The sequence below is a fragment of the Malania oleifera genome, chromosome 3 (assembly GCF_029873635.1).
Source record: "Malania oleifera isolate guangnan ecotype guangnan chromosome 3, ASM2987363v1, whole genome shotgun sequence".
In the NCBI taxonomy this organism is placed as follows: Eukaryota; Viridiplantae; Streptophyta; class Magnoliopsida; order Santalales; family Ximeniaceae; genus Malania; species Malania oleifera.
The window spans coordinates 8583956-8656044 of NC_080419.1; the positions used below are offsets into that span (position 1 = coordinate 8583956).

A 72089-nucleotide genomic window follows, 5' to 3' on the forward strand; every position below is an offset into this window, starting at 1 on the left:
AAACTTGAATATCAAATAATCGAAGTTCGTCGCATTACTCAACCTAACATGCAACTAATCCTTAAATAAATAAATCAGCATGCTGCATTCTAGAAGAGATGTAAGGGCTACAAATATATTCAAATTTATATTTCTTTTGCACCAAGCGATATGCACTGCAACCTTATATGTGACAATATAGCTTGAAAGGAAATGGAGTGAAGCCAATTAGTTCTGTAAAAAGATACTTCAACCACTTCAATCCACAAGTGATGAGCCATACCTTCGTACTCAGATTCTGCACTCGATCCATCAAGGTAGGTTTTTACTTCTCCAGAATAAAAAAGACTACCCCAAGGGAAGTGCTATATCCAGTGACATATCTCTTATCAGATGAGATGCTGAACTTGCTCAATTAGAATCTGTGAAACCAATACGTTGCAAATGACGATGGGACTTTTATAACACCAAGATCTATGGCTCTCTTCAGTGCGGCACATCCTATGTTGATCCATAAATTAGCTCACAATATTAATAAACAATTACATAACAGGGAACACATTGTCGAGCAAGTTGGTGCTTACTGACTAATCTTCCACAATGCTTAGGATCAAACAGTTCCATTTGGAAGATCCAGTAGATATTGTCGGAAAATAAAAGTGCTCCAGCAAGTTAAAGTAGTAATTTAGAAGAACTGATCAGAGCTGAGGTGTGGAAGGGTCAGTTAATTTGGCATTCATTAAGACATTATCTCATTGTAAATGGTTGTTATGTGCACAATCTCTAGGAATAATCAGTGTTAGCCTTGATGGCTACACCATCATGGTTTATTGTGTTTTGATGATATTAACCTATATGTGGTTCCTAGTGTTTTCCTATCTTTACAGATCATGTTTAGTACAGGTACTCGTACATGAAGTACTGGATCGAAAGCAAAGATCGGACCGAGTTGACGTGCGAATAGGAAGATCAAAAGAACACATACTCGGAAGAACCCAAGCACAACCAAAAGCTTAATTATAGAATTATTTGTAATAAGGGTTGTGTGTATGGTAGGAACTTTTTGTAACTCTTGCGTTTTGTTTCTTGAATGATTTTTGAGCAAGAGTTGAGCAATGCACATGCATACTAGGACACATGAGTTTATAGGATTGCACTAAAATCACAAACTCAACATTCATGATTTTCAAAGTTAAATTAGAGAGTTGGTCAAAACAATCCTAAACTCAAGCATGTTTTCAAAGGGACAAGTTTTCAAACATCATAGTTTTATAAACATCTTCATACTTGGTCCCATTTGTGTCTAAATGAGTTTTATGTCCTAAAGTGTTAAGAAAGTCAAAAAATATTAAGCATATAAGATATCTAAACGATCTTTCAAATATGTTTTTATAATTCAAGATATCTTATAATGAAGAGGAAACTCACTTGGATAAGTTTTAATCTTTAGTAAACTTAATATCTTTTATATACTTTTGTCTAAGAATGTTTTGAGTCATTAAAACGCTTTTTGGCAAGGAAAAACGAGTAATCGTTGTCTAACGTAGTGCAACCTTGAGTCCTAAACACCATTCGGTATTTGGGATATAACTTTTGCTAGAAAGTCCAAAAATGATGATCTTGGTGTCTATGGAAAGTTAAGAAAAAATCCCACAACTTTTGTGTTGATGAATTTTTCCGATTTTGGGTAATCGTCAACGTATGAAGGAAACCCTTGACAGTTTCAGAGAGCCTAGAAAAACCATCGACGGTTTGGGACGGTAACAGAACACCAACGGCTAGAAAACGACTAGTTTCACTTAGGATTTACTCCCAACGGTCCAATAACGGCTAGCTTCGATTTTTGGCTATAAATACAAGTCCATAGACTTGTTTAGTATGATTTTGATTATTTATTACAAGCATTTAGTGAAAAATATCTTTGAATTCAAAACCAAGCACTTTGCACTTGCATTCTACTCATTCATTCACAAAGTGCTCAATCTCTCTTGCTTATTCATTTTGTTTGAATCATTCCTTAAGAGAGTAGTGTGAGGTTTGAATTATATTTCATATTTGCTCATTTGAGGAGCATTGATTTGTAATCTTCCATCTCTTTGTAAGGTTCTTTGTGAACCAGTTTGATGAAGGTTCTTTGTGAACCAAAGTGAAGGCTCTTTGTGAGCGCGTAGGGATTTGTTCCCAAGTGTAGGGTTTTGTACCCGAGTTGTAAGGCTTGCTCCACCGGGGAAGGAGCGTCTATAGTAGATTGTGGAATCCTTAACTTGGTATTAAGGGGTGAACGTAGGCTTGGTGCCGAACCACGTTAAAACCCAATGTCAAACTTTTCTCTCCTTACTCTTTATTATATTGTCTTGTGTTTGATTTGCATTTGCTATATATTGTGATATATTTGCTTGCTTCTTACCAAGTATTTTATTTTGTAGATAAAATTTTAAATACGCGAAAAGAGTCATTCGCCCCCCTCTAATTCTATATTGAATATCTACTGCGGGGCACACGTATATACTCCTGGATTACGATGTCCAACAATCAGCATTGTATACGTGTACTCATAAGAATAGAAGTATATGTGCTATTTTATCAACTACCCAACAGAAGAAAAAAAGTTCACAGGAAATTGTGGGACAGGGACAGAAGATATACCTGTGGTTTTTTTCTCAAACGCTGCAAGGAACCATTTATTTAGGCTGGAAAATTTAAAACAGGAAGAATAAAATAAATAAAAGAATTAAGCAAAATATCAGTTATCATCAGGTATCATTATTATAAATTAAAATAAAATATATAACATTTTAGAGCTAATTATCTTATAATGACTAGTAACAATATTCACTCATTTTGTAGCTTTATTTTCTTGAGGATGTGATGGGGCAAGTACACTTCTGTGATATGGGTTGGCACGAAGTCCACACTCTAGCCCATCACCAAATTATAGAGTAGAAACCAATATACATTAATAATTTTTTTTCTCTTGGAACAAAAACATTCAATCTGAATTACACCTAGCCATGTAAAATTAACAACCCCTACATGTTTCAAATTGGAAAAAAAAAAAAATGACAAATATTCTCAGGAATATATCAAGACAAATCAAAATCGGTGACAATACCATGTCATGACCTAAAGAAAAAACTTCCATCTTGAACCAAGTTACCAAGTACTTTCACATAAATCAATGAGATCACACACAAATTGCCTCTAAATTGTAAAGCTTCTGCGAATTTGTACAAATTTTCATAAGCACTCTCGGTAGTCTTAGCCCATTGGTTTCCATAGAAAGTGACCACGTTTTACACTCATATATATATATATGAATCCATCAAGCATATAACTCAAGTTAAAACATTCCACCTAAGAAACTCTATAGATTCTTTAAGAGATAGAATCAACCTCACTATTGTTGCGCTATTCACACCAAAGGGGTGAGCAAAAATAATAGCGCTAATCAAATCACCCACTCAATCTACATGCTACGTATGCAATATTTAGACAAATATTATTCACCAAATACATTAAAAAATCCACATTCTTTGCATAATCTGTTAATAGTTCACCATGATTTTTCTTTAAATGCAAATTGGCATCAATAGTCAAAATGATCAATTTTTTAAAAGTTTTCTCCCTATATAATGAGATTGAGACAAAACTAGATCATTTCCTAGAGATGAACTCTTATGCCAAATATCAAGTTAGCTTGTCCTAGGGATAGAGAGAGAGAGAAAGAGTGGGGGGGGGGGGGGGGGTAAAAAAGAAAATAAAAAAAAAAACTTTAAATCGCACAAGATGATAGCATAATAACCACATATAAACATAAAATTACAACATATTCACCATCAAATTCACTACATATTTATTGGGCTCATTGTTCTTATAACCTTTGCTAACAAGGACACAATCAAAATTTTCATTCCAATAAAATGGAGCTTCTTTAAACCCATTAAATGATGTCATTAACCAACAAATTCTTTGTCCAACACCATGTAACAAGGTGATAGAATGTGACACCATGGATTATCCACTAATAACCACAGTGATGATGCCAATAATGATGTTGAGGTTGATGGTGATGCATTTGATATTGATGATAATGGTTGGCAAGGTAGTGATAAGAGGGGACACTTGTAACAACCCGGGAAATTTTAAAGAATTTAAAATAATAAGGAAGATGGAAGGGGAAGAAGGAATAACTTCGAAAAAGGTGGCAGCAAACATTCGTCAACGAATAGATTGGTCTCGTCAACGAATCGACGTGTCTCATCGACAAGAAATTACCGAGAGGGGTTCTTTGCCTGATTGAAATTTGTCAACGAGTTGGCTGTCTCATCGACGAACTGTGTACTAGGACTCGTCGACGAATCGACGTGTCTCGTCAACGAATCCTTGCATATAAATAGTGGATTTCTTTCATTTATGCGGGAAATCTCTGCATGTTCTCTCTCTCTCACTAAAATTTGGCACTACCACCTTCTCTCTTCGATTTCGGGCCGGATTTCCGCCGGTTCGACAATCTGAGGCCACGACGACGCTCCTAGAAGAGTTCTCTTCAAATCTGCTGGAGTGGATCGTCGGTGGGACTAGTTTGGAATTCATTTTAGATTTAAGGTAAGACTTTTTATGTAAAATTTGGCTTTACCCTAGTTGTAGGAAATATTATATGTGAAGAAATACTGAAATTTAGTTCTAGGAGATGTGGTTTTCAAGGCATTGACCAGGGAACCCTGCGGGTGCAGGACTGATTATTTTAGGAGGTTTTTCAAGAATTAGGTAAGGGGAAATATTTTATTATAGCTTTTTAGTAATTATTAAAATGACTAATTTTGGGTAAAAATCCTACATATATAGTTATAATTTTTCTGAACCAAAGTGATATTGAAAATGCTGTTTTGATTATATAAGTATTAAATTGGGGAAAAAAATTGTGTGGTTGAAACCCTTTTGATCATTAAATGATTGTTGAGCTTAGTGGAATGAGGAAATTGTTGAGATTGTGAATGTCATTGGACTGAAATTCTTGTCTGGTTGAATACACTGATTGGATTGTGAACATTGTTTGGTTGAAAATACTGGATGGTTGAGTATACTGTGGTATTTGCGTGGACATGGTTGATTGGTCAGGTTTATAATTGATCTGTGGTGTGATTCATGTAAATGACGATATAATGTTGGCAGTGGTATGAGGAGGTCGTTATATCGTACTTGGTATAACCGTCATATAACGTTGACAATGGTATGAGGAGGTCGTTATATGGACGTTTATATTGGGAGGTAAACATTTGGAGTGGTATGAGGAGGTTGTTTACCTCTTTACCATGAACGGGGTGTTTGTTTTGTAATCTGTGTGGTTTGATTAGTACTGTGTGGACCGTGTAATTTCTGTGATTGGTTAGTCCTTTGTGGACCAGTCCTGTGTGGACATTTATACTGTGCTTGAGCAGTCCTTTGTGGACATTGATGCAGTGTGTTTGAGTAGTCCTGTGTGGACATTGATGCAGTGTGTTTGATTAGTCCTGTGTGGACCAGTCCTATGTGGACAATGATGCTGTGTGATTTGATCTTGTATGGTTTGATTATGATATGGGCGTATTGTGTCGGCTGTGTACGAATATTAATTAATTAAGTATTTAGGATAAAGTAGATTACTCCACCTGAGTGCTTGCTGAGAAAGGCGAGTACGCTGGTAATTGATTGTGGGTACCAGAGTAGAGGGGAGCCCCTTGTATAGGCTGGTGATCTTCCCTATTCTTGGTGACTTTACCTGAATACATAACCCGAGGGATTACTGAAAAAGGTGAGTGCTCTGGTGTTAGCACTAGAGCAGAGAGAACCTACTTGTATGGATGGGTAGATTTCCCTATTCTCGGAAATTAACAATAAAATACTGATGGTTGTGAATATGCGTATGGACGATAATGATGTTGATCTTGTATGATTATGGGTATGACATCTGGGTTACTTGTGGACTGTGTGTACACTTTAGATATTTTAATTGTATTATAAACACTTCAGCCACACACTATTATAAACTATTTATTCCTTAATGAGAGGTGTCTCACCCCGACATATGTTAAATCTTTTCAGGTTATCCAGGTGATCGAGCTTAGGTAGCTCCAGGGCGGGGTAGTTTTGTGAGTTAAATATAGCAGATTGGATATGTATTTATTTTATGTTTAATATGTATTAATTTTGGATTTATAATATGAAGGATTAGGTTGTAATTATTATGGATCAATGTATGTAAATATAGCACTATGGTATTTTCGATTGAAGATATTTATTATTTCCGCTGTGTGAATGGTATCAGAGACGCGTGTCGGTCTTAACGCACCGGGCCCCTTGTGGCGGGTCCGAGGCATTACAACACTAGAGGAAATGAGGGCTAGAAATGGAATAGTTACATTCTCCTTAAGGTGAAGATGTAGGTTTATAGAGGGGAATAAATGCAATTTGTTGTGCAAATTAATGCACAGCGGGAAACTGATCTGATCGTGTAATGCAGCAACTAACAATGAACAATATGAAAAACACAATCACACAGATAATAAGGAAAGCAAATAAACAATGACACAAGAATTAACGTGGTTTAGTGATGGGCCTACGTCCATGGGAGCAAGTGGCGGCTGATTTTCAGTATCTATCAAAACCAGGGTTACAACATTGTCTATATGCTAAACCTACACGTACAAAGGGATTAGGAAGTTCCCCAAATACCCTTGTATCAAACCCCGGAGGATTTGCTTCCGAATCCCAACCTATTAATCTTCCCAATTCAAAATCAAAACCAGCGCCGAACAAAACCATCGACGATTTCAGAAAACCGTCAACGGTTTTCTACTGAGACTGAAACTGTCGACGAACAAAACGTCGTTGGCTACTTCCTGAGCCTAAACCGTCGATGTAACCGTCAATCAAACTGTTGATAATTTCTTCCTGCAGCCCAACTTCCTTGTTTTTTCTTAGCATGTTTTCCCCGTGCATATGTTCCATATACTCCAACAATCTCCACCTTGGCGAATATTCACCCCTTAGGAGAAATACGAAAACATAATCCACAGCTTCACCTGGGACAATAGGTTGAAACGCCTCCCATCTAGCAACTGGAGACATTGATCAAGTCCAAGCAATGCTTGAACTTGTCCGTGGGAATAGACTTTGTCAACATATCTGTTACATTCTCAGAAGTGTGAACTTTCTCAAGTAGTAGTTCGTAACACGCAACCAATTCCCTGATCCTGTGAAACCTCGCATCTATGTGTTTGGTTTTCGCATGATACACCTGATTCTTTGCCAAATAAATGACACTCTGACTATCACGATGCAGCTAAACTCCGTCTTACTGAATACCCAGCTCCTTGACCAATCCTGTAAGCCATAATGCTTCCTTGGCAGCCTCAGCCATTGTCATATACTCCAATTCAACAGTATATAGTGCAACAAGTGACTGAACCATGGACTTCTAACAAATAGGCCCTCCAAAAAGGGTGAATACATACCCTGTGGTAGACCTCCTGTCATCCAAGTCTCTTGCATAGTCAGCATCCACATAACCTACCACTGAAGGATCACCCTATTGTTTGCTGAACATGATGCCATAGTCTGTAGTACCCCTCAATTATATGAAAATCCATTTGACTGCATACTAATGCCATCGACCTAGATTCGAAAGAAACTTGCTTGCCACACTGGCAACTTGTGCCAGATTCGATTTTGTACAAACCATAGTATACATCAAGCACCCTATTGCACTGGCATATGGGACATTTGACATGTCATGAACGTCATCGTCTGTCTTTGGGCATTGGGCGGTAGACAACCTAAAATGATTCGCCAACGGTGTACTCACTGGTTTTGCATAATCCATGCTAAACCTCTCCAACACCCTCTCAACATAGTTACGCTGAGACAACCACAATCTCCTGGAAGCTCTGTCCCTGCGAATCTCCATCCCAAGAATCTTCTTGGCTGCACCCAAATCCTTCATGTCAAACTCTTTGCTCAACAAGGTTTTCAAATTGTTGACCTAAGTCATACTCCTCGTAGCAATTAACATGTCATCTATGTAAAGCAACAAAAAAAATGAATAAATCATCATCAACGCTCTTCACATAAATGCAGCAATCATAGTCACATCTCCTATAGCCAATCTGGATCATGTAGGGGTCAAACCACTTGTACCACTACCTCAGAGACTGCTTTAGCCCATAAAGTGATTTCCTAAGTTTACAAACCAAATGTTTCTGGCTATACCATGTAAATCACTCTTTCCAAATCACCATGGAGAAAAGCCGTCTTTACATCCATCTGCACTAAATGCATATTGAAATGTGCCACCAATCCCAACACTACCCTGATGAAAGTGTGTCTGACCACAGGGGAGAAGATCTCATCATAATCAACCCCTTTCCTCTGTGAGTAACCCTTTGCTACTAATCGAGCCTTGAACTTTTCTCCTTTTTTTTTTTGATACAGATTCCTTCTTCCTATACACCCATTTGCATCCTATCGCTCTCTTCCCCTCGAGAAGCTCTACTAACTCGCACGTCTGGTTCTTATGCAAAGACTCCATCTCTTTCACCATAGCACCCATATATCTACTTTTCTCTTGGCTGTGGACTGCCTCTTGAAAAATAATAGGATCCCCATTACTAGTAATGAATGCATAAGAAACCAAATTATCAAATCCATACTTGGGGGGTGGCCTGATAGTGCATCTAGGCTTGTTTATAGCTATACTGTGATGTTGCTGGTCTCCTGAGCTAGAACTCTTGCGTTTTGAACATTGTCACCTCCACCTTGAGTCTCTAGCACCCTACATGTTCGTTGTTGCTGCAATTTTTTAGTACCTATTTCTCTTCTTCTTCCTGAGTACGCCGCAACATGACTTTCTCATCAAAAACCACATCTCTACTGATCACCACCTTGTTTGCCTTTGGATCCCACAACTTGAACCCTTTCACCCCTTTCTGATATCCTAGAAAGATGCACTGTCTAGACTTTGCATCAAGCTTCGATCTCTCCTTACAAGAATTGTGCACATACGCTGGACATCCAAACACTCTCAAACCAGAGTAGTCTTGTAACGACCCAGCCCCTTACACGGACTCAGGTGTCACTCACATACATCAAATACCTATACCTGTTCAAGATATGGAAACAATCCGTCCTAAACAGGGACATATGGGTGTAAATTATACATAATCCTGATGTAAATGTCGCGGAAAAACATAAACATCCATTGGGATTACTACTAGCCTTATACCAGAGTTCACTAATACATCCATAATTTACATACATTCGGACTTAGAGTACTCGTCATATTACAACCCTCCAAAAAGGACTTTCATCAAGTTTAGTACAAAATTTAGATGCTTACGTAAGCTAACCAAAATAACCTCCCTAATCCCTTTATCTACTAGGACCGACGCACGAACGGACCTGAAAACAAAGGTTGTAAGATAGGGTGAGACACCTCTCAGTAAGGAAGAAGGAGTTATAACAGTGTGTGACTGCATACATGCATATTTTCATTCAACATCTGGAATATAAATCAAATATTTTCAATACAATAATGCATAAGGTATATCATTATTCATATTACAAATTTCCCACATCTGTCTTTCGACCATTTAATGATTTATCAGATGACCAACAGCAAAATATCCCTATAACCAGTTTTATCCCGTGGCTTGGGTTGTGCACTGGTACTCGTCCAATGCCCTATTCGTGCAAACACTGCCGAGTACCTACATACGATCCGACTGCCCCCATTGGCCCAATATCAGCCAATGGTTTCACCCTGCTAGCCGACCATCTTGGTACCCACATCGTTTAATACGTGTGGTTGCACGTGTACATCTAGCTACGATATTGTGCCGTATCATAAAACAGTGGTTTCATTTCACCCTGCAAAGAAAGTATTTTTCAACCCTCCCGGGACTCTCAAGCTGTGGTTCCGTGTATCATAAATTCAATTTATACAAATATCACCCTGCAAAGAAAGTATTTTTCAACCCTATATCAATAGTATAGAAATAATCCCAGCGGGTTCAAACCGTCGTCTTTCCACTCAGTTTACCCCTCTTTGTTTACTGATGCGGCTCGGTGTATCACCAGCCTCTGTTTATCACATTGTCAGTATAACAAATTGGAATTTCATTCCCATATTCTATATCAATAGTATAGAAAATACATTCATTTCCATTTCAACATATATCACACAAGTTTGATACAAAAACCCACTAAATGATAGAAATTTGATATACATAGTTTAACTAAATAAATAAAGGATTTGAGCCTCTCTTATTATAGTATAAACACAAATAAACGATGTTTGTAAAATTTGGAGATTACACGTTTAAAACCTCGTTTTTACCGAAAACCATAAAATCATCAAACCGGCATCTCTGCTCGGTAGAATTTCACAAATAAGCAGTTAAATCATAGATAATAACATAAACTAGCTTTTTAGCGGTTTAGTTTTCCAAAATAGCTGTTGTAATCAAATTCCCCTTACCTTATACTCGAAATGAAAGTTCGTATGAAAACGGTCCAAATCGACAACCCGAGATCCTGAAAAGCTAAAACCACATAACATAACCTTACTATGTTTTCTACTGCTATCCAAATATCCAATCAAAATTAGGATCAGATTCCTACCTCGATTCTTGGGAAAACCCGAAACTCCCGAAACGATGATCTGATCCACTGAATGTGTAGAGTTTCCTCTTCTGATCCATGCAGTACCCTCCGTTTTTGGAAACAGACGACGAACAGCGAAGGATCTTAGAGAGAGAGAGAGAGAATGAGAGAGAGAGAGAGAGAATAAGAGAATTTGTAGAATAAATCCTAACTTAGCCCTTAAGTAATTTAAATAAATATCTCCTCCAAGATATTTATATATAAATGTCTCAAAATATCTTCTCCAAAATATCTCTTTATTTATTTATTATTATTTTTTTCTCGGGGTCAGGTTACTACAAGTCTACTGCGCTGCCTGTCCACACCTCCTGTGCAACTTTCCCATCTAAACTGCCCCTGGTGATATGTTAATCAAGAAACACGTCATATTTACTGTCTTTGCCCAGAAGTTCTTTGCAAGCCCTATATTTAACCTGAGACACCAAGCTCTCTTAGTTATAGTTTGGTTCATCCTTTCTGCCACACCATTCTGTTGTGGTCTCTTGCGTACTGTGAAATGTTTCCTAATGCCATACTGCTCACACAACTCTATGAACCTCGAATCAGTGTACTCAGTACCATTATCGGACCTGAGGCATTTGATCTTCCTCTCGGTCTGGTTTTCCACTTTAGCTTTCCACAATTTGAACTTGGCAAACGTCTCTGACTTGTGTCACATGAAGTACACCTAGACCTTCTGTGAGTAATCATCAATAAAACTCACGAAGTACATATGTCCTCCCCATGATGCTACCCTTACTGGCCCCCAAACATATAAATGAATGTAGTCAAGAATTCCCTCCGTCTCGTGTGTGGCTGTCATGAACTGTACCCTATTTTGTCTTCCAAGCACATAGTACTTGTAGAAGTTTAGCTTGCATGTTTTGACACCCTTCAAAATATTTCTCTTATGAAGCTCCATCATCCCACGCTCACCCATATGCCCTAACCACATATGTCACAAGACAGTACTATCCGACTCAGACTCTGCAGCTACAGCTCCACCTACAATTGTGGTACCTAGCAGTGTATAGACATTTCTTGGTAATTTCTGCCCCTTCATCATGGTTAAACACCTTTACTCACCTTCATTACCCCACTTGTAGACTTGTAACTAAACCCATTACAGTCTAAAGTGCCCAATGAAATCATATTCTTTCTTAACTCCGGTATATGCCTAACATCACATAATGTTCTCACAACACCATCAAACATTTTGATTATAGTATTCCCTATTCCGAAAATTTTGCATGAAACATTAGTTTCCATCAGAATAGAACCAGAATTTACCAACCCGTAGGTAGTGAACCACTATTTGTTTGGTGTCATGTGATAGGAGCACATTGAATCTAAAATCTAAGAATTTTTGAAACAATCTAAACCGGATGAAACCGAAAGCATATCATCATCGTCGCTCTCTGAGTCTCCTTCTTCCACTACATTCGCAGAGTTTGATGAACGCTCTTTATTTTCTGCATTCCCTTTCTTTCTCTATGGACAATCTGGTTTTATGTGCCCCTTTTTCATGCACTTAAAACACCGTACGTCCTTCCTCTTCCTAGAATTGGACCGAGACTTATTGTTACTCAGTCCACTCTGGAACTTACTTCTCCCACGATCCTGGTTACCATTCACCACAAGCCCTTCACCTTGTGAATTATCATCGCTAGCCTTTTTCTTATGATGAAAACCCAAAAGAGCACTTGTGATATCCTCCAATTCTAAAGTTTCTTGTCCCTATGTCAGAGACGTAACCAGGGTTTCATATGTAGGAGACGTAGATAGGGAATTCAGCAGATTCAATGTCTTTTCTTTGTCTTCAAACTTCACATCAACTCGCTTCAAATCATTGATGATATGATTGAACATGTTGATGTGATGATTTACTTCCGAACCCTTTAACACCTTAAGCCCATATAGTTTCTGCTTAAGATACAACATGTTCGTCAACGACTTGGACATATATCGACTTTCCAGTTTCAGCCAAAATGCCGCCGGCGATTCCTCATCCATGACGTGATACATCATGTGATCAGCTAGACAAAGCCTCATAGTTGCCACAGTCTTTGCTTCCAATTCCTTTCAACTCATGTCGTCCATGCCTTCCGGCTGCCTTCCATATAATGCCTTCACCATACCCTACAGCACTAACAAGTCCTTAACCCTCTTCTACCATAGCCCGAAATTTCCCGATCCGTCGAACTTGACAATGTCGAACTTCGCAGAAGAAATCCTAACCATTGTACCCAAAAGCTTTGATACCAATTTGTTGTGCAAATTAATGCACAGCGCAAAATCAATCGGATCGTGTAATGCAGCAACTAACGATGAACAATACAAAAAACACAATCACACAAATAATAAGGAAAGTAAATAAACAATGACACAAGAATTAACGTGGTTCAGTAATGTGCCTACGTCCACAGGAGCAAGCGGCGACTGAAATTCATTATCAAAACCAGGGTTACAACATTGTATATATGCTAACCCTACATGTGCAAAGGGATTAGGAAGTTCCCCAAATACTTCTGTATCAAACCCTGGAGGATTTGCCTCCGAATCCCCAACCTATTGATCTTCCCAATTCGAAATTCAAAACTAGCGCCAAACAAAACCGTCAACGATTTTAGCAAACTGTCGACAGTTTTCTACTGAGATTGAAACCGTCGACAGTCTTAGACAAAACGTCGACGATTTCATCAAATCATCGATGGTTTCTTCCTGAGCCTAAACCGTCGATGTAACCATCGATCAAACCGTCAACTGTTTCTTCCTGCAGCCCAACTTCCTTGTTTTTCCTTAGAATGCTTTCTCTGTGCATGTGTTCCACTCAACATGTGCCACATACTCCAACGCAATTGAAAAGCAATTTGGTTGAAGAAAGGGAAAAAGGAGGATGCCTGGAGAAAAGGAGGCATTTTCCCTTAGTTTGGAACCCATGGCTATAGGAGATAAGCATAACTTCCATTGCAACAATGTTCAATAATCTACCCAAGATCACAATCAACATATGTTGTATCTTGTTGAAATATTCGATGAATTGAAAGACGTAATCATAGTGATAGATCTCTCCCTTAATTTATGATAATGTCAAGCACATGCCAATGACCATAATATCTAACTCATGCTCACCAAGATAACACTAGCACATACTACTAATGCTAAATGAGCAAAATAACCATTAAAACTCCCCAACAAGTTGGAGCATATATATTGCACACTTCTAGGGATGAATTTAAGATGAGTACCCCAAGACTTTGGTGAACAAATCAACAAGCTGCAAATTGGACTTTAGATGAGGGGTTGCAATGAGTTTCTACAAAAGTTTCTCCTGAACAAAGTGACAATCAATTTTATTGTGTTTTGTCCGCTCATGGAAAACCAGGTTGGAGACAATATGAATAGTAGCTTGATTATCACACATCAACTCCATAGATTGAGAATGTAAAAAACCCAGTTCTTTCAATATGTTCTTCAAACAAACAAATTCATATGTAGTGTGAGTCATGACCCTAAACTTTGACAAAGCCCCTATTTGGAAGCACTTAAAAAATGCTTATAGAACTTATCACTTCAAATAAGCACTTTTACGAAAAAGTGGTATTTGACTTGCATTACGACAAACACTTATTGCAATAAGTGCTAATCTAGAACTACTTCTTTTGAGAACTATTTAAGTGAATTTTTAGAAGCAATCCAGCATAACATTTGGCCACTTATAAGTTATATTGTTCACAGGCAAGGTCAATTTTGTAAATATAAGAAAATTTGGTGACTGCTATATATTTGAAAAAGTGAATTAGAGGATAGTCATATATTAATTTACCATGCATTATAATATATTAATTATTAATGAAACATAATTAAATTTTGGAGCAAAGAAGAAAAATCATCTATTAATTTAAATTAATATTAAAAATTTAAAAATACTAATTTAATTAATAATATTATTTCAACATAAATTAATATGATAATCATATATTATAAATATATATAAAGAACAAGATTATTATTAATCAAAAAATAATATTTTATTTTTTATTAATAAAAATATCTAAATATTAATTAAAAATAATAGTTAAAATGATTAATTAAATTGTTAGTTAAAAATTAATTGTATATTATTTTATTATGCATTATAACCGATTAATTATTAATAAAATATAATTAAATTTTGGAACGAATAAACGAACCATCTATAAATTAAAATTAAAATTAAATAAATTAAAAATTTTAATTTAGTTATTAATACTATTTTTAACATAAATTAATGTGATAATCATATGTTATAAATATACATGAATAACAAGATTATTGTTAATTAATAAATAATATTATATTATTTTAGTTAATAGAAAATATTTAAATTTTAATTACAAAAATAACATAATTATCATTTAAATTTTTAATAATAAAAATATTAATATTTTTATTTACAATATATTTAAAGATACATATTAGTTATTATAATTCAATTTTGAATTGAACAAGAATTATTTATTAATTTAAATTAACATTAAATTAAAATTTTAAATTTAATTAATAATATTATTTTTAATAATAATTTAATATGATAGTAATATGTTAAAAATATAAATTAATTATAAGATTATTATCAACTAAAATTAATAACCTTATATTGTTTTTTAATAGAAAATATTTAAATATTAATTATATATAATTAAAATAATTATTAATGAAAATTTTAATTAAAAATATTAATATTTGTAATTTAAAATATGTTTAAAAATAATCTCATAGTACAATGTCCAAATACCACTTATTTTAAACACAACTAAATACCACTTATAACTTTCAACACTTTTCTAGTTTAGCCCTTATTAAATTTAATACTTCTTTTTTGAAAAGTACTCTGCATAAGTAGTTCCAAATGATCCCTTAACACTTGATCTAGCCATAATAGTTTATTTCTTACTCTTCCAAGAAACCAAAACAAAGATATAACACCTAGTTGTCAATCTTCTGTCAAAAGGTGATTCAGTCCAATATGCATCTGTATATCCTTGAAGATGAGTGTGACCCCGATCTTGATATAAGAGACCTCTCCTAGTGTACCTCTGAGCTTAATATGCAAATCACATATCTCAGTGACTTGTTCTTTAAGAATCAAGAAATTGACTCACAACACTTGTTGCAAAAGATATAACTGGTCAAGTGATTGTGAGATGATTCAACTTTCCAACTAGTCTTTGGTACCATCCTAGGATAGGCAACAAATTATCTATATCTAGCACTAACTTCTTGTTGGGATCCATAGGTGTATCAATAGGTTTGGAACCCAACAACCTAGTCTCATCTAAAGGATCAAGAACATACTCCTCTATGACAACTTTGACAAAACGATCCCCACACAAGATCTCGATACTTCTATACCCAAGAAGTACTTAAATAATCCCACGTCCTTGGTTTGAACTTAGTTTTTCGGAAAAAATTTAGACCTTGAATGCCTTGATCATCATCACCAATAATCACAATATCATCCATATACACAATTAGAAAAATCATGCTAGATTCGAGTGTGATGATAAAATACAGAATGATCTACTACAAACCGTTGAAGGCCGAACTCAAATACTACAATATTGAATCAACCAAACCATGGTCTGAGGGGTAGTTTTAGACCATATAATTAATTTTTAAGTTGACACCCTATGCTTGGCTCCCTTTGAGCATCAAACCTAGGTGATTGCTCCATATAGACATACTTTTGAAGATCACCATGTAGGAAAGCAATTTCACATCTAACTGAAGTAGAGGCTAGTGACAAGTAGGGGCTAAGGAGATAAACAAACATATTGAGACAGGTTTGGTAGCGGGGGAGAGTGTGTCTAAATAATCCAAACCATACACATGAGTATATCCCTTAGCAACAAGGTGGACATTCATTTGAGCCATGGAACTATTTGGATTGATCTTTACGATATACACCCAGCGACCAAGTATCAATATCCTGTAGCGCATACATTTCTTCAATTATTGCATTCCTCCATTTAGAATGGGACATAACTTCAGAAATAGATTTTGGAATAGCAACAGAAGACAAAGTACCAGCAAAATATTAATATGGGGGTGACAAGACATCATAACAAACAAAAATAGCGATTGGATGTTGGGTGCAACTGCATTTATCTTTTCAAACAACAATAAGAGGACTAACATTTTGGAAAATAGGATCATTTGACGAGGGAACTAAATGCGTAGAAGTGGAAGGTTAAGAAGTCTCTTCTCCCTTGAGTTGCCATGCGTAACATGCAAATTGTGATGATCTAAGCGATGAAAAGGACCTAGACTAGATGAAGAAATAGGAGGAATAAACATAAATAATAGGTTAGGATCTAGAAGGCTAGGCAAAGGAAGGGGCTTATAAGGTCAACAAAATTCAAGGAATCAGAATACTATCGAGTAGACTCGAAAAAGGTGATATCAAAAAAGACAAAGAATCGATGTCCTTTTTGAGTACAGTAATAGCCTAGAAATATACATGTGAGAGAACGAAGATCCAACTTATTCATTCCTAAACTTAACTAATGGACAAAGGACACAACTAAATATATGAGGATGAAGTCAGAAAAAAGGAGTCTAAGGGGAGATATGAATATAAGATTTTACTACCAAGTATATAGGATGACATTTTATCAATGATAGAGCAAGCAGTAAGCATGACATCACTCCAAAAAACTTTAAGGGCATTCATTTGATACAAAAGAGCTCTAGTGACTTCGAGAATATGTCTATTTTTTTGCTTTGCAACTCCATTATCTTGTGGATTGTGGGCAAAAAAGATAGTATAACTTAGAAAGATCTTTCATTGAATACAAAGAAGTCATTTTATAGTAGTCATTGACAAATGTAACAAAGTACTTAAATCCCAACTTTTACATGACTAGGACCCCAAACATCGGAATGGACTAATATAAAAGGTCTACCGCTCATTTAGTGACTTTTGAAGAAAAGAGAACACGATGTTGCTTTCCTAATTGACAAGGCTCACACTCAAGATTAGATATAGAACTCGAATAAGGAATTGCTTGTTTTAAATTGTCCAATGACAAATGACCAAGGTGACAATGGCCTTGATGTGGAGTAGTAGTGACACGACTGACAATAAAAGAGAGCGACTACAAGTAGTAATGTCCACTACCCTCACATCTTGTGCCAATAATATTCCTTGAATTTAGATACTGGATAATGACAAAATCAGGAAAAAAGTTACAGAATAGTTTAGCGACTTTGTAATTTTACTAAGATAACAACACAAGTTTGAAAGAAGGAACATTTGTTAAGGTTAATATACATCTTAGCAGACCTAAAAGTGATGAAAATAGCATGGAGATGGTCCATTTGTTCCTCTATAGATTGATTCTAGATCAAGATGTCCTCAAAATAGAAAACAAGGAACTTACCTAGACAAGGATGAATTGATGAAGCAGTTCTATCATGACTCTCATAAATATGTTGAGTGTATTAGACAACCCAAAAGGCATGACAAGACACTCATAAAGACCATCTTGGGTCTTGAAGTGATCTTCCACTCATCCCCAGGTTGTACCCTAATTTGGTGATAATTACTAAGTACATCCAATTTCGAATAGACTCTACAACCAGCTATATATTCTAACATATGGGCACAATCTAGTAATGGATAACGGATAACCTTGTTGACTTTTTGAGCCTAATCCTGTTTTGATAATGAAAAACTCAAAGCATCTCCTTTGTGCTTTAAGTATGTTCACAGGAATGACCTTGAGAAAGCACAATGACCGATGCAAAATGGAAGCCATGAAGCATTCAAGGCTGAAGTATTTGAAGAGCAAGGGTTGAAGACAAAGAATTTTCATTTGTATTGCATTTAGGTTTGATTGTAATTACATATCTTAATGAATTTGAAGTGAAGCTCATACATGACCTTAAATGGACCTTAGGGAATTAAACTTTTCATGGAAAATCATTTTATTAAAATGCCAAACTATTTCAAAAGACATAAAATGAGTTTAAACATGAAAAGGCCCAAAATATCAAGATTGCAGGCGATTTCCCTTTTAGTGATTTTCGGTCGCCCTAACTGATGATCCAGTCACTCGGATCATACTGCCTGAGGTTCGGTCACCCGAATAGACCATCTGGTCGCCCGAATGCCTTGCAATATTAATATTTTGGGTCTTTTCATGTTTAAACTCATTTATGTCTTTTGAAATAGTTTTGCATTTTAATAAAATGATTTTCCATGAAAAGTTTAATTCCCTAAGGTCCATGTAAGGTCATGTATGAGCTTTACTTCAAATTCATTAAGATATGTAATTACAATCAAACCTAAATGCAATACAAATGAAAATTCTTTATGTCTTCAACCCTTGCTCTTCAAATACTTCATCCTTGAATGTTTCATGGCTTCCATTTTGCATCGGTCATTGTGCTTTCTCAAGGTCATTCCTGTGAACATACTTAAAGCACAAATGAAATGCTTTGGGTTTGTCATTATCAAAATGAGATTAGACTCAAAAAGCCAACTATCTCCCTTTTTTTTATGATGACAAACACAGGAGCAATATGAGGTAGCTTTACAAGGCTCTCCCTCACAATATGCATAAATTTAAAAAATAGACGATGTATTTTATTTCAAACATATTCAAATGAAGACTTTAGAATTTTTTAAGTTAAAAACTTTGAGTTTAGTTCAGATTGCATTTAGCGTTGAAAATGACTTTGAAAAGATTTTCAGTTAATATAAGTCATATGATCCCCCTTTTGAATTCAAAGCCAAACTTAAAAATCAAAAGATAGGTGAGCAGTGCAAGTTAACAAGTTATAAATTTTGCATTTTGCTCAAATATTCTCCCCCTTTTGACATCATCAATAGGTGTGAGGGACAAGAAAACAATATTTGCGTTAAACGAAACTCCCCTTCGACAAACTCCCCTTTTTAACATAAAAGTGTGCTTAGATGAAGAGAATTACTTATATGTATGAATTTATTCAATTTAGTACACAAACCAGTATAAGCAATCATTTTAGTCCTAAATGTAATCTTAGATATAAGGCTAGACCAAATGGTGTCCATGAACCATATTTTCCTAAACCCATAGAATTTGGATGTGATTTGCAGCACTGTCAGGAAGTGTTCAAGAATTAGGACACAATAAGTGTTATTACTTTGAAGATGAGTGTTATACATAAGAGTCTTAAGATAATCTAGTTTAGGATGGATCTTATTTTTGCTTATATATTTTCCCAGTTTTCAGTTTATATCAAGGATGAATTTTCATTTACATCCAGCGTTCAGAGTCCAGCTCAACAATACTCAACCAGCATGCAACATAATATTAAACTAAACAGCATGCAATTCGCAATTGTCTGCATCCAGCATGCAGAAGCTAGCATAACAACACTCAACCAGCATGCAATATCCTATTCAACTATCAGCATGCAATTCGCAATTGTCTGCATCCAGCATGCAGAAGCTAACAACAATATTAGTGTCCACAACAATGTCTGCATCCAACATGCAGAAGCTTACACAAGTATTCAACAATTAAAATAACAATGGTCTGCATCAAGCACGCAGAAGCTTTTAGAGATATTCAATAGAGGTAATAGCTAAAACCATAGTCTGCATCAAGCATGCAGATGCTTTCATTCAAACCAATTTATCAGCATGCATTCACAATATATCATTAGTTAAGTATCCAACATGCAAAAGTATTGCATTAGTGAATTATCCAGCAAGCATAGTTAATATTTCCAATGTGTTCTCAAAGAACCTTTCTGTAAAGTAAATATTTGTTTTGTATACATATACAAATTTATTTAATATTATATTATTAAATTAAAAAAAATTTCAAAAGTCAGATTATCCATTATTTTCAACAATCCATTAAATTAATTTTGACTAGAGATTTTATAGTGACTCTTTTGTTCTATCTAGATAGATATAGAAAATATATATTATTATTGTGACGACGTGACAAATGGTTTCTATTTGTAGGTCATTTGTGGCACGCGGGAAGGGCTTGTGCAGCTGCCGATCGTGATTTGGAACTTGTTCTTTACATGACCCCTCTTAACTGAGCCAGGAGAGCCAATACTTGAAGTAGGAATCTAATTGATTCAATCATCCATATTGGAAGGTAAGGGGGAGAGTGAGGAAGAAACAGATGTAGAAATAGAAACAATTTCTGAAACGAAGGAGACTAAAGAGGAACAAGAGGGATCCGTCGAAGAAGATCCTTCTCCTTCCTTTTTTTCGGAAGAAAAGGAAGATCCGGACAAAATTGCTGAAACGGAAGCGGGGGATAAGCTTCATTGTTGAGAGGGAAACAGCCCGGATCACCAGCTAAGGCCCCTAAATGACCGCTCAGTGATAAAGGATGTAGGGGTGCAGAGACAGCCAGGAGGTTTGCCTAGAAGCAGCCACCCTTGAAAGAGTGCGTAATAGCTCACTGATTGAGCGCTCTTGCGCCGAATATGAACGGGGCTAAGCGATCTGCCGAAACTGTGGGATGTAAAAATGCATCAGTAGGGGAGCGTTCGGCCTAATATAAAAAAAACCGAGTTCAAATAAAAATAATTACAATAAGATCAAATGTTTTCAGGTATATAAAAGCACATAACAATTGCTCCCCCACACATGTTGCAGTCCTAGTCATCGTCCTCAAATGAGCTTACTTCCATCGATGCCTTCCTTTTTGAGGTGGAGGTGCCTTCAAAGCTATTAAATCGATCGTTGAGAATCTGAAAGTTTGCCTGCACGGTTTCTCTCAACGTATCGATATCCTCTCGAATCATGTATATTTTGGAGTCGACATCCACTCGGAATTCATTGAAGGCCTCGGTAAGCTTTTCTATGGAAGCAAGGATCTCAAAAGATTGTGCGGTCTATTCAGGTTTTTGAGGCTTGTCTTGTGGATCATTATGTTGAGCGTATGCCAGTTCCTCCATCCTTCTATGATAAGACATCTTAGCTACCCAGACACCGTCAATCAGTTGATACCCCATTAATTTCATGTTGGTGGAGGTGAAAAAAAACATTGGGACGACGTTTAATAAACAAGGTGGATCCACGGTTTAGTCCAAGATTCTCAAATACACGGTTTAGAATTCCTCCATAAGGAAGAATGACCCTTTTTCCATTCTCCTTGGCAAACATCCATCTAATGATTAGGCTTTGCAAATCTAGATGCTTACTAGTAAACAGACACCACATTATGAAGCAATCTAGATACGAGATGTAATCTCGGGATCCACCTTTTGGAAGTATATTGTAGGAAATAAACAGGTAGAGGATTTTGGCTTCGAGGGCAAGAGGCTTATAGGTTGGAGGATGTCTAAGGTTTGGTACAGGTTCTTCCATCATCCGAGATTAGAATTCCTGTGGGGTGAACTCCTGTTCAATTATCCAAGAGGTTCCTACTTCTGGACATTTAAAAGTGTCTCGTTCCAACCCAAAAGCATCGGCTATAATTTGGGCATTAAATCTATAAAGCTTGTCTAGAACTTGGGAGGTAAACCCATTTTCATCATGGTCAAGAGTGGCATAAAACAACCTTAATAATTGAGGGAAAACACTTCGAGGTTGGTAGGATAGAATTTGGTACCAACCCAAAACCCTAAACATTTCAACAACGTTTGAAAAAATATAAACTCACAGAGGTTAGATCAAGGATTTTACCTAGAATGGGTTCAAGAACCCTAAGTTTGTCATGATACCTCTTCTTTGCCTTAGCGGAGGTGAACCAACGTCTTGAGCTCTCCCCTTCTTCGTGGGTTGAGGCTTTCCTCTTGTCTCCTCTTGTTTTATCCCTCAACATTTTGAGAGATGTGGAATTTTGGAAGGGATTTGATGGATTAGGTTGAGGAAATGGAAGAAGCGTGGATTTTAGGGTTTCGGAGGAAAGGAGAGAGTTTGGGAGAGGAATGGATGAAATTAGGGCTTTTTACGCGTGAAAAAGATATATAGCCCCAACGGTTCAATCGCCCAGAGAGAGGGTCCGGTTGCCTGAACAACACACAGAAAGGTCTAGTCGACTGAGCCTTTGGTTCGGCTGCTCGGGCCTCAACATAGTGAATTTAGGTCAATCGGGCTCTACCTCCGGTCGCCCGATTAGGGCATTTTTCCTTAATTTTGATCCTTTTTTATTTTTATTTTTTGTCTTGATTGCCTAACCAATTGTTTTTAGGCAACATCCCTTGCATGTAAAAGGCCTAATTCACGTCTTATCTGAATAAATCTATCTTCTTCAAGTGGTTTTGTGAATATGTCAACCCATTGTTCGTCGGTGCATATGAATTCAAGTGCAACATCTCCTTTTTGTACATGATCACGAATAAAATGATGTCTAATCTCAATATGTTTTGTTCGTGAATGTGAGATAGGATTCTTGGAGATATTGATGGCACTAGTATTATCACTTTTGATTGGGACTGTATCATAGCGCAGGTTATAGTCCGTAAGTTGTTTCATACATAAAACTTGGGCACAACAACTCCCTGCAGCTATGTATTTAGCCTCGGCTGTGGATAGAGCTACTGAATTTTGTTTCTTAGAAAACCAAGAGACAAAAGCTTGTCCTAAGAATTGACATGTTCCACTAATGCTCTTTTGATCAACTTTGCTTTCGGCAAAGTCTGCATCGGAGTAGATGACTATCACAAATGAGGTGAACTTAGGATACCATAAACTTAAATCAATGGTGCCAATTAGGTATCTAAGTATTCATTTAACAATGAGTAAATGTGATCCTTTCGGTGTGGCTTGAAACCTAGCACACATGCACACACTGAACATTATGTCCAGTTTGCTAGCTGTTAAATAAAGCAGACTACCAATCATACCTCTATAGAGCTTAACTTCTACTGGTATACCTTGCTCATCTTCATCAAGCTTAGTGGAAGGGCTCATAAGGGCTCTCAAAACTTTGCCATCTTCCATGTTATATTTCTTGAGCAAGTCTTTCACATACTTTGATTGGTTAATGAATGTGTCATGTTTAGCTTATTTAATTTGAAGCCCAAGAAAGAAGGTAAGTTCTCCCATCATGCTTATTTCGAATTCTTCTTGCATGCATTTAACGAACTCATTACACATTTCCTCATCGGTTGCTCCAAATATGATATCATCTACATATATTTGGACAAGAAGCATGTTTTCCTTTTTGGTTTTGATGAATAAAGTGGTGTCAATTTTTTCTTTTGAAAATCCATGATTCCGGAGAAAACCACTTAGTCTTTCATACCAAGCTTTGGGAGCTTGCTTTAAATCATACAAGACTTTAGATAATTTAAACACATAGTTTGGATATTTGTAGTTCTCAAAACCAGGAGGTTGGTCAACATATACTTCCTCGTTGATGTAACCATTTAAGAAAGTGCTTTTGACATCCATTTGATATAATTTGAAATCCTTAAAGGATGCATAAGCTAACAACATGCGAATGGCTTCTATTCTAGCCACTGGAGCATATGTTTCCTCAAAATCTATTCCTTTCTCTTGGTTATAGCCTTGTGCTACTAATCTAGCTTTATTACAAACTACCACTCCATTTTCATCCTTTTTATTCCTATAAACCCATTTGGTTCCTATGATTGTATGATCATTTGGTCTGGGAACCAAGTTCTAGACTTTTTTTCTCTCAAATTGATTTAGCTCTTCCTGCATTGATAATACCCAATGTTAGCCTTTGTGGCTACACTATCATGGTTTATGTGTTTTGATGATATTAACCTATATGTGGTTTCTAGTGTTTTCAATCTTTGCAAATCATGTTTAGTACAGGTTCAACGGCAATTACATGAAGTAATAAGATCAGAGGCAAAGATCGGACCGAGTTGACGTCGAGTAGGAAGATCAAATGGACACGTACTCGGAAAGGACCCAGGCACAACCAAAGGAAGATTATTGTTGAATTATTTGTAATAAGGGTCCTGTGTGTGGTAAGAACTTGTTGTAACTCTTGCGTTTTGTTTCTTGCATGATTTCTGAGCAAGAGTGAGCAATGCACATGCATACTAAGACACATGAGTTTATAGGATTGCACTAAAATCACAAACTCAACTTTCTTGGTTTTCAAAATTAAACTAAAGAGTTTGTCAAATGAATTATAAACTCAAATATGTTTTCAAAGGGACAAATTTTAACATCCTAGTTTTAAGAACATTTTTATACTTAGTCCCGATTGTGTTAAAGCAAGTTTTATGTCCAAAAGGTTCAAAGAAAGTCAAGTATATTTATAAAAGGACATACTAAGCATATAAGATATCAAACAAGCTTCAAATATGTTTTCATTAATCAAGATTTCTTCTATTTAAGTAAGAAACTTATTTGGACAAGTATTAAACTCTATTAGACTTAATATATTTCATATAATTTTGTATAAAAATGTTTTAAGTCATTAAAAGATTTTTTTACAAGGAAAAACAAAGCAATCATCACTAAAGTAGTGCAACCTTGAGTCCTGAACACCCTTCAGTATTTGGGTCATAACTTTTGCTACAAAAATCCAAAAAGGACAATATTGGTGTCCCTGGAAAGCTAAGACAAAATGCCACAACTTTCATGTTGATAACTTTTTCTAATTCAGGGCACTCATCGATGAACACAAGGGATTCATCGACGAGTGCAGGGGACTAGTCGACGAATCCAACGGGCAAAATGACGCTAACGGGCGGAAAACGGCTAGTTTACCAAATAAAATATTTTTTCTTCCCCCCAACGGCTAGTTAACGGCTCCTTTGGTTCTTGGGCTATAAATACAAGCTATTAGACTTGTATTAACATGGTTTTGAAGGTCTTTAATCATTCTTAGTAAAAATATCATTTTATACGAAACCTAGCACGCTGCATATTAGTTCTTCATTACATGTGCTCATTTTCTCTAACTTACTTATTGTATTTGATTCAATTCTTGAGAGAATAGTGTGAGGTTTGAATTGTAAATCATATTTGCTCATTGTAAGGAGCATTCTTTGTCATCTTCCATCTTCTTGTGAAAGGTTCTTTGTGAACCGAATCGGTAAAGGCTCTTTGTAAGCGATAGGGATTTGTTCCCGAGTTTGTAAGGCTTGCTCCGCCGAGGAAGGAGCGATTATAGTGGATTGTGGAATCCTTGGCTTGGTGCTAAGGTATGAACATAGGCTGGGTGCCGAACCACATTAAAAACTCGGTGTTAAGCTTCTCTCTCCCTAATCTTTATTGTTTATCTTGTGCGTGATTTAAGTTTCCTATATTGTGATATAATTGCTTGAATCTTGCCAAGTATTTTATTTTGTAGAGAGAATTTTTTAATATGCAAAAAGAGCCATTCACCCCCCCCTCTAACTTTATTGTATATCCGCTGTGGGGCATATCGTATATACTCCCGGGCTACGACGACTAACACCCAAGATTCTTCTTCAATTGCATCATGAACAATTTTAGGCTCTTCTAGAGATAAAAATATCATGTGACTACACATATTTCTTAGAGATGAACGAGTGGCTATTCCATGTGAAGGTTCACCAATGATTTGATCCTTTGGATGATTTCTCACAAATTTCCACCCCTTAGGAAAATCATGAACTTCACTATCTATTTGTCTATCATCATCGTATGCCTCCTTGATCTCAATGCTCTCTTTCATTTTATCATTAATTGTTAAGTTTTCTAAGCTCTTTCCCATTTCTAGATCATCATCAATGTTCCTTTTGGAGAAGGGATTAGATTCATCAAACACAACATTAATTGATTCTATGACAGTTAAGGTTCTTTTGTTATAGACCCTATAAGTTCTATTGTCTTGAGCATATCCCAAAAATATTCCTTCATCCAATTTTGCATCAAATTTTCCTAAGCTATCTTTATCTTTCAAGACGAAACATTTACACCTAAAAACATGAAAGTATGATATGTTGGGTCGTTTGCCATTCCATAGTTCATATGGGGTTTTGTTGAGAGTTGGCCTAATTGAAACTCTGTTCATGACATAGCATGCGGTATTTACTGCTTCCACCCAGAAATATTTTGGTAGGTTATGTTCATTTAATGTTATCCTAGCCATTTCTTGCAAAGACCTATTCTTTCTCTCAACTACACCATTTTGTTGAGGAGTTCTAGGTGCTAAAAAGTTATGTGATATGCCATGTACATCACAAAAATTTTCCATATCCCCATTCTTAAATTCTCCCTCCCTATCACTACGAATATGTGTGATTGTATATAGCGTTTTTCATTTTGGAGTTTTCTACATAACTTGGCAAACCTTTCACACACTTCATCCTTTGATGCTAGAAATAGAACCCATGTGAATCTAGAGTAGTCATCTACGATGACAAATGCATAATATTTTCCCCCTAGACTCTGGACTTGAGTTGGACCGAATAAATCTAAGTGAAGCAATTGCGGTGGCCTACTTGTGGAGATAAATTGTTTCTTTTTAAACTTTGACTTGGTTTGTTTACCAAGTTGACAAGCATCACAAATCTTGTTTTTTACAAATTCAGTTTTTAGTAGGCCTTAAACTGATTCACTTTTGACTAGTTTTGATAGTAAATCCATGCTAGCGTGACCTAGTCTCCTATGCCATAACCAACTAGCTTCATTAATTGCTGAAAAACACTTTACATCTTGTGAAGCTAAGTTTTCAAAACTAATAGTGTATACATTTTCAAAACGGTTTGCAACAAAAAGTACTTTATGCTCATTTTATTTTTCAACAATGCAGCTATCTTGTTTGAAGGTAAGTAGTTCTTTTTGCAATTCTTTATATGATGACATACAATCATTAACAGAATCATCACTAGAATCATTATATGAGGAAAAAGAAGAAGACGATTGTACCTTGTGCTCATCAAGTGCCATTAAGCAAAGGTTTGCAACTTCATGATCACTTGATTCACTGTCTGAACTGCTGGAGTTTGATTTGTCCCACGTAACGACCTTCATTGCCTTCTTTTTCTTCTTGGAGTCCTTCTTAAGCAATGGACACTCCGGCTTGATATGGCTAACCTTTTTGCAATTGTAGCAAGTAGGAGGATCTGACTTTTGCTCTCTCTTGCTTGGTTCTCCTTTCTCCATCCTAGATCCTTAGAATTTCCTAGCAAATTTCCTGTTCTTTTTAAAGAACTTACTGAACCTTTTAGTTAGTAGGGCCATGTCCTCGTTGGTATCCTCATCATCTTCGTCACTGGAGCTCTTTGCAAAAGCCTTGAGAGCAGTGGCCTTCTTTGTCTTAATTTGCTCGTTTATCCTTTTCGTTGATAGCCATTTCGTAGGTGATGAGAGATCCAATGAGCTCATCCAGTGTCATAGCCTTTAAGTCTCTTCCTTCTGCAATGGTTGTTGCTTTCAGCTCCCATATGGATGGTAATCCTCTGAGCACCTTCTTGATCATCTCATAAGTGAGGTAAGTTCTTCTAAGTGCATTAAGAGAATTAGTGATGTGTGTGAATCTAGTGTACATAGATGAAATAAATTCATTTTGAGTCATTCTAAAAGCTTCGTATTCACTTGTGAGCATGTCAATACGACTATCCTTAACATCTTTAGTTCCTTCATATGTAATCTCTAATTTATCCCAAATTTCCTTAGCGCTTTTGCAAGCCATGATTCTATTAAACTCATTTGTATCTAAGGCACAATATAAAGCATTCATAGCGCCAGCATTTACTTGCATTTTTTTCATTTCGCCTTCATCCATTTCTTCTTCAGATTTAGGAACTTGTTTATTTTCAATCGTTTTCGTAGGTATATAGTCCCCTTGGGCAACAACTCTCCACACTCTCCAATCCATGGTTTGAATGAAGATTCTTCCAAAATGTATAGTTAACACCACAGAAGATTGGAGGCCGTGAAGATGATTGTTCCTCACCAAAAGGGGATACAACATGTTGAGCCATGTGATCTTTATACAAATATGGTTAAGCTTTTTGTAACCTGGCTCTGATACCAATTGTTAGAATTGGTGATATATCCCAAGAGGGGGGTAAATTGGATACTTAAAAAATTAGGTCAAATATGTAACCTATTTATCAATCTATATTAACTTGAGTTTAGCATTTATAAAACAATCACAAATACTACAAATACATAAACATACAAGTGCGGAAATTAAAGGAGTGTAGGGATAGAGAAAACAACACCGCGATTTTACAAGGTTCGACTATACCCACCTACGTCCTTGCCTCAAGACAACTACTTGCGGATTTCCACTATCGGCTCCTTCAACAAGGCGGAGCTACCTCTTACAACCCTCCTTCACTCGGGCAGACATACCTTTACAAACCCTCCTTGCAGGCAAAGATACCTCTCCAAGCAAAAACCCTTGCTTGGCACGATTCCAACCCGAATCGTGAATGTTGAAAGGGAAAACAAATAATTTGTGTACAAGAGTGCTTCTTCAAGAGCTGATGAGTACAATGGAAGTACAAATACTAAAACACTCTCAATGAATAAGATTTGAAGCTCAATAGAGAGGAATGATGTTCTCTAAGGTATTTAGGAAATATAAATGGGAGAACTTGCAAAATGAAGTGAAAGAAATTTCTCAATGTTAATCAATTTGCTCAAAGGTTCAAGAAGAAGTTCTCTAACTCCCCAAGCCTTGTATTTGTAGGCAAAATAGAAATATGGTCGTTTTATGACTGTTGGGGGTTTTAACATATATTATATTTCAAAAAATATGACCGTTTAAGAGCTAATCTTGGCTTTTCCCGAGAGTTCCGGTCGACTGGATTGCAGGAGATTTCCCTTTTAGCGATTTTTGGTCACCCAGACTGAAGACCTGGTCGCCTGGATCATACTGCCTGAGGTTTGGTCGCCCGGATAGACCATCCGGTCGCCCAATTGCCTTGCAATCTTGATATTTTGGGCCTTTTCATGTTTAAACTCATTTTATGTTTTTTGAAATAGTTTGGCATTTTAATAAAATGATTTTCAATGAAAAGTTAAATTCCCTAGGGTCCATCTAAGGTCACGTATGAGCTTCACATCAAATTCATTCAGATATGTAATTACAATCAAACCTAAATGCAATACAAATGAAAATTCTTTATGTCTTCAACCCTTGCTCTTTAAATACTTCATGGAATTGGCCAAGTTATGTGTCATCTTGAATGCTTCATGGCTTCCACTAAGTAATCTAATTTCAAATAGACTCCATAACCAGCTATATATTCTAACATATGGGCACAATCTAGTAACGGATAACGGATAACCTATACTTCATTGTGACTTTATTGATGGCTCAAGTGCTCAATTGTCAATGTGCATTGATGCAGGACAAGAAGCAAGACCATGGGAAGATCCTTGTTGGAGAATAATTCGACACAATTGGGTCAAGTGATTGTTGGATTTATTTAATAGTTAATTGTGTGTTTAGTTTATTTAGTACAAGATTATGTGTATTTGAGGTTTGTTCGTAATATTTGTGTATTTTTGTAATTTCATGTATTTTTAGTAGCATGTGTAATTTCATCTATTAGAGGCTTTCTTACTATAGACCCATCATGGTTCACCCCTTCCCCAGACCTGGCATATGCGCGAGCTTTGTGCACTAGGCTTCCCTTTTTTCACTTTTTACTATTATAAATAATTTGTGAAAGCTACGTAGAAGTTGGTTGTTGAATATGAATTTGAAGGTGAATGTGTGATTTCCCTCTTGTATCTCCTCTTTTCTCTCTCCCCCTTCCTTGCTCTCTTCAATTTCTTCTAGTTTCTCCCATGGCTGCAGATCCTTTATGCTGTCCTGCATCACACATTCTCCACATGCCATCATTTTTTCAACCCAAAAGAGTTGGGACGACATAAGGACTAACAGTAGGCTTAATGTGGCCTTTCCTTAAAGGGTCCTTCTATCTGTCCATTCGTTCCAGCACATTCCCCAGGGTTCAACCTATAATGTGGGAGAGTTGGTAATTGGGACGTTGGAACAAATTTAATTGCGTGCTGTGGGCATTTCCCCAAGGATGACATTCTAAAATTCACTCAATAGTTTTGCAATTCTGAGAGGTTGAGGCTCGTTAGAGTCAAAATTAAACTCAACTTTTGGTGCTACTGCTAACGCCAATCCTAATTCTATGTACTAACTAAATGTTGTTTTTGTTTTTATAATTTATACAATTTAATTGAGTAAGAATAACAGTGATGTTTTTCTATATTCTATATTCCATATTCCATCCTAAGTAAATAATTCAAAACTTATCACGATCCAACATAGCATAATGACTACTTGACACAAATAAGTGGTTCAAGCATACCACAAAACAAAATGGTGTATCAACAAAGCCTAGCCCCCCCAAGAACCGCATGCCTCTCAAGTAACACGCCTCGTTCTCGTACCCACATCACGAACTGAAACGCATTGTGTTCCAAGTAACTATGCACTATACACCTTATAACATTAAGACAAGTATTATGATCCTATTCTCACCCTCCTCCTTGGGTTTAGGTGGATCAAACAGTTCATTAATGTAGTAGTTGCTGTCTTCTAGGGATTCCTCATCCTCCGGCCCTATGGTTAGGGTACAGTGAGGAGACTGGGCTGCTATGCGTCCCTTAGCATGGCAATGATGACAATGGACAGCTTAAGTTGTTGGGATGTGACAGGAGTTTGCCCTATTTCCCTAGAAGTGGAGGGGAGACGATTGACACTTTCACCAGCTTGTGGAGTTGGAAGATTAGGTTGTGGGAGTTCTTTGGACCTAGGGGAGCAAGCAGAACCTATGACCATACAATCCTATCAAAGGTCACAAATCTAGGTTGACCTGCGATCCCAACCTAGGGAGTGACTCTTCTTTGCATATAAGTCCTATGATATCTCTCTAGCCCTAAAGCCTTCTGATATAGAACCAGTAATAGAATTTAGATATAGAGATAGAATTAAGGAGAGAAGCAGCAGCAGCAGGAGGACAGAAGAAGAGGAAGATCAGAAATAGAGGCAGAATAGAACAGAGAAGAGAGAAGAACAAGAAGAAAGAAGAAGAAGAAACCTGCGGAAGAGAGAGAGGGAAACTGCAGTGGTTCTGATTTTTCAAATGATTAACTGTACATCCATTTGCATGTACAGCACTTAAACCACTACTACTATCAACACATATTTACAGAAATAACCCAACTAAACACATAATTACAAAATACTAAAGAAGTCACTAAATAATACAACGAGGTCTTCATACAAACAATTTCCTAAACCTTCTTAAACCCACACCTAAAGCCAAATGGGTAGCCTATAGGATGTAGATGGTCCTCCATTATTCTCCCTTGGCTGAAAGAAACTCAGCTCCGAAGAGTGGGACTGAAAAAATGACTCCATAAAATCAGGTGTGCTGGGCATCATCCTCAGCGAGCGATGTAGTATCTGACTTGGGATGACCTCTCCATTGAACCAAGTAGCAACAAAATTGACCATGAGGAGATGTCACAAACTCATCATCCAAGATAGACTCCACTCTTTCTTGTGGTTGAGAAATAGAGGGAGGCTGAGGAGCTGCTGAACCTACATGAGCACCAGATGGCAAATTAAGATGCTCAAAAGTGCATTGGCAAGGTGTCAAATCCTCGACATTAAAAACTGGACTAATGGTCTTATGAGTAGGTAAATCAAGTCAATATGCATTAGGTCCAAGTTTCTTAAGGATAAGAAAGGGCCAATGGCACAAGCAAGGAGCTTTTTAAATGAATTTCTAGGGTAACGCGCAGGTCTTATGTGAACCATGACACCGTGACCAACATTAAACTCTCTAGCTCTATGATGCACATCAGCAACAAGTTTTTAATCCATATTACTCATAGCAAGTTCTCACCTAACCTCAATAAGCAACTCATGTTCGTACGGGCATGTGGTGGACTAATGGGTGCACGGAATTTATAACCGAATACACACTCAATGGGACTCTTACTTGTGGACCTGTTTACAGAATTATTATAAGCAAACTCAGCAGTACGTAGCACCAAGTCCCAATTGCCCTGTTTTTCTCCCATAACACACCAAGTAGGTCACCAAGACTATGATTCACAACCTCAGTCTGACCATGAGTTTGAGGGTGGCAAGCAGAAGAAACCAGCAAGTAAGTCCCATACATTTTCCAAAGTGTCTTCCAAAAGTAGATCGAGAACTTGATATCCATATCATCCACTATAAAGGTTGGCAATCCATCCCATTTGACGTCCTCTCTAATAAACAATTTAGCTACAAGAGATGCATCAAAAGTCTTATTACACGGAATAAAATGTGTCATCTTGGAGAATCTATCAACAACAATGAATATGGAATCATGTCTACAGGTTGCTTTAAGGGTTGTTTTAAGGAGTCCAAGAACAAAATCCACACTTAGGTCTCTCCAAGGTATGGCAACGACATAGGAGTATAAAGGTCAGTGTTGTGTCTTTTTGATTTGACTAACTAACAGGTGCGACATTGAGACACTATCCTAGCAACGTCCCTCTGTAAGGAAAGCCAATAAAAACTATCCTCAACTAAGGCAATGGTTTTATCTCTCCTTAGGTGATCAGCTAACCCTTCGACATGCAATTCCCAAATGGAAAGATCTCTGAAAGAAGTAGGAGTAATGCATAACCTAGTGCCTCTAAACAACATGGATGATGAAATCTACAAAATCTCTACAGTGGCCCTCACTCACATCCTGAAAAATAAGCCCAAAATCAGGACAAGACAAGTACTCGTCCTTTAGACAATCAAACCCAATGACCTTTGCTCTCAAGATATGGAGAATAACTGCTACCCTATTAAGGCCATCAGACACTTTGTTCTCAACACTGGAATGATGCTTAAGAACAAAGGTGTACTCATTGAGGAACTCTACCCAACCCGCTTAACTTCTGAGATCTCAAATATCACAAAGCAAGGTGGTAAAAAAAGAGTACAAACTCTTGGGGTAACAAGTAGTATCTCCGATGTTGAAGAGATCTCTGTATACAATAAAACTCTTTATCATATGTGCTATACCTTTGTCTTGTATATGAAAGTTTTTCACCGAAAAATGTTGTAATATGTTCCTCCTTACACCTCTCATACTAAAGTCCAGATGTCTAAGTACAGGTGCTTCAATCATTTTCTATTTGACCTCTCTAAAAGCTCTAGCAGCTGAGGGGGTCCAATGAAACTCTCCTTTCTTCAAACACTTAGTGATAGGATCCATGATGGTGCCAAAATGCCTCATAAGTCACCCATAGAAAGTAGCGTAGCGAGGCCATGAAAACTACTACTAGATTACCACATTACCTAAAAGTTTAAGCTATTAGGTTGTGGGCTAACAATGTATATCAAGCTTTAACACTCCTCTGCACGTGCAGCCCAACAACACGTGGAGAGATAAACATACAATAAATAACACCCATTATTGAGAACAAATAATTATTTTTAAACATCACACAATAAATGCAGGCAAAGAGACTAGTACCCAGGACCTCTTGGTAACCTACTCTAATACCATGTTTGATTACCACTTTACCTAAAAGCTTAAGCTATTGGGTTGTTGGCTAACAATGTATATCAAGCTTTAACAACTACTAGTCCAAGGCTCACGCCACTCTCCAATGGCTTTGGCCTTTTTTGAATTAGTGGTTATTCACTGCATGGAGATCACAAAACCAAGAAAGAGCACATTAGACTATAAGAAGTTGCACTTCTTGAGGTTAGCAAAAAACTTTGCTTCCCTCAAGGTGACAAATACCTCATGAAGACATATTAAGTGCTTGTCCCTAGTTTTACTCTAGACCAATATATCATCTAAGTAGACCACTAGGAATTTACCTATGAATGGTTGCAAAACACATGTCACAACCCTTATAAAAGTGTTAAGGGAATTGGAGAGTCCAAAGGGCAAGTCCAACCACTCAAATGAACCACCCTAGGTCTTAAAAGTTGTTTTCCACTCATCTCTTGGTCTAATTCTAATTTGGTGATACCCATTGCACAAGTCAATCTTTAAGTACCAACTACGAGCCAACTAGCATGTTAAGCATATTCTCAAGTCTAGGGATAGGGAACCTATACTTGATGGTGATTTTGTTGATGGCTCTACTATCCACAAAAATCCTCCAAGATCCATATTTTTTGGAGTTAAAAGAGCTAGTGATGCACAAGAATTAAGGCTATGTCTCACAAAGCCCTTTTCAAGTAGTTCTCCAACATGCCTATTCAAGTCAGCATGCTCTTTAGGGTTCATCCTATAATGTGGCATGTTAGGTAATTGTGAACTTGGAATGAGATCTATGACTTGCTGAATGTCTTGCATAGGTGGTGGCTCATTAGGTAACTCATTGGGCACAACATCAGAGAACTCAATTAGCAACTCTCCTACCTTAGGTGGGTATTTATATGAAAATTCTTGATCCTCAGAAGGAACCTCTCAAGCGATGACTGCTGAAAAAATGCACTTGTTTTCTATACTCTCTTGCTCAAAAGCCCTATAATCAAGCAAGTGAATGATTCTTTGAACTGGGACTTGCTAGGCTATCTAGTTCCTTAACTTAGGATTCTCGGGAGTGGGCTTGGTAGGGGTCAAGACGATATTCTAAGCTTTGTGCCTAAACACATGAGTGTTTTCCCTACCACGATTGGTTACATCATGATCAAATAACCATGTTTGCGCTAATATCACATGGGTCACATCCATCGGAAGCACATCACACTAGACCCTATCCTTACAATATCCTATTTGGATGGGTACAAGACACCTCTTGGTAATTGGTAGATTTATCCTATTTACCCAATTTACTTTAAGAGGATGAGGGTGTGGCCACTCATGCTACTACCCCCATCAATAACTAACTTACATGTCCAATCTCCACAATGAATGAAAGTGTAGAAAATAGTGGTCCTTCTGCTTCTCACTATCCATGGTAGTTGATAAGTCACACCTAACCACATTAACATGGTGGTCATCCTCCTCAAAATCATCAACAAGCTCACCCTCATCTTCTGAGTGCTCTATAGCATCCACAACCTCATTCCCCGAGTACTTTATAGCGTCTACAACCTCATCCTCACAATAAGGTAGATCATCGGTTTCGCGCTCTACAACTAAGGCTCGTTGGGGAAAACCTACAACAATATGACCTTTAGTGTGGCAATGATGACACTGCATAGATGAGCTACTATACTAAGGAATACAAGGTCCCTAGAGCGAACGAAATGATGTGACTTTATTTGCTTTTCGGAAATCTCTCTAGGGGTAGATTGAGGGATGGTAGACCTATACTGAAGAAAGGTTTTGGAATAATAAGTCTCACTCATCTAAGATGAAGACCTATGGGAGTTCTTCAGGTACTTTTTTATGGCAAAAGGTTTATGATGAGCTGCCTCTAAAGACCTTGGTGAAAACAATTCAACCCCTCGCTAACATCTTCTTCGAGATCATCCACAAACCTAGCCGCAGTGTGAGGTGTGACCTCAAAATATCACTCCTATGCATCAACTTCTTAAATTGATCAATGTAGCTAGCTATAGTAGTGGTCTGTTTATGGTTCAAAAGCTCACTAAACAACCGGCTCTTAAAGGAAGGAGGGATGTACTTTTCTTTCAATCATTCTTTTATCGCTTTCCATTTACTAATAGGAGGTTCACCCAACCATTCCCAAGTTTGTTGCACAGTTTGCCAATACTTTTTTGTTGGTCTTACAAGTTTCATCTTGGCAAACCAAACTTTGTCCTCATCCTATATACAGTACCAATTAAAGAACTCTTCCATCTTTGCGACACAGTCTAAAAAGGAGCTTCGGTCTAATTTCCCATCATAGGCACACACATCTACCTTGACCTTTTTTGTAGCAACTCCATAGTCCTCCCAACCTTGCCTAGGGGAATGTGGAGCATGCCTAGAGTTAGTTAAACTCCTTAAAGTTTCCATCCTCAAACCTAAACTAGATTTACCTGAGGTTTGAGGGGCTAAATTGGTCTGCCAATTTATTTTGGAACTCATATTGTTAGGTACTAGAGGAACTCTTGGATTAGAAAGAAAACCCTTGGCTGATTCTACTGAATATGGGGACTCATTAGGGTGCCTAACCAATGATTCTATGCCATCTATAACAGGGCATTTACCTAACAACTTCATGATTTGGTCAAACAATTTGTGCGAGGTACTCAAATTTTTGGTCCACCGACTCTTGAAAAGTGTCAAATTAGATGGACAAGGATTGGTTATCATTTGGTGCAAGTTTAGTCGGATTGGTTTCAATGTCTTTGTTGGTAACCATGGAGAATACAATATGGTGTGATGATTCAGAGGAAGACTAAACTTAACTACAAGTCATATGAATCCTAAAATTACTACAATGCACACACATGAAGCTATCGACATAATGCATATGATTTGACATGGTCTCACATGACATGACTACAAGGAATGAACTAGGTTTGCGTGTGAACACAGATTCAAACAATGAATAACTAAGGGGATTTACAAAACAAATGGTCATTTTTTATTATTTTTTTAATGGTAACGAGAAACTTGGAATTATGCAATTAAAAGTTTTCCTTAATCATCAAGAGAATGTAAGAATTTGGTTACCTCACCAAAGATTTGAGCATAAATTGAGTTGACCATCAAATCCTCAAGGTAAGTCAAGCAATTTTTCAACTCCCTATTCTCAGATCCTTAAGAAACAACCTCAATCTAAATGCCGGTGAGACTTAAAACTCAAAAATTTGCTTTGGCAGTCCAAGAGTAAGATCAATTGAACCTTAGAAATGTAAACCAAACTTGATAATTCAGTTTTCAGTCAAGAAGCTTCAAAATATCAGGAGAAAATCCAAAATATAGTGCTGAAGCAATTTCTCCTGAGTCTGGAGAATACAGGAAGAGTGCAGCACCTTCCTCATGTGCGTGGTTGGCATGTGGAGCGAGTGAGCCACCAGCGAGGGACCTCCGGCTCCTGCGGGACTGTTCCGGCTGGTGGTAGATTGAGGGTGGGGATTCCAACGAGGGTGGCAGTGTAAAAAGAAAGTTGCAGAAAGTTGGGAGTCTCAGAGGAGCAGTCAGCTGGGGTAACTTCAGGTGGTGCATGGGGCCACACCCTTTGTCGGATGGAGGTGAGATTGCAGGGGAGGGGGTTTCAATGAAGTCTGATTTTAATGATGAAGGACGTTTTGTGATTTGCTTTGTGGAAATTAGGGTTTCAAGATCAGGGGCGTGACTGTAATTTTCAGAAAAGTTGCAATGAACAGTGATTGTAATTTCTGCAATTTCTAAGCTTTGAATGATGGTGTGGTGATTGTGGTTTGCTTTGATGCCAATTTGATGTAGAACAAGTACTAGAATTGAGAGAGAATTCAGGGAATTAGGGAGAGAACTAGAAGAAAAGAAGGAAGAAGAGGAAGAAGAAGAAGGAGAGAAGCAGCAGCAGGACAGAAGAAGAGAAGGTAAAAAATAGAGGCAGAATAGGACAGAGAAGAGAGAGGGAGAAGAAGAAACATACTGGAGAGAGAGCCAGAGAGAGGGAAACTGCACCAGCTCTGATTTTTCAAATGATTAACCGAACATCCACTCGCATGTCCAGCACTCAAACCACCACTACTACAAACACGTAGTCACAAAAATAACCCAACTAAACACATAATTAAAAAATACTAAAGTAAGTCACTAAATAATGCAAAGAGGTACTCATACAAACACTATTTCCTAAACCTTCTTAAAACTACGCCTAAAGTACATGTGCTCTGCCACCTTATGATCAGCCTCCTAAAAAGAATAAAAAAAGTTTTAAGGAAACCAATCTCTTCAACTCATTCCTTACCCAACTAACACAATTATACACAATGTTTAGGGTCATCAGAAATGTGGCAATGCAGCATCACGTCCTTAAAACGAGTCATTAGTGAGATTGATGTACACCTGCCTAAGATTATACCATTGGTCTAGCAACTGGTTCCTATGATAAGTAGGGACATATTTGTATTACAATTTACTATTCTGCCACTGAACTATGGGTGGCCTACATGCGCATTCTAACTCACATTGAATTGTTTAAATATTAAGTAGAAGAATCAACAAACATAGTGGCCAAAACTTCCAGATTCTGTATACCATTCTGCATTGCTACACACTTTATGAAAAGTTTTACTGCTTGACTCATGTAATTGGCTTCTAAAATCCAAATCAGTATCCTCAAAGGAAAGGAGTTTTAAAACAGATATAAAAAAGTGAATATGGAAAGAAAGTATTCAAGACCTTATTCTAACACACCAAAGCATGCAATCAAAGGAAATTCCCAGAGCAACTGTTCTTAACTTCTTATCTTGAAGAAAGTCAACACAGCAAGCCACAAATAAATAAATAAAATAAACCAAGGGTAATGATTAATTAACAATGAACAAAGCAAAAAGGCCAAAAAGCAAACCACTCTCAAGTTCCAAATATATACAATGAATATAAAATTCTATGTTGAGAATTTCTCACATTGGAAAAATTGAATGGATGGTTATATACATGGTTGAAGCCAAGACCCAATAGGCTTAAACTTTTGGGTCAAGTTGGTGCTCACCCATGTGTATCAAACTCACCCATGGACTCCTCCGGTTTTCCCAACAAGTGGTATCAGAGCCGACGGTTAGTAACTCTGGGTGAGCAACATTGTAAAAAAAAGTCGAAACGTGAAGCTAATTCTCCTGATGTGCTAACAGTTGGAGGATCAAGTGTGTGACCGAGGCCAATAAGGATCATCTAGGCCGGGAAGATGAATCCGTATAGGGTCAAGACGTGGGAGGTAGGATTGGTTTAGAGGCACGTGAAATGCAATTCAAGGGACATAAGGCGCTAGTGGTAAGGCCCACTTGAGCAACTGTTGGAGAATTGGGTTTTACTCCCATAAGGGAGACAAATTCTATTTAAGGGGATGTAGTTGGAACTCACAAGTGAGGGGGAGATTGTTGAGAATTTCACTTGTAAGTTTGTCTCATACTGGAAAGAGTGAGTGGATGGTTACATACATGGTTGAAGCCAAGACCCAATAGGCTTAAGCTTTTGGGTCAAGTTGGTGCTCACCCATGTGTATCAAGTTCACCCATGGACTCCTCCGTTTTCCCAACATGCTATAATAATGACATGACACAGTTGAGCGACCTATTCTAGCCTCTTCACGGTGTTGACAAAAGCAATTTGAATCACATATATATAAGGACAAAGACATACGTTGGGTTCTAACATGAATAAGGAGTGCCAAAAAATGAATATCTTAGTATATTAGTTTCAAAAAGACTAGGAGCACGAGCAACAAAATATCTCAATGAAATCAGGTTGATTATCTTAGAAAATTTTCATTTATTCTCTAATGTTACATTATCTTTAATTCCATGTAGTTCTATCTCAATCAATTTAGAGTCTCCAAAGCATTTTATTCCAAATTTTCTTAGTTTTATCTTTTGTTCTAATATTTGCTGGAACATTTTCATAATACTTGAGGTTTTGTATCAGTGAAACTGTAACCCAGGAAGAAGACACAAACGTATAAGCATTTTAAAAGGGTGAGTAAATTCAAAAAAAAAGAAGGAAGAAGAAGATGTGGAAACTTGACCAGGGCAAAACAGGGATCCAACTTTCAGAATCACACTTGCACAGGAATTCTTCCTCTAACCTAAAATATAAGAAATCAAACATAATAAAAACCATGTTGATCAAATTCAATAGAGAGAAATTGATCCAAAAATCTTCACAAAATAATTGAGACTCAAAATTGAACCATCAAAGAAGAGAATGAGGATAGATAATATCACCTTTCAGAACAAAATAAATAAATAAATTCATAGTTTTCCAGCACTGGCAAAGACAAAATCAAATGGCTTAAGAAAATAAGAATATATATATATATATATAGAGAGAGAGAGAGAGAGAGAGAGAGAGAGAGTGAGAGTGAGAGTGAGAGAGAGAATCAAAAATTTTGTTACCTTTTCAGGCAGCACAGCCTTGCCATCGTTGATCTCCTCAATCACCATCTCTAGTTCCAACGAGAGAGGCATCTCTACTGGGTTCATGAGGCACACATACTTGGATAAGAAAGAAAGGAAGAGCAGCAACTCTTTGGTTAGAGGAGAATAGACAGAAACCCCAAATAATGTGGAATACCTCAATAATTCTTGCAGTGGCAGTTAGTTCAAAGATGAAGTGAGAAATGAGAAATAAAAACCTAAAGGAACCTTATTATTTGATTATTTATCCAATAATCTAGTGGGAAAAGTGATAAATAAATATTTTTTCAATACAAAGGTGCTTTTCATCAATAGTTCATTCTTCGTAGATATAACGACGATCTGTTTGTGATTGCATGTATCAAAATCAAATGACCAAGCAAATTCTTTCAAAGGATAATTGCTTTTTTTTTTCTTTGAAAGAAATTCATTTCAATTAGACATATAACAATGTCTATAAGGGAGAAAGCATTTGTTAACTTGTTTATCAAAATGAAATAACCAAGCCGTTCTTTAAATACAAGTACTTCTTGTGATAAATATGGCCCAAACAGAGTTGTAGATGATGAATCCACACCAAATAAGAGTCTAACTCTCTGTTTCATATATTAATATAAATATAGATATAGATATAGCGTCAAAAAGGTGATCACTTTAAAGCAGCCATAGTATAAAGCTGGTAGGCGGTTGTTATACCTCTAATTTGTTTGGAGTAACTAAAAAAGTTAATAATTATGAAACAAGTGTCATATATATTTAAATTACAAACTTTTTGAGTGCTTGCTTGACGCGAAAATGACCAAGTCATTGCCTCATTGCCCCAAAGCATTAGCTATATGTGCTACTCAAATAGGTAGACATACTCAGATAATAAAAGAAGGGAAAAAAACCCTTTACAACAAGGGGGGAATATCTGTAAGATCTACTTTAGCTTTTAGAATTTGGCTATGGATCTCTTGTTTCCACACTGAAAACTACCAAGATATCTGGAATTTTACAATATCACAGATATTTTTATAAGTACAGTATTTCAACATCAAGCATAATGCATTGAAAGGAAGAAAAATGTTACCAATAATCTAAACAAGAACAAGCACCATTTTGGAAGTGGTGAAACCGATTTCGATCTCTTACTACAATGTCCCTTTCATATATCTTTGAAATAAGCTTTGTACTTGCATGGCAATCACTGCAAATGCGAAGGTTCTTTATAATTCGTATAGTGGTGCCTGAATGAGATGCAATAAAAGCAAAAGCAATTGCAAGCCTCTCACTATGACAAAGGAGAGCATCTTCCTTCTCCTCCTCTGCTATGTCAAAAAACACTTCTTTAGTTCTGGGCTCATGACCATATTCTTTCAGCCTTCTGCCAATCTCTTCAAGTTTCATATAAATCTGTTCAGTATGGGGGTGCGTCTTATCTCCCATGAGGAACTCATGCATCACACCATCAATCTCAATCAAGCTACTTCCAGGCATTTTATTAATTTTTCGATCTTTCATCAGTTTCCTTACCCTTGTTACATCATCCCATTTATCAGTAATTGCATAAATATTTGATAAAAGAACATAATTCCCACTAGTCTCTGGCTCTAACTGTATCAAGTTCTTGAGTGCAACTTCTCCTATTTCTAGATTACGATGAACTCTTGCTGCCCCAAGTAAAGACCTCCATAAAATTGCATTTGCCTTAATGGGCATGGTCTGAATCCTTCGCTCAGCCTCCTCAAGCTGCCCTGCTCGACCAAGAAGATCTACCAAACATCCATAATGCTCAAGTTTTGGTTCAATTCCATAAATCCCCTTCATAGACTCAAATAACTCACAACCCTCCTCTACCAATCCAACATGGGAGCAAGCACACATTGTAACTATTAAGGTTACATCGTCCACAAAAAGCCCTTCAAGTCTCATTTTCTTGAAAAGATCAAGTGCCCTGTGGCCGTAACCATGAATTGCAAATGCACCAATCATGGCATTGTAACACAATGTGTCTCTTTGAGTCAATAGTTCAAACAATTGGCGAGCCAAATCAAGACACCCACATTTAGAATACAATTCAATAAGAGCAGTACCCAAAAAGTGGTTTAACACCAATTTCTTCTTAATAACATAAGCATGTGCCCATGCTCCTTGGCTCAGTGCACCCAAATCAGAACAAGCACTAATCAGAGACACGAGAGTAACTTCACTAGGCCTAACCAGAGAATTTTGCATCTCCCCAAACAAAAGCAATACCTCTAAAGACAAATCAACATCTTCACTATCAACATTACCAAAACAACTAGCATTACCATTACGAGCGTAAGCAGCTAATATAGAATTCCATGTAGCCAAATCAGGCTTGCTAATTTGATTGAAGAAATATCTGGAAATATTCACCTTTCCACACTTGGAATAGAAATTGAGCAATGAAGCCTGAATGAAGTGATCGTAGGAGGGTTGAAGGAATTTTAGGACATGGGTGTGGAGGGCTCGACCGTGAGCGAGCCAGGGGTGAGACCCACAAGCCTTGAAGAGAGATGGGAAGGTGAAGCTGTTGGGTCGGAGGGCCTTGTGAGAGATGAGCTGCGAGTAGAGGGAGAGGGCCAAGTGGGCGTTGCGTTTGTGGTTTGAGAGTGAGGAGATGAGGGTGTTGAAGAGGAAGATTGATGGGTTTGGGATGCGGGTGAAGATGGAGAGCGAGTAGGATGAGGCAATGGCGGAGGACGTGAGGAGGATTCTACTGAGAGGGAAGGTGTGGAGGATGAGACCACTTGTGATCATCCAACCGTGGACCTGCTTGAGAGCGTGTAATGTCTTGCACTTCTCCAAGAGGAGGAGGGCCGGGTGATTGAAGATTGGGCAGCTCGTGGGTTGCATAGGCTGAACCTTGTGTGCGTGGAGTGATGCTCTGCATTATTCTTCTACTTCGAATGTTGGGACCTGGGAGTAACAGGGGAGCTGCAGAGCACTTCAAAAATATATGAAAATATGTAAAACAGATGGTCTGGGCCTCTGGGGAAAGATAGCACACGTACCGCTCCATCTGTAGTGGGGTTTTTTTTTTCGTTTGGAGGCCCATTAAGCTGGTGATAAGCCCAGTACATAGGTGATAAGCCCAGTACATACTTTTAATAGGATTTCTTTTTGTTTTGTTTTGTTTTGGTAGATGTTAGAATAAATTCAAATTTGATTTGATGAAATAAGCTAATGAGTTAGAAATATTCATGATTCAAACTTGTAATTAGGTGTTTTTCGGTTTGAGAATCATGCTCCTGAAAATTTGACATATGGGATTTTTATAGGAGTTTGGATTACCAAAAGGAATATATGAAAATGTTTTGTATGCATAGTAGATTTTTTTTTTCTTTAGGAAAAAAAAAAATTAAATGCATGACATATTGGAGATTCTTGATTATGCCAATCATTCCTTGATTTTGTAATTTGTGAGAACATGGTTTGAGATTTTCTGAAAGCATGTACGATTCATGTGTAATATTTTTTATTATTAATGTTTGATTTACATTGTCTGCGTGACTGTTGCATACCAATCATTGTTATGTGACAAATGTTAAACCAAATTTATTTATTGGCTCATATATTTTATAGGTACAAAATTTAAAGGGTATTGTATTAAGAAAAATCAATTACCTCAATATGGATTAAATAAATAAAACTCTCAGAAATAAATAGATAAAGTACAAACAAAAGAACGCATTAAAAAAAATAATTTAGATTGAATATACAATTATATCATTATTCTGTATTTCAAATTGTCAATTCGAACTATTACTTACTCTTTTCCAACAAAGAATTCAATTCCACTCGATGATTATTAATGCTTATATCATATGAGACAAAGGGAAATAAATTACTTCATACATTATTTATAACAAGTTATTACTATATACATCAGCTTCTAGAGAATAGTACTTGTATTTTAGTATAATATCATTATATCAAGTCAAAAAAAAAAAAAAGAACGAAAATTAATGAAGAAAAAAAATATTTTGGAGGTACTAAAGGACGCTAACAAAAATTATAAAAATAATAATAATAATTCAAGAGAAGAATTATAAAAATAATATCTACTTATCTAACATTAACGTAGAAAGAGACATCAACTCACCCATGTTATGAAAAAAACTGTCATTTTCTAAAATTAAGTAAAGGTAAAAGTGACAAATAACTCAATTGAAATAAAACACTACTTTGCTGAATTAATGTATGTACTCAGTTAACAATCATTCATTATGACCTTTTATAACTCATTTCGTCAATTTTGATGTACCATACCTAAAATTATAATTCGATTAAAACTAATATAAAGTAATAGCTATGGTAAATTTTTTCATTTATCAAAATTCTAAGTGAGCAAAAATAGGACATATAAGAAAATTTAATAAACATTAAATGCTGGACTTTGATAATTCTTAATCCAATAAAAAATATAGTTTAGTTAAAAAATATAAGTAGAAATATGCTAGAATTTACTTGATATATATGTTCTAAAGCACGTCAAGCACACCCATGTTATGAAGATTAAACATAAGCCCAACAAATTTGCTTAAGCATAAATTCATACAACCTTGTAATAAGATTTATTGTCTATGCTTCTCTCTCTCTCTCTCTCTCTCTCTCTCTCTCTCTCATACTACTTCCCAAATTTTGCAAAGGTTGAGTTTGACAACATATTCATGCAGCAACCTAAAAAAATAGAAGGTATAAAACTCATTGATAATGGCCGAAGCATTTATATCCAAATAAGTTCTATATAATAGTTGAGTTTCATATGATTAGTTTTGCTCTATTGAGTGTGCTCTTATTTAGAAAAGATATAAATGTACACACACACACACACACGTGTATAATAATATACAAGTGCATAAATAAATTTCAATTTTAAAATCAAAAAACAAAAATTCCGTACTAGCCATGTATTGCTGAGAGTGAAATCAAAAAAAATTATAACCAATTAGCAATTCAATAGCTTGTACAATAATTATTTTTTTTTACACTAATAATCATTTATAGTCGGATGGATCGGAGTCGAAGTGATTTGAGGATATGGTTGTTCTACACATAGTGAAAGTATTAATCATTTTTTAGAATAGGGATGACACTTCTAACCGGCAAGAGAAGAATAACCATTAAATTAGTTTATGTCATTTTAATTTTTAGGGCAGAAATGAAAATGGTTTCGAAGATTGAATAGGACATCATAACATTATGACGGATTACGAAATTTTGAGGCCCACTGTTTGGCAGGCTTGGAACATGAAACAGAAGCCCACTATGAGAGAAAGCCCAAATTAAGAAGAATGTCTTCAGTAAAGCTTCAAGCTGGGTTTGGGCCCTTTGGCACTTGATGACCCGCCCCCGGCCCACCCACTTAATTGATTTTAATGAAAACCAGCCACCTCTTTCAGCCACCAAATGTTAAAAAGAAATAAATAAATAGGAGGGTTGATCCTAATAGCAGCGACCTTCACTCCACTTTTAGGTGTCATGGTCTTACATCGAATGTGTATTAGGGAGATTTTAGACTTATGAGAATGGTTTGGATTCCAATTATATAAGATGTCTTTTATAAGTCAAATTCGTGAAGCTAGTGGACCAAAGTGGTTGAATCCAGAACGGTTATACTATGCGTTAATATAAAATATTAGTACTAGACAAAAATAATCTCCTTTTACAACGATTTTACCTTAGTTTATATTAATGTCTTTTTTGTATGATAATATTTGAATGTGTAGAATTACAATTCCGTGCATTGGTATATAGTAGGAGATTCAAAATCAAAACAATATAAAATATTAATTAAGATTGAAACTATCATTTCTACAATCTCTTAGGCCCCGTTAAAAATTCAGAAAATATTAGCGAAAGAAAAGAAAAATATAAAGGAATCCTCATTTTCATGTTTGACAATTAAGAAAAATGAGAAAGAAAATAAAAAATATATCAAATCAATAAACAAAAATTTGATTTTACATATCATTAATATTTTATCTTATTTTTAAAATTTTTAGTCATATTAAAACAAACTTTGATTTTTGATAGTATATAATAGAGAAGGAAAATATAAGGGAAAATGACTTTTCTCCTTATTTTCCTTTTCTTTTCTTTTATAACGTAAAATCTTTGATCCAAACGTATTCTTACAGTTTAAATAGAAAAGGGTAATATTGAATGCAACTGCACTATCACATGCTAAACGAGAACTTGCAATATATCTTACATTGTAATCTAATATTAGAAATGATACACTTACCTCTTATGTGTGTGTGTATATATATGTATAGTACAATTGTGTAAAATAATGGATAAGTGAAAATGTAATGTTTGGATGGTAAGTATTACATTTCTTAGGATGGAAGCACACCAACAGAGGAGGAGGAGGAAAGTGTCAAACACAATTAAAGTATGGTATCTCATAAATTCCCAAGTAAGCTCTAAAGTATTATTGTGCACTGAAAGTGAAAGTGAAAGTCACACAATTAAAGTGGTAGTATCTCATAAATTCCCAAGTAAGCTCTAAAGTATTATTGTGCACTGAAAGTGAAAGTGAAAGTCACTAGCAACAATATGAGGTCAAAACTATCCACTTCACTGATATTTGCATTCAACACAGAATGACCAAAGGTCAAAACCATAATCATGCTAGTTATACACCTTGACTAGCTATTCATAAAAGCAGAGGGTTTGGATGGATCATCTCTAATAATTTTTATTTGTCCCTTTCTGCCTTTGCTTCAAAAGATGGCAAAGTGTAGTGTCTCTGCTCATAAAAGAAAAATGCATCAAAAGGAATATATATATATATATATATCTCCATAATTTATAAATATTGTGCCCATAAGTAACTTGTAAATTGAGGGCATTTTTAAATGAAGTAAAAAAAAAAAAAAAAAGTTGATTGAAAAAGAATGAAATGATAAGTTAGTCATTGTGGACTAAAATCTAGTTTAGTCCATACACTTTTAATTAGTATAATTAAGTACTTGATTTTTTTTTTTTTTTCAGTTAAAGTTGCTTTCTAAAATAATTTAATTATTAATTGGATTGTATAAATTTAGACAAGGTCTCTTTGTCCTATGGATTAGCTGATTCATTTTTTAAATAGATTTTTTAATAGTATATGTTCTAACTTATGGTTTCACTCATTGTTAATTCACACATTTTGATACTATCAGATGAGCTTAACATATTTTAAGAAGTTTGTTAAATATACTAAAAAATAAGAGGTTTATGAGGCTTATTAAATGATTAAGTCCCAGTGCCCCTTTAAATATATAAGTTCATGTAGAAGATGGTACAAATATCTGTAAACACTGGATGAACTCCTATAGTTTTAAAAGCCTTAGGCCTCTCTTTATATAAAGTATCATATATTCTCAGAGGATACTTCAAGAAGTCTATAGATATATTTAAAGGAGAAAATTCTCAAGCCTCAATTTTCTTCAATAATCAAAAGTTGTACTTGGCTTCAACTCAAATTTAATCGCTACACCAACCATATTGCTTATCGATCTAACCTTGTGTTTATCAAGACCAAACTAACCCTCACCAAAATTATTCTTATGTACCCAAACAGCTGATAAATTATTGCCCAGGTGGCACTATAATTTCTTCATTCAAGCTCAAACTATAAGCTCTCGATTGAAGTTTCTAAGGAGATCAAATATGTCTGTGTGTGTGTATATATACAACCATTTCATTTTGGATTCAGGTTTTTTGTACGAACAGACCATATCTAAGCTATCTCAAGTTTTTGACCTAAGTCTCATGACCCTTTAATTATCTAAATTAATTGTAAGCAAGGACACACAAACTTTATTTCAAATACTTAAATAATTAAGAAGATAAATGTATTAATAGGGAGGCACTATATATTGGGTTATTTACACTCCAAGAAGTACCACAAGTATGCACTCCATTATTTTACAATGAAATAATAAATTTACTTTCATTTTTTTTTTTCTTATTTATCCTTTTATTTGGAAGCAAAAATATAGATAGAGTTTTCATTTAATACATTAAAAAAAAAACATAAAATGTTAGCTGTTGGGAATAGGACCTATTCGAGATGTGAGCAATAACTTAAAAGCGAGGTACCCCCAGGGTGTGGTTCAGGTGGTAGTGCAGGTTGCGGGAGTGCCTCTCACGAGGTCAGATATTCAAACCCTCCCGGGTTCGTTTCCGCCCCTGAATTCCTGAAATTTACCTCCTTTTGGAGTTGTGGGGGTGACTTCAAGGGGTGCGAGATTAGTCACGTGGACCGTAAAACGGACACGTGAAAACTCGGTGCGTAATCTAAAAAAAAAAAAACTTAAAAGCGACGGGCACAATGCTACCTAAGACAATCACTTCCATGTGCAAGTCACGTGTGAGTTCACCTCAGTAAGATCACCTTGGTCCACCTCTTCCATGTGCAAGTCATGTGTGAAGGTCACCTTAATGATTAGGCGACCTCAGTCCACCTCTTTCACGCACGAGTCTCGTTGGGAACTCACCTCAATATATAAGATCATCTTCGTCCACCTCTTCCACTCGTATGTGAATCACGTGGGAAGGAGATCACCTTAGAGAGTTCACCTCGTCCACCTCTTCCATGTGCAAGTCATCTGAGAGCTCACCTTAGTGAGATCACCTTGGTCCATCTCTTCCACGTGCGAGTCATATGTGATGTGGCCAAGTTGGCTAAAGGAGAAATCATATAATCACCCATTTGACGGGACAGAAACACAAACCATGATCCCTACTTGTAGGAACCTATAGACAACCAAAACAACAAACAGAACTTGCTACTACAAAAATACAATTACAAATAATAGAGACTAGATTTAATGTGGAAAATCTCTTTAAATTGAAGAGCCCAAACAAAAATTATATTCATGAATAAATTTTGGTTTACATGCCAAGTTCCATTGATCACTAATGGTTGCTAATAACCCAACAATAATCACATTAATGACAAAGAAGCAAAGACTAGAAGAGGAAAATAAGAAAATAGATAAAATTCCCTAAAAGAGGGTTGTTGTCACATATAGAAATGACTGACTTAGAGGCACCCAAATGAAAATCACACTATTCAGAATTGAGAACCACATGTCCTCTACATGTCAAAATTTTAACAAATTGGACTGTTGGAGATGTGGTCCATATTTGAGTGGAATACATGCGCTGGGGAAGCATAGTGATGCAAAGAATAGGGAAGGAGGCTGCAGGAAGAAAATTGTCGACGGTTGATTGACAGTTTGCTCTCAGTAGTTAACCGTCAATGGTTTCAAAGCATAGTGATGCAAAGAATAGGGAAGAAGGCTGCAGGAAGAAAATTGTCGGCGGTTGATTGACAGTTTGCTCTCAATAGTTAACCGTCAACGGTTTCTTTGAAAACCATCAATGGTTCCAGTCTTCAGAAATTGGTCTCGTATTCAAACCATCTACGGTTTGCCTGAAGCCATCAACGGTTTCGTTCAGCGCAGATCACAGATTTTGAATTTGGGGTGTTAAACGAATTGGCTGCCAGCTGTGTTTCAGTTAGATTTACAGCTTTCATTGTAACTTAATTCAGTTTGTTATTTTTTAGTTTGTTAGTTTTTCAGATTCATATATATATTTTTCAGCTGCTGTATTTTTTTGAGGATCAAAAATAAGATTCAGAATTTTTTTCCTCTCTCGCTCAGCTGTTTCCTCACATTCAGAGTCTCTTCTCCTCGTTCAGATATTTCTTCACATGGTATCAAAGCATTAGAGAAATTCTTCTCTCATGGCTTCCTCTGCAACTCCTTTGGATACTTCTTGTTCTCCTGTCAACTCCAATGTTGATCCGAGCTCAAATCCTTATTACTTCCAAAGCAGTGATGGTCCAAACCTGCATCTGGTAAATAAGGTTCTTACACGACAACTTTCAGACATGGAGCATGTGTGTAACAATGGCACTGAGCGCCAAAAACAAGCTAGGATTCATTGATGGAACTCTGGAAGTTCCTCTCTCTTCTGATGTGAATTATGCCACCTGGAAACGAGGTAACGATACTATGAAATCATGGATTCTCAATTCACTGTCTGACGATGTCTATTCCAGTGTGATGTTCATCAAATCAGTAAGGGATATATGGATTGAACTTGAAGATCGATTCTCCTTGACTAATGGACCTAGGATCTTTCAGCTACAGCAATCCATTTCTAATTTGACACAAGGTTAGATGAATATTGTTGATTACTTCACACAATTAAAGTCTTTATGGGAAGAACTGATGAGTTACAGGCCAATTCCTGAAACATCTCCTGCTTCTTTGAAAATCTTGGTTGATTATCAGAATCAAGATTATGTAATGAAATTCTTGATGGGCCTGAATGAGTCATATGGTCATATTAAAAGCCAAATCCTTCTAAGCAATCCCTTACCTCCTATAAACAAGGTGTTTGCATTGCTTGTGCAAGAAGAGAGGCAAAGGGAGATTAGTTCAGTGATTGTTACTGAACCAACTGTTATGCTAGGAAGAGCTATAGGAAATCAAAGGAATAAGCAGAGTTATGGCAAGAAAGACAGACCTGTGTGTTCGCACTGTGGAGTTTTAGGACACATGGCTGAAAAATGTTACAAATTACATGGGTATCCTCCAGGCTATAAGTCAAGGTACAAGCACAATGCTCCTTCAGCAAATCAAGTAATCTTGACAACCAACACTGAGCAATCCAGTGAAGTGCAGCAACTTCCATTCACTCAAGAACAACTTAGGCAGATCATGGCAATCATGCATCCTTCACCTGAAATACAGCCACAGCCTTCAGTTGCTCAAGTTTCTGGACCTTTCACCCACAGTACAAGATCTTTTTCTAAAGATCATCTCTTCTCTACAATGACAGGTATTCCTTCTTGTTCATCTGCTGTTTGCACTCAAGGCAGAAAGCAAATTAGTCTCACATGGATTATTGACACCGAAGCCACTGATCATATGGTAAATTCTGTCCATTCTCTCACTACCATAACAACTTCCATCAACACATTTGTGAAATTGCCTACTGGTGCTCTTGTTCCTGTTACACACATTGGAACAATTCGTTTAACATCTAATTTGCTACTCACTGATGTTCTTGTTGTTCCTTCTTTTGCTTATAATCTAATCTCAGCTAGTAAACTTCTTAAATCCATTTCTTGTTGTATCATTTTTCATGGAAAATATTGCTTCATATAGGACCTACAGAAATGGAGGATGATTGGATTGGGTGAAGAGAAGGCAGGTCTCTATCATCTCCTCAATAAACATTCAGCTATGTCAGTTTCCAATACAACTTTCAATAATAATAGCTTACTCACTGAACCTGCTTCATTTCCTGCCAAAACTTTTGATTTTGATGTCTGACATTATAGATTAGGACATCCATCCAAGCATAGACTAGATTTGCTGCATAAATCTGTTCCTGAAATAAAAGAATCAAATTCTGGCCATTGTAATATCTATCCTCTTGCTAAACAGCAGAGGTTGTCATTTTTAAATAGCAATAATAAGTGTTCAATAGCTTTTCAACTTGTGCATTGTGATATTTGGGGACCTTTCTCTACTAAATCAATTGATGGTGCAAGGTATTTCTTGACCATTGTAGATGATCATACCCGATGCACTTGGTTATACTTAATGCAATCTAAGGCACAAGCCAGTTTTTACTTGCAGTCTTTTGTTACTTTTGTTGAAAATCAGTTTCATACTACTGTACAATCCATACGTACTGATAATGGTGCAGAGTTTCACATGCCTAATTTTTTTATTTCCAAAGGCATTGTTCATCAAAAATCTTGTGTTTATACACCACAGCAGAATGGTGTTGTTGAATGAAAGCATCAACACATCCTTGCCGTTGCTAGATCTCTTCAATTTCAATCCAATTTACCTCTTCATTTCTGGGGTGAGTGTGTTTTGACTACAGTTTACCTCATTAACAGATTACCTACTCCAATTCTCAATAACAAATCTCCTTTTGAGATGTTGTTTCATAAAATTCCTTGTTACTCTCATCTTAAAGTTTTCGGTTGTCTTTGTTTTGCATCTACTATTTCACACGGTAGGACCAAATTTGATCCTAGAGCAAAGTCTTGCATATTTGTTGGTTATCCTCATTCTGTAAAGGGCTATAAATTGTTTGATCCACACACTCAAAAAATATTCATATCTCGAGATGTTGTGTTTCATGAGCATATTTTTCCTTTTCAGAATTTTTCACATAATCACTCTCATTCCCCTGATATTCCTCATCCCATTCTATCAACCTCTATGTCTTTTCCATATTCTTCTACTCCCATTGTCAGTCCAAATTCATTCACATCTGCTCCATCTTCTCACAATCCAAATATTACATCAAATCCAATTGAAGCTTCTGTTGATTCTCCAACTGATTTCAATGTTTCTATTCCTTTTGTTCCTTTGAGAAAATCTTCCAGACAAATTTGATCTCCTTCCTATCTCCAGGATTATCATTGTTCTCCGCCTTCTCTGAAAAATCATTCCTGCTCTACCACTGTTGTTGGTCCAGGTTGTCCTCATGACATTCATCCTTACATATCCACTTCCAATCTTTCTCTTGCTCATCAAGCTTTTGTGTCCTCGGTTACCAATCTCATTGAACCTCAATCTTATAAAGAGGCAGTTCTTCATCCTGAATGGAGGAAAGCAATGGCTGCTGAAATCAAGGCTCTAGAAGATAATCACACTTGGACTTTGACTGAGTTGCCTCATGGGAAAGTTGCTATTGATAATAAATGGGTTTACAAAATTAAGTTCAACTCTAATGGCACTATTGAAAGGCCCAAAGCTCGGCTTGTGGCCAAAGGTTTCACACAACAAGCAGGCTTGGACTACACAGAGACTTTCAGTCCTGTTGCTAAGTTGGTTAGTGTTCGCTGCATCCTATCCATTGCTGCTATCAAAGGCTGGCGTCTTCATCAGCTAGATGTCAATAATGCTTTTCTTCATGGAGATCTTCATGAAGAAGTTTATATGCGCGTGCCTCCTGGATTTGATAGCAAGGGGGAGAATATTGTATGCAAGCTAAACAAGTCTCTTTATGGGCTTAAGCAAGCATCACGACAATGGTACTCCAAATTATCCACTTCTTTGACAGAATTTGGTTACAAACAGTCACTTGCAGATTATTCTCTTTTACTAAGGGTAATGGTGAGTCATACACTGCTCTCTTAGTATATGTAGATGATGTGATTTTGGCAGGAAATGATTTACAGGAGTTTAAAGATTTGACACACTTTCTACATGACAAATTTAAAATTAAAGATCTAGGAGAATTGAAGTACTTCTTGGGAATAGAAGTAGCAAGGTCTAAAAGAGGTATTTCCATTTGTCAAAGGAAATATGCCTTGGACATTCTTAAATATTCAGGTTATATAAGTTCTAAGGCAGTCAAATTCCCTATGGAGCAAAACCTGAAGTTAACTACAGAAGAAGGGGATTTACTTGAAGATCCCACTGCCTACAGAAGATTAATTGGGAGGATATTGTATCTAACCATTACAAGGCCAGATTTATCCTATGCGGTTCAAGCTCTAAGTCAGTTCATAGACAAGCCAAGGGTACCTCACTTAACTGCAGCATATCGGGTGTTGAGATATATTAAAGCTACTCTAGGTCAGGGTCTATTTTTTTCAGCTTCTTCAGACTTGCAATTGAAGGCCTTTTTGTGATTCAGATTAGGCAGGTTGCATAGAAACCAGAAGATCCGTCACAGGTTACTGTGTTTTCTTGGGAAATTCTTTAGTTTCATGGAAGTCTAAGAAATAGAAGACAGTTTCTAGATCATCTGCAAAAACGGAATATAGATCCATGGCTACTACCGTATACGAAGTAACTTGGCTAATTTCATTACTCAAAGATTTAAAGATTGAATATACAAAGCCAACTTTGATTTTTTGTGACAATCAAGCAGCATTACATATAGCTACTAATCCGGTATTCCATGAGAGAACAAAACATATAGAAATAGACTGCCATATAGTTCGGGAAAAATTACAAGCTGGTGTTATCAAGACTTTGCAAGTTACTTCACAAAATCAGCTAGCAGACATCTTCACGAAACCTCTTGGACTTCATTCTTTTGCTTCCTTACTTTCCAAGATGGGTGTAATTGATGTTCATACTCAATCCCATCCATCTTGAGGGGGAGTGTTAAACGAATTGGCTGCCAACTGTGTTTCAATTAAATTTACAGCTTTCATTGTAACTTAATTCAGTTTGTTATTTTTTGGTTTGTTAGTTTTTCAGATTCATATATATATATTTTAGTTGCTGTATTTTTTGAGGATCAGAAATAAGATTTAGAATTTTTTTCCTCTCTCGCTTAGCTGTTTCCTCACATTCAGAGTCTCTTCTCCTCGTTCAAATATTTCTTCACATGGAGATCAGTAGATTGAGGGATTTGGAGGTTTTTTCTTCGAGATTTGCTACTGACATGGTTTAGATGTATTTTAAGTCTTCTGTATACATAGGGTTGATATATAAACTATGTTGAAAATGGTGTGATCCCAAGAGGGGGGTGAATTGGGTATAAAAAATTTCTTCCTAAGTTAAACCAGATGACAACAATATTACGCAACCTAAGGTTTGTCTAAGCATTCTCAATTCCCCCAATCAATCAAGTAAGCAAATATTTAAATCAAATATGACATTCACTTGTAAGTTAAATATTTGCATACGTGCATTACATCATATCCCATTTTAATTTAAAGCGTGTATCAAAAATGATTTACCAATTAAAGCAAACATGCACGAGTGCTACATATCTCATTTAATTTAAATGTGAGTATGCAAATAGTTATAACTGTAAATGTGTAATGCCCCAAATCCGAAACTACGGTCCGGAGTGTTATTTAAAAATAAATCTTGAAAGTCAAGGTATAGTCTTAAGAGGGGGGTGAATTGGGTTTATAAAAATTCTTTTAAGTGTTGTTACAAATTTTCAGTTTTTTGTATACTTAAACAAACACACAAGAATGTTATGATTTTAAATACTCAATTAAACCAACCACAATCACAAACACAAAACCAATCACAAACCAAATAATAAACAATCAACCAATCACACAATATTTAACCAATATGTGAAAGTTTGCAGCACTTTCTTATTTCATCGTTTGCCAAATTTCAATTTTTAGCCTTGTGTGAATGAATTTTTATGCGCTTCTTTTAATCAAGATTTTTGCAAGCGGTTAATCAACATACTCCCTTTAAAGTTTTCACAAAATATTAATCAACGTACTTTCTTAGATTAAAAAGTCTTCTCAATCTCAGTTTTCAGCAACCTGCACTTTGAAACACAATTTGTATATGCTAAAATTTCAAAAAGTAAAAGGTAAGTGTAAAGACCCGAAAAATTAAAATAATTAAAATAATTAAAAAATAGATAAAATAACAAATAAATAAATGAGAGAAATGACGTGGGAAAAAGAAGAAGAAAAAATTAAAATTAAAGAAATTAAATTAAATTAAGATAAATTAAATAATTAAATAATTAGTTATTAAATTAAACATTTTTACATTGGATTTTTAAAAAAAAAAACTAATTTAAATAAGAGATATATATATATATATATATATATATATATATATATATATATATATATATATATATACTGAAGAAAGAAGAGAGAAGAAGAAGAACAGAAGACCCCCCCCCCCGAAATTTCTTCTAGCTTGCTCCGTCTCTATCTCTCTCTCTCTCTCTCTCTCTCAATTTCTCAACGGATTTGCAGCAGATCGAGAAACGGAAGGTGCCGTTGAATTCTTGGTTCCACTGCCGACATTTCTACTGAAACAGATTTGTCATGAAAACGGCTTAGGTACTGCTCCTGGGGAAAGGTAACTTTTCCCCATTTTCTCAATTTTGCTTTAAATCTGCTGTAAAATCGACGATCAGGTACCACTACATGGACCTAGTCGTGATTGCCGTCATTTTGACATGGATAAATTTTCAATTAGGGTTTTCTAGGCCCCACTCCAAAGCGAGAGTGAGATTTGAAAAATTTGGCAAATTGGTTAAATTTGCGGGTATAACTTAAATTTGGAAATTATGGCCCTATGAAATATTTAAATAATATTTTATTCATGCATAATTTATTGGAATTAGGAATTTAATTTCAGGGTCCGGGTGAGCGCCACAGGTATTTTTCGGGGTCCCTTTTGGCGTAGTTCAAGAAATCAGGTAAGGAAAAAAATATTTATTAAATCAGAATTTTTATGAATTTAATGAAAAATAAATTGTGTTATATGTACGTGTATATGTTTCGGTATGAGTAAAATGCCAACTGTTTAAATTATATTTTTTTTGAGTTTAGGGTAGTTTATTATATATGTATATGCAAAAATGAATTGATGAAAGTGAGAAATATTTTCAGGATAATTATGTAAGAAATGAAAGGTATTTTCAGTATATAAACGTTAAATGTTGGTTGACTTATTTTACAGGCAATGTATGAATTTTACGGCTAAACTGTGTGGCATGAGAATATGTGCAAATTATATGTTAAATGTACGAGATGCAGGCTAAGTAAGTAAAGCAATGAGAATAAAATATGATATGGACAATGTTGCCTGTGTATGTTAAATGCAACTATGTAAAGGTACGACAGCTGAAAGCCGGGTTAGCAGATTCTAGCGCATTTTTATGTGAACTAACTGATGACGGCTAAAGAGCGGCTGTAGTACAAAGGAATGAAATGAAAATGTTATGAAATAAAATGATAAGGAATGACAATGCAATGAAATGAAATGTGAAATGTGAATGATACAAATGGGAAAGAGTCACTTAAAGTGAAACACAAGGAAATGTTAAGTTATGAACATAAAAAAATGTGAATGATTGAATAACAATGGAAAGAATGATGTATTATGATATTAGAAGTATCTATGTATGTAAAACATGTTACGATTGGGCGAGGTATACTCTTCACCTGAGAGCTTGCTGAGTAAGGCGAGTGCACTAGTAACTTCAGACGTGACAGTAGCTGTATAACGCACTAGGCTAGAGGGAACCTACTTGTATGGGCGGGTAGAATTCCTTATCCTCAGGGCCTTTGTGGGTAAACTGTTGTTGAATGCGTGAGTACGAGATCAAGTTAACACTTGAAGGCTTACTGAGTAAGGTGAGTGCTCTGGTATGTTTCAGTTGTGACCTTCGGGTTACCTAAGTATCAGAGCAGAGGGGTGTTACTTGTATGGGCGGATAATCACCCCTATCCTTGGGTAGTCTCGTGAGTAAACCTTTGCATGTGATTGTTAGGTTCAGAAAATGACTTTCAGTATTACGTTAATGGTTTTCAAATATTATAAAATGATATGTATAATCTCATGATGGCCATACATTGAGTTTAATATATTGTTTCTTCCCTTACTGAGATGTGTCTCACCCGAATATGAATGTATTTTTTTTTCAGGATTTTCTCAAGATCAAGCTTTGAGAGCTCGAGATTTTTATAGCATTATTGGGAAATAGAAAAAGGAAAAGGGTATATTTCTATGTTAATTTTGTGGAATGTAAATATTTATGTTTTATGTCTTTATGTTTTAAATATGTGGACAAAAGAATGTTTGTGAACATGCATAAATGTTTTGGAGATATATGTAATTATGGAAATGCAGGTGTTGAAGGATATTATGGTCTATGGGTAGAACTAGGAAACTCTGGTATTATTTGTATGATTGAGATTCACAGTTGTGTTTTCCGCTGCATATGTATGGTTTAATTATGGAATATCAGGGATTTTATCAGGTATAACACGCTGGACGCTAGTTTAAGGGTTTGGGGAGTTATAATAAGAGTGAGACCAAGATTTTTTACGAGTTTCGGCTTATCCCCAGCCTATGCCCTTGCCTTAGGCAAGACCACCTAAGGATTCTACTAACACGTTTCTTTGCGGGCGGAACAAATCGATTACAACCCTCCTTTAGGGTGGAGACCCCTCTCCAAGCGATACCCCACACTCTGTTACAATGATCCAATGACCTGAACAGTCAAAGAAACAAGAAACAATTCCTTTTGTACAAAGAACACTCTCAGATAGAGCTGGTTAGTACAATTGAAAGCACTATATACTTCAATAACAAATATCAAAATAAATAGAATTGAAGCTCAATAACAAATTCATAGGACTTCTTCTCTAGATAGGAATAAGCAATTCAGATGTTTTAGAGCTCAGAGAAGAATGATAAGCACTTCAGAATAACTCAGCAATTTCAGAATATCAAAGAGTGAGCAAGAGAACTTTGAGAGAGCAAGAGAGCTTTGAGCTTAAGAGCAGATTTTCAATGCTTGGTATGAGTTTGATTAGAAAAAACATGTATTTATAGGCTCAAAAAAGGTTAATTCATGTTGCCCAAGTTTACTTGGAGTATTTCCCAAGTTTTTACAAAATTTGGGGCACAAGAAACTTAAATTTGAATTTTAAAACTTTTAAAAAATATAGCTATTAACAGTGTTTAGGTACCTGAGGTCTCGGGGTCAATTGCCTGAGGTTCCTTAAAACTATAAAATTTTTAATTGAAAACTGGGTCAGGCGCCTAAGGTGACAAGGGTATGTCTCCTGAGCCTACACCGCCTCTTCAAAAAATTCATCAGGAAAATCTTTAGGCAACTGAGCTTATTCTTCAGTCACCTGAGGAAAATCTTCAGGCGCTTGAGCTTATTCTTTAGTCGCCTCAATAGATAAAAATTCTAATTTTTAGGTTATTTTTCAAAACGACTTAGTCCTCTTGCTTTGTCACTTTGAAAATCATTTTCTGGGTTTTAAAATAGGGTCTCTAAGTCCATGACAACCCCTAATAAGCTTCAAACCATTTCCACGTGATATTTAGTATGAAGTACTTACATAATTCAACCTAAAGCCTTAAAAACTCTAAGCTTGAAGTCTTCATAGTGTATTTGCTTTGAATCCTCTTAGACTTGAGCTTGAGTCAACTTTAGGTTCCCAAATGCTTTGAATCATTTTGGTCCATTTGAGCTTTCTTCAGATCACTTTGAAGACAAGTGTGGCTTTATGGTCCTTGGTGATCTTCAACTTGCATTTCCTTTGATCTTTTGAGCTTTGTCATTGAAGCTTCCCAAAAATATCATCACTTAACAAAACATGTTAAATCAACCTTCATTTGTTATCGTCAAAATGAGATTCAAAAGCCATGTTAGGCCAACAGATCTCTAAAACCAAGTAATTATACAGCTGAAAACCTCAATATTTATATACTAGAATACTAAATACATTTTATTACAATAATATCTCCAATAAAAAATTTAAATACATTCTTAGAAATTCTAAGATAAACCATAAATAACAAATTTAATAATTAATCTAAACTACTATTTCTAACCCCACCACGCTTCCGCTGTGCTACTCTAATTCCTGTCTCTTTGCACAGGGCATCTGAAAAAAAAATTTGATAATGATGGGGTGAGACACTTCTGAGTAAGGCGAAATACATTATTATTAATGTGTGGTAGATGAGTTTTACTGTGATAATTATTTATATACATTTCTTATGTTACTCCTAAATATATATGAAAATAGTGTAGAACCACAAATAAATCTACTAACGTAAGTTTTACGACATGTCACAAATAAATTAAAATTACACTTCTATAGTACTTCTATATACACTTCTATATACACGCCACACAGTCCATTCCCACCTATTTATATGCCATACAAATAGTGCCACACAAGCTAGTACCATATAGGCTAATAATATGCTACACAGGCTAGTCTATATGCCATACATGTTAGGCCACACAAGCTAGTGATATGCCATACAAGCTAGGCCACACAGGCTAGTGATATGCCACACATGCTAAATATAGGCCACACAGGCTAATTAAATATATATGCCAGAGGCCTTCTCCTTCCATTTACAAAATTAATCACTTCATAATTCCACGAAAACTCTCAACTTGATATAACATTATATCACTTCGTATTCTACAGAAATAAACTATCATATCCCCGTAATCATACCCAGCCTGTTGTTTCATAATTTCACAATATCCCATCATATCCGTATATCCATAAATTAATATTACAACACATGCTCGCAATATCATACCATAACAATTCCATGAATTCATTTATAATTAATTGTTAATTAATCTCATGCTACACGGTTATACATTAAATTTTCATTAAATAATTCGCCGGGAAAAAGGTGTGTATTTCTAAAATCCGGTCCGATCATTTCCGAAATTCTATTTAATTTAAACATGCAATTTCCTTAAAATGGAGGCACTTGAACCACTTTCCTAGTTATTCCCAAATATGTATAATAAACCAAACTAAGAATTTTAACCGGTCAAATCATTTAGAAAATTCACTACAATAATCCAGAAATCAAATACTCTAATTCAATCAGTTCAACTTTAAAATAACAATTATTATAAAATCCCTAGGCTCACAAACACCAATTTATTTATCTAATAATAATAATAATAATAATAATAATAATAATAATAATAATAATAATAATCCAAAATTCAATTTCCATATGCCAGAATATTCAGAAAAACATGTATATAATTTCTATAATCTCATATTACACTTTAATCGGTTAATTTATAAAAATAACTGATATAATGTATTCCCCTTACCTATTCATGGAGACTATGCCTGTAAGATTCCTAAACCGACGCCTATGGCGTTCAGAGCACAAATCCTGTAACCACATATTAAGGTATAAATAGTTAAGTCTTGGAATAATAATTATTTTAATGTCCCTAGGCTCATACACTCCCGTTAACCAGTTAAATTCTAAAAACATGGGAATGATCTACTTCCCATATTTAAATTTAATTTCTAACATATTAAAAAAAATACCAATATGATCAAATCCCCGCATTTTAATCTAATTCCAAAATATTCCCAGAATTCGAATTTAATCCAATACTTGCAATTTAACTTAATTCCAAAATATTCCCCAACAATTTTATTTAATCAAATTCCTACATTTTAATTTAATCCTAGGAATATCTCCAAAAATCCAATTTAATCAATTCCCTACAATTTAACTTATTCTCAAAACATTCCTAAAAATCTGATATAATTAAATACTACAATTTAATCGGTTAAAATTTTTAAAAACCCATATAATTTGTACTCCTCACCTTAACCTCGGAGTGGTGTTTAGGACTCTCAAATCAAAAATCTGTTCCGATTAACCTGTTGAAGATCGCTGCTAGGCCTTAAAAATGACGTCTAATCGTCAGTTAGGCTAAAGGTAGGAAAGAAATTGAGGAGAGAGAGAGAGTGAGTGAGAGAGGGAGGGAGAGAGAGAGAGAGAGAGAGAGAGAGAGAGAGAGAGAGAAAGAGAGAGAGAGAGAGAGTTTACCTTATCCTAAGAGTGGTGCCTACGACGCCCTAATCACTAATCCACTTTGATTAAAATGTTGGTGGCTGAGAATGGAACCCAGTGGTATTTTTTGTTCCTCAATTGGCTGAGTATTTACCGAGAAAATGAGGAGGAGAGAGAGAGAGAGAGAGAGAGAGAGAGAGAGAGAGAGAGAGAGAGAGAGAGAGAGAGGGAAGGCGAGGAGAGAGAGAATGGCAAAGAGAATGATGCCCAAGAGAGAAGAACTCTTTGGATTGCTTTGAACCGAAGGATCTTTTGATCCTTCAGTAACCTAATGTATATAAATAATATATATTATTATAACTTAATAATCTTATATGATATCATACTAATATTATATACACACACACATATGTATATATAAAACTTTATCCTTATATGTTTATATATATATCCATCACATTATTTATTTAATTAATTCAATTTAACAATATTTAATTAACTAATTAATAATAATAATAATAATAATTTTAATTAATTTTTTATTTTTAAATTTAATTTTCTTTTTTAAAGAATCACACTTACTCACATATTATTTTTGGGATTGTCACAAAATGAACAGGCATACACATATGTTGACTCTATGAGTCTGATCCCGTTTTAATTATGACAAAACCAATGTTTCTCAACTGCGCACTGAACTTCTTGAACAAGTTTATCCTTAGCATGTACTATTGGCAGGAACTCAAGCAAGCCATATGAACTATGAAGATCAAGCTTCATTTATGGCGTTTGAAGAATCAAAAGAATGAAGGCCTATTCTCTATTGTATTTGCAATCTTTTTTAATTGGTCTGTAATAATTTATATGGTCTGTAATAATGCATCTGCATGCATGATAGGGTTTAATGCTCAACAAGACCATATGAAACCGAATGACCTTAGGGATCATCCTTTGGTCGACCTTCGGTTGACCGATGCCAGATTTTTTCGATGTCTTCATAGACCTTAGAAAGACTTTAGATCCCTAAACTTATACTTAAATTAGTCCCCAAAATACATACACTATCAGGGGAAACAATTGAATTAAAATAAGACTGAAAAGGCATAAAATGAGAGAGGTCGGGCGACCAAACCCTAGGAGTTCAAAACTCCTCGGGCGCCCGAACCGCTAAAAAGTCAGCAAGTTGACTTGGTTTTGGGCGACCGAACCAAAAATGAATGTATCACCCTCGGGTGACTGAACGTCAATCCTGACTTTTCCTAACAACTCAGTTACCCAAACTCCCACGTTCATTTTACCCTCGGGCGACCGAAAGTTTAAGTTCGGGTTACCAAACTTTACATTGGGCTACCTAATCACAGACCTTTTGGAAATCGCCTCGGTTCAGTAAATTGAACCTTGATTCGGGCACCCGAACTTCAAAATGAACTTTTTCCTCTGTGTTTGTTTGAGCGACTGAACCGTGGCTTGAGCACCCTAAACTCTCGCGTTGGTTTTATTTTTTAACCGAGATAAAAGAGGTTAAACAGGGTTAAAATATTAAACTCATTTAAAATATTTTTAATAATGCCCATTGAGTCCCCAACGGTCATAATTTTGCCCTTGCCTATATATATCTTCTCATTTGCAAAATTAAACATTGATTAGCAAGATCATTAAGGAAAAACTCTCTCAAATTTTCAAATCCCATTTAGCTCATACTACTTCCACACACTCTCTATTTTGCTATTCTCTTGATAGATCAAGATCCCAAGAGTGTTATTGAGTGTTTTACATTGCTAAAACTCTCCTTGTTAATTGATTAATTATTTTCATTGAGAATTCTTATCTAGGGTTTTTCTCCCAATTTCAAACAATAAATCTTTAAGCGGGAATACCCTTATAGCTAGTGAGTCTTTACATCTTGATTACAAGACTTATAACGATTTTCTCTACAAAGCAAAAGTCTTGGCAAGACGCAAGAAATTATATTACAATATATGAAATTTAAATCATGCACAAAATAAATAATAAAGAGTATAGGGAGAGAAAATCAACCCTAGTATTTTTACGTGGTTCGACACCAAGCCTATACGCCCACGCCTTAGCACCAAGTCAAGAATTCCACAATCCACAATGAATACTCCTTCACCGGTAGAGCAAGCCTTACAACTCAGGAAAAAATCTCTACCGCGCTCACCAAGAGCCTTCACCAAACGGTTCACCAAGAACCTTACAAATTGGTTCACAAAGAACCTTTACTAGAATATGATTAAATACAAATGATGCTCCTTTAATTTGAGCTAATAATAAATACAAAACAAACGTCACACTTAATCTCTCAAGGATTGATTCAAACACAATTTAGAGAGCAAGAGAGATTGAGCACTTTGAAATGAATAACTAGAATGCAAGAGTGCCTAGGTTTTGGATTCAAATAAATCTTTCACTAAATGCTTGTATAAATCATCAAAACCATGCTAAACAAGTCTATGGACTTATATATATAGTCAAAAACCCTTACTAGTCGTTAACTAGCTATTGGGAGCAACTCCTAAGCAAAACTAGCCATTTTTCTAGCCTTTATGGGGCTGGGCACAAGACCACTTGTCGACGAATCCCCTGCACCTGTCAACTAGTCACCTGGGTAGGAAACTCGCGTTGGCTACCGGTTTTACTCATCGACTAGTGTCAACTAGGGGTGAGCAAATGGTCGGTTCGGCCAATTTGGGCAATTAACTGAATTAACTGAAAATTTCGGTTAATAAATGCTGTTAACTGAACCGACCAAACTTCCGAATTTAACAGAAATTATTTATAATTAATTGCTAAAAACAATATATAATTATAATTAATTGCAAAAAAAAAATGGGTGAACATGTTGGGGAGCTGATTTCTTTTACCACGAGACCGAAATAACTAGGGAATGCTCCAAAATCCAATAACTCTACGACTATGAGAAATTTTTCTCCCAACTCACCTCAATGCTGTTGAAGTAAATCCCATCCTTCGTCACTAGCCAAAAGCATTTCTTGAGATCGAAGCATCGGTGGCCGTCCTGGTGAACCCAAAATGCCTCGAACCTCTTCCTCTGACGATCCCACTTGATGGTGCATGAGAATTGGACGGTTCCCCAGAAGTCGATCAGGAGTCCCCAGCTGAACTTTTCCCCCTCCTGCAGTGCTTCCCCCCAGATCATCCTCCGATGATGAACACCATAATACCATATCACCAGCGGAGTTGAAGAGTTGGTCCTGAACCCGTTGGTCACGTGAATCTCATACTCCATGCCTTGGGAATACTTCGGTCTCCGGCTGCCTCAGTGCCATGAATACGATGCATAGTGCCAGGCCAAAACCCTGGCCCTTCGCTCTGCCTTTTTTCCCCCCAAGCCAAGCCCCACCCCTTGAACATATAACAATTTATATTTAAAATTAGTTAATTAATAATTCGATTAATTGGTTAACCGAATTAATATGTTTTGTTAATCGAACCGAAACTCGATTCATTGAATTTTGGTGAAGCCCAATTGAACTGAACGAACCGATTTTTTTACCCTAACCAAACAGACAAATTTTAGCTGGTTAAATCTGTTAATTCGGTTTTCCCCGAATTATGTTCACCCCTAGTGTTAACTAGTCACTCGTTGACAAATCTCTTGTTCTCGTCAACGAGTGCTCTGAATTAGAAAAAGTCAACAACATGAAAGTTGTGAGATTTTTTCTTAGCTTTTCAGGGACACCAAGATCGTTATTTTTGGACTTTTCTAGAAAAAAGTTATGCCCCAAATATCGAAGGGTGTTTAGGAAATTTGATATGTGCATATCTGAGGTTTTAAACTTAACCAAAAAACCTTTTAATCACTTAAAACATTTTTGAACAAAGGTATATAAAATATATAAAGTCTAATGAAGATTAAAACTTGTCCAAGTGAGTTTCCACTTAAATATAAGATATATTGATTTATGAAAACATCTTTGAAAGATCATTTGATATCTTATGTGCTTAATTAGAATGTCCTTTATAAAAAGTATTTGACTTCTTTGAAGATTTAGGACATTAACCATACTTTGATAAGACCAAGACAAAGTATGAAGATGTTCAAAATACCAAGATGTTGAAAACTTGTTCCATTTGAAAACATATTTTGAGTTTTAGATTCTTTTAACAAACTCTTTAATTTTAACTTTGAATTAAAATAGTTCGAAAAACATAGTTTGAAAACTATGAATTGAGTTTGTGACTTTTAGTGCAATCTTATGAACTCAAGTGTCGTAGTATGCATGCATTGACTCAACTCTTGCTCAGAAATTATGCAGAAACAAAACGCAAGAGTTACAACAAGTTCCTACCACACACAACCCTTATTACAAATAATTCAATGATGAAGCTTTCATCGGTTGTGCTTGGGTTCATCTGAGTACGTGACCTTTTGATCTTTCCTACTTCGATTGTCAACTATGTCCAATATTTGCCTTCGATCCAGTACTTCGTGAAAGTGTCACTTGTACCTGTACTAAGCATAATCTACAAAGATGGAAGACACTAGGAACAACAAGTAGGTTAACATCATCAAAACACAATAAGCCATGATAGTGTAGCCACCAAAGCTAACATTCTCCTCCTTTTTTATGATGCCTAACCTATTAAGAATCTACTTAATCTTTGCATTTGTAAATATAATTACCATGACTTAACATGTAAATATAAGCTTACCTAGAACCACTAATGGGTTGTTATCATCAAAACAAGACAATTAAACTCACGTAGCCTCTAAGACTAATACGTGGAATGGAGGAATTTCACAAGAGAAATCTTTTGAAGGGGGTCAAATCATGTAAGCTAGATTTCTGCAAGTAATGTGTGCTTAGAAAGTAGAATAGGGTTCAATTCATGACTACCTCGCACAAGATGGAGGGAATATTGGACTGCATTCATTTGGACATTTGGGGGCCAGTGAGGGTAGCATCACGAGGGGGGCATGTGTACTTCATGAGTTTCATCAATGATTACTTACGAAAGGTCTGGGTGTACATCATGAGGCATAAGTTGGAGATGTTCACCAAGTTTAAATTGTGGAAAGCCGAGGTGAAAAATTAGATCATGAGAAAGATTAAATTCCTCAGGACAGACAATGGAACTGAGTATACGTGTAGTGACCCGAAGAATAATATTATTTTAATAATAAAGAGGGAAGAAAATGGAAACAGGAACAGAATGAGGCAGTAGACTTCATCGACGACATCGCATTTTGGAGATAATAATAATAATAATAATTTTAAGGAATTGCCAGGACTTGTCGACGAATACAGGGGTTCATCAACGAGTGCATAAGAAAATTTGTTGAGGAATACAGGGGTTCGTCGATGAGTGCATAAGAGAATTCATCGACGAATACAGGGTTTCGTCGACGAAGGTCTTCAGGACCTCGTCGATGAAGGCAATATTTCGTCGACGAGAAACTACCGAGCGAAGGATGGGCTGCTCTGAATTTTGTCGATGAATACAGGGTTTCATCGATGAATTTAATGAAGGACTCGTCGACGAATCTGCCCCTATAAATAGTGGAAAATAGGGATTTTTATCATTTTCAGTGCCCCTCTCTCCCTCTCTCTCTCTCTCTCTCTCTCTCTCTCTCTCTCTCTCTCTCTCTCTCTCTCTCTCTCTACGTCTCTCTCTCACTTATCTCTTCGTTTCCGGGCCTATTCCTTGCCGGATCGAAGATCTGAAGCTACTACGACGCTCCTGGTGAAGTTTTCTGTAAGTTTGCCGGAGCGGATCGTTGGTGAAATGAAGTTAGACTTCATCCCAAATTCAGGGTAAGACCTTTTAGTTCATTTTTGGCATTCTGACAGTTATAGGAAATGATGTAGGCGAAGAAATACTGATATTTTTTTTTTCTGAAAAATGTTGTTTTCAGGATGTTATGTAGGAGGCCCTATGGGTGTTAAGCCAGTATACCATAGGGGCTTTCCAGTAGTTAGGTAAGAAAAATATGTTATGCTAGGAAATTTTAAAATATTATACAATTTATTAAATTATGAAAATTATGTATTAAAGTATGGTGTGACTTGAGAATATGAATATAGTACGGAGATATGTTTTATGAATTTCAGTACCATGATTATACGAATTCTAGTACCATGATTATACGAATCTCAGTACCATGATTATACAAATTTCAGTATTACGATTATGCAGTTCTCAGTATTATGATATATGAATTACAGTACAGTTTATGCAATATCATGGTTATTACGATTATTTCAGAATCATGGTAAATCAGATAGTGGTATATAGAAATATATTATATGGTATCAGACCCTATTGGACTATGCAGTTACAGAGCACGGTACCGTTGCTATAGATATTATGTTATGTTATGAGTGCAACCACCTATTTAGATAATACGTGATAGTAGGTCGATCACCTTGGCCCTTGACGTGGACAGACTCCCCATCAAATATGGGTTGAGGTGGGCAGATCAAGCCGATGGAGTATAGTGATTTATTCCTGGTTGGCCAGTCAGGGTAAATCCCGCCTACGGGCCGCACAACCTTATCATGAGAGGTTAAATCATAACACACAGTTATCCACAGGGAAAGTTTTTAGTTACTATTATGTATGTACAGATTTACAGAAACAAGAAACATATTTATGTACACTAGAAGTATTTTAAATAGTAATCTACAATATTGTTATGTTAAGCAACATGGAAAGGGTGGTGTATTTTATTACTTGTACTGTACTTATGTATCCAGTTATACATGATTATATGAAACAAATTTTCATGATATAGTAGCTTATTTGCCACACAATAGTAATAGCATATTTCGTCTTACTGAGCGTTGGCTCATCCCAGTGTTGAATCATTTTTCAGGTGATCCAGGTAGGCGAACAGACCAGGCTCACAGATAAAGGGGCTTCAGTAGTGCCCTATCAGTGAAGTGAGTATTGTGGAGGATTTTTGTATATCCCAGTATAGTTGAGGGTATGTTGGGAACAAATATATGTGTATATTTTGGGAAAACATATTAGTACTCTGGTATTGGTATTGTATATACATATTTACATTTGGTTATGTTTATTTGAATTCTGCTTCTCGCTGCTTAGGTTAATGATTGGGTTTACTCCCCCCAGTATGGTATCAGAGTATGTAGAATATCATAGTATATATAAAAAAACTAGTTAATTAAGCAGGTTGTTACAATACGAATTCGAGCTTCAGAGAATTTTGTGTGTGACATAGTATAAGGAGACATTTAACAGTACGCAAGACACCACAACAAAATTGTATGGTGGAAAGGATGAACCAAACCCTAGCTGAAAGGGCTCGGTGTCTCAAGTTGAATGCTGAGCTCACTATCAATTTTTGGGTTAAGGCGGTGAGTATGACTTGTTTTTTTGGTTAATAGATCACCAAGGGCATCACAAGATGGGAAATTTATCGAGGAGGTGTGAATAGGTAACGAGGTAGACTACTCCGGACTAAGAGTATTTGGGTATTCAACCTATGCGCATATTCCTAGTGAGAAAAGATCAAAGCTTGAAGCGGAGTCTAGACAGTGCATCTTTCTTGGATATTAGATAGGTGTGAAAGGGTTCAAACTGTGGGATCTAGTGGCAAACAAGGTGGTGATTAGTAGGAACGTGGTTTTCATTGAGAAAGCCATGTTGCGGCGTGCCGAGGAAGAAGAAAAGAAACAAATGTTAGAAAATTGTAGTAGCATTGAGCGTGTTGTGTAGGTAGAGTTGGAGGCTTATGGCAGAAATGCAAAGAGTTCTAACTCAAGAGATCAACAGATAGTGTAGGTGGAGTCAGAATCTCAGGGTGGAGATGATGATGTTCAGAAAATAGGGAGTTCTAGTTTGGATAACTAGTAGCCGTGTCACAGTATATCTGTAAACAGACCCAGATGCATCGTCAGGCCACCCCTCAGTACATATTTGATGTTCTGGTGTCTTATGCACTTATCACCAGCAACGAGGATCCTAATAGCTTTCAAGAGGTCGTGCACAGCTAGGAGAAAGGTAGTTGGATGGGCGCTATGGTGGAGGAGATGGAATCATTGCATAAGAACCAGATGTAGGACTTAGTGGAGATTCTAGCTAGGAAGAAGGTGATTGGATGCAAGTGGGTGTACAGGAAGAAAGAAGCAATTTTAGAAAAATAAAGAGAGAAGTTCAAGGCTAGCTTGGTAACAAAGGGATACTCACATAGGAAGGGAATTGATTATGATGAAATATTCTCCCTTGTGGTCAAACACACTTCCATCAGGGTAGTGTTGGAACTGGTGGTACAATACGACATGCATCTGGAGCAGATGGACGTAAAGACGACATTCCTCCATGGTGATTTGGAAGAGCTGATTTACATGACACAACCAGAAGGATTCTACCAAGCTACATAGGAGCACTTGGTTTGTAAACTGAAGAAGTAACTTTACATCTTGAAGCAGTCTCTGAGGCAGTGGTACAAATTGTTTGATGCTTATATGATCTGTATTGGCTACAGGAGGTGTGAGTATAATTGCTGCATCTATTTTAGGAGTTTTAAGGATGATTCTCTCATATTTCTGTTGCTTTGTCGATGACATGCTGATTGCTGCGAAAGACATGATTGAGGTGAATCAGTTGAAGATTCTGTTGGGAAAAGAGTTTGACATGAAAGATTAGGGTGCAGTCAAGAGGATTCTTGGCATGAAGATTTGCAATGATAGAGCTACAGGGAGATTGTGGTTATCTTAGGGTGACTATGTGGAAAAGGTGTTGGAGAGGTTTAGCATGACTAATGCTAGGTCGGTGAGTACACTGTTAGCGAGTCATTTCATGCTGTCTACGGCCCAGTGCCCAAAGACGGAGGATGAGGTTCATGACATGTTGAAGGTCCCCTATGCCAGTGCAGTGGGGTATCTGCTGTATGCCATGGTGTGTACAAGGCTAGACTTGGCAAATGCTGTCAGTATGGTGAACAAGTTCTTTTCGAATCTGAGTCAACAACATTGGAATGCAGTCAAGTGGATTCTCAAGTACGTGAGGGGTAGAACCGGATATGGCACGCATTGTGTTTAGTAGACAATAGAGTGATCCATCAGTGGTAGGGTATATGGATGCTGACTACGCAGGAGACTTGGATGACAGGAGGTCTACCACAGGGTACGTATTCAATTTTATGGGAGGACCTATTTGTTGGAGGTCTATGGTGTAGTTGCTCATTGCTTTAATTATTTACTACTGAATCGGAGTAAATGGCAGTGGTCGAGGCTGCCAAGGAAGTGTTGTGGTTAAAAGGATTAGTCAGGGAGTTAAGTTTCCAACAAGGCGGAGTTCGGCTGCAGTGTGATAGTTAGAGTGCCATCTATTTGGTAAAGAATTAGGTGTATCATGTGAGGAGAAAGCACATTGATGTGCGGTTTCACAGGATTAGGGAACTGATTGCTTCAGGTGAGCTTTTGCTTGAGAAGGTTCACACGTATGATAATGCAGCCGATATGTTGACAAAGTTTATCACAACAGACAAGTTTAAGTATTGCTTGGACTTGATCAACGTTCCAGGTGCTAGATGGGAGGTGGTCCCAATCTACTGTCCAAGGTGGAACAGCGGGTTATGCTTTCATATTTCTTCTAAGTGGTGAATTTTCATCAAGGTGGAGATTGTGCAGGTGTGACTCATATTTGGCATAGTGATGCAAAGAATAAGGAAGGAGGATGCAAGAAGAAAACCATTGACAGTTGATCGACGGTTTGCTCTCAGTAGTTAACCGTCGATGGTTTTTCTGAAAATCGTCGGCGGTTTCAGTCTTTAATAATTGGCCTTAGTATCGAACCGTTGATGGTTTGCCTAAAACCGTCGATGATTTCGTTTGGCGTAGATCACATATTTTGAATTTAGAGATCAGTAAATTAGAGGATTTGGAGGTTTTTCCTCCAAGATTTGTTACTGACATGGTTTAGATGTATTCTAAGTCTTTTATACGCGTACGGTTGATAGGAAAATAGATATGAAGATATCTGAAGGAAAATGATGATTTGTGGAGATACCTTATCAAAATTAAATATAAATACAAGGAAAATTGGGAGTTTGATTTGGTCAAATCAAGACAAGGTAGGGCATTCGGAGAGGTATATTGAAAGTGAAGGAGCATTTATGGAGAGCCACAAAAATATGATTGGGCAATGGCAATAAAACTTCATTTGGTGGGACAGATGGGCTAGCAAAAAG

The 72089-nt window shown here is 36.3% G+C and overlaps 2 protein-coding genes across 4 annotated transcripts; both read right to left on the reverse strand.

Annotated features, from left to right (window-relative positions):
• Window positions 1-2625: 2625 nt before the first annotated feature.
• LOC131152268 (pentatricopeptide repeat-containing protein At5g43790) lies at window positions 2626-43495 on the reverse strand. Of its 3 annotated transcripts, XM_058104044.1 has the most exons (3): window positions 41666-43483; window positions 40548-40624; window positions 2626-2669 (listed from the first exon to the last, which is right to left on the reverse strand). In XM_058104044.1, the coding sequence occupies exons 1-3, from the start codon at window positions 43428-43430 to the stop codon at window positions 2661-2663; spliced, it is 1851 nt and encodes a 616-aa protein (XP_057960027.1). In that variant the 5' UTR covers window positions 43431-43483; the 3' UTR covers window positions 2626-2660. The 3 variants fall into 3 exon arrangements, with proteins under 3 accessions (XP_057960027.1, XP_057960029.1, XP_057960028.1); XM_058104046.1 differs by lacking the exon at window positions 2626-2669 and having other exon boundaries at window positions 40548-40646; window positions 41641-43495; XM_058104045.1 differs by lacking the exon at window positions 2626-2669 and having other exon boundaries at window positions 41641-43483.
• Window positions 43496-61183: 17688 nt separating this feature from the next.
• Window positions 61184-65156, reverse strand: LOC131151151 (uncharacterized). The gene is made up of 2 exons (XM_058102400.1): window positions 64848-65156; window positions 61184-61252 (listed from the first exon to the last, which is right to left on the reverse strand). The coding sequence occupies exons 1-2, from the start codon at window positions 65154-65156 to the stop codon at window positions 61184-61186; spliced, it is 378 nt and encodes a 125-aa protein (XP_057958383.1).
• Window positions 65157-72089: the final 6933 nt, after the last annotated feature.

Bases quoted from the DNA above. Each gene is read 5' to 3' on its own strand.
- LOC131152268 (XM_058104044.1), bottom strand. From the start codon at position 43,430: ATGCAACCCACGAGCTGCCCAATCTTCAATCACCCGGCCCTCCTCCTC. The intron at 40,625-41,665 runs GTGCTTGTTCTT...TCATGAACCCAG, and splicing joins GTTTCACCACTTCCAAAATG to TAGAGATGCCTCTCTCGTTG.
- LOC131151151 (XM_058102400.1), bottom strand. From the start codon at position 65,156: ATGGAGTATGAGATTCACGTGACCAACGGGTTCAGGACCAACTCTTCA. The intron at 61,253-64,847 runs GTGAGTTGGGAG...ATGTGGTTACAG, and splicing joins TTTACTTCAACAGCATTGAG to GATTTGTGCTCTGAACGCCA.